The sequence below is a fragment of the Salvelinus alpinus genome, chromosome 8 (genome assembly GCF_045679555.1).
Source record: "Salvelinus alpinus chromosome 8, SLU_Salpinus.1, whole genome shotgun sequence".
In the NCBI taxonomy this organism is placed as follows: domain Eukaryota; kingdom Metazoa; phylum Chordata; class Actinopteri; order Salmoniformes; family Salmonidae; genus Salvelinus; species Salvelinus alpinus.
The window spans coordinates 377,344-449,432 of NC_092093.1; the positions used below are offsets into that span (position 1 = coordinate 377,344).

The 72,089-nt window shown below is 45.8% G+C and overlaps 1 protein-coding gene across 1 annotated transcript; it reads left to right on the forward strand.

The window, feature by feature from the left end:
• The first annotated feature begins 826 nt into the window (after nt 1–826).
• On the forward strand, nt 827–25,665 carry hadhb (hydroxyacyl-CoA dehydrogenase trifunctional multienzyme complex subunit beta). The gene is made up of 16 exons (XM_071412381.1): nt 827–959; nt 1,582–1,656; nt 9,134–9,175; nt 9,268–9,364; nt 9,442–9,486; nt 9,706–9,805; nt 9,898–9,985; nt 15,199–15,386; nt 16,856–17,036; nt 17,435–17,556; nt 17,686–17,765; nt 17,858–17,905; nt 18,020–18,107; nt 21,026–21,100; nt 24,192–24,356; nt 24,443–25,665. Exons 2-16 carry the CDS (start codon nt 1,587–1,589, stop codon nt 24,476–24,478), a joined length of 1,425 nt encoding a protein of 474 aa, XP_071268482.1. The 5' UTR covers nt 827–959; nt 1,582–1,586; the 3' UTR covers nt 24,479–25,665.
• The last annotated feature ends 46,424 nt before the right edge of the window (nt 25,666–72,089 follow it).

Consider the following 72,089-nt stretch of genomic DNA (forward strand, 5'->3'; position numbering starts at 1 on the left):
GACAGGGAATTTTTACTAGGATTAAATGTCAGGAATTGTGAAAAACTGAGTTTAAATGTATTTGGCTGAGGTGTATGTAAACTTCTGACTTCAACTGTATAAGGACTTTGAAATGATTTATACTTTTACATTTACTTTTGATACTTACGTATATTTAAAGCCAACTAATTTGACTTTTCCTCAAGTAGTATTTTACTGGGTGACTTTCACTTTTACTTGACTCATTTTCTATTAAGGTATCTTTATTTTTACTGAAGTGTGACAATTGGGTACTTTTCTACCACTGCAATTCGCCCTAGCACTCCTGCTAAACAACTACATTTCTAATAACCTTTTGCAACGGGTAAAGTCTACAAAACGCAATCCACTCTGTTTGTTACTGATTCTAAAACGCAGTCTACTCTGTTAAAGATTTTTTTTTTGGAAGGAATCAGAAAATTGTATGGAGATTAAATGTGCCATCGATGAGAACATTTGCAGAATGTAGGCCTTTTAATCCATCTTGCTCCACCTTCGCCACTGGGCATCCTCTCATCACCATATTTGGTAGTGAGTGTAAACATCAACCGGATGCTTCATATTTTTACATCTGTTGAAATATCTGGCTCATTGTTTTATCTGTGGTGTCAAGTGTGAGAAGGACCCGTTTACAACTCAGAGAGGAGACGAAAGAGCGCCGTTAAGAAATGTATTAATATATTTTCGTTGAATTAGTGAAAAGTAAAATTTTTGTAAATCTTTAGTTAGATTTTATGATATTATCTCCAGTGAAAGGTAAAAATAGGTTTCATACCTCATGAGTTTTCCACGCTTTAAATTGGGCTTCTCTTAGGACAACCAAAACCCTTTAAGGGTCCTTAGAACACAAGCGGTTTTATAGTTAGCATCTGATTCAGGCACAGACGCCAGAGAGACATACCGACAGGAGTGCTCTGCCGGGAGACAGATTAAAGTTACAGGTAAAGAGCGTTAGTTGCACTAACCAACTTTAATGCAACATTGGGATACATTTAACTACACCTACTAACAATGTTTGCCCAACCACATGCTGCCAGAAACTGGCAAGACTCGTTTAACGCTCTAGCTACGGAATGTATACTAGCTAGCTAATTAGCCAGCTAGTTAATTAACCCATAATCTGTATGTTGTGTGTTTTTTGTGTGATGTTGGGTGGCTGTGAATTAATGAAGTCCCGCTAGCGTTGGTGTGTACAGGGTTAGACCGTGTCTCGTCACACTCTGCCCTTGTCATTCTCTGGAAGGGGATCTGGGTGAAGGGTCACCGCTGGGTTGAGGGTGGGGCTGGTTGTAATGTCTAGTAGGTTAAATCCTATAACGTTACCTCAGTGGTTCTCTGTCATCATAATCTCCATATCTATAACACACAGTAAATCAACACATTATAGAAACTACAGTTACGAAGTAGCTTTAACCGCAACATGCGTCAGTCTCTGTAGAGTGGCTACTGCGTCACATCCAGGTTATGTTCAACTCATCGTGTTCATAGTAGCTGTAGGGCAAAACTACTGGATTACTGCACTTCCTACTCTATTGATATGGACCACATTGTTTGTGTTGACAGATAAAATGGCGTCCATGTTGATGAACTCTCTACGGTGCTGTCCTCCAGTCAACCCTGCCTGGGCTGTACAGTATGGTGAGACACACACACACACACACCAAACAGGGTTTTGGACAAGTGGCCAGCGGCATATGAATTGATCAGACATTTGAGACATTTACCGGACCCATATGCGTTAGGGCATTAATGCAATTCGTGGGAAAACATCATTCTAAATAGCACACCTCCTGCAAGCATGTCCATATGTGACAGATGACATTTTTGTTGAACATTTTTAAAGAGGGGGAATAAAGATGCACTATGTAGAAATCGTGCCGCCATTTCCCGGTTGCTAAAATTGTAATGCTTTGCCTAATTTCAGTTTATGACATTTAAACTGCTGTGAAATATATTTTACATAACCAAAAATATTGTTTAAAGCTAGAGTACAAAACTGAAAGTAAAAGATGCCAAAACTAAATGTAAAGGAAAAATCCACCCAAAACCACAAATTCCTATAATTTACAGTGTTACATAACACTATGTGAGAACAATATTTTTTGTGAACAAATGTTTCATTTTGCCTTATATACTGACGAAAGTAAATGTAACAATTTTAAAGAATTTACTGATTTACATAAGAATGAATTCAATCGGCCAGCCAATGGGGAGCCAGACCCACCCACTGGGGAGCCAGACCCACCAGGGCCACCCAATCAGAATGAGTTATTCCACACACAAGGGCTTTATTACAGACAGAAATGCTCCACAGCACCCCCCACCCCCCCCCCCCAGATGATCCCACAGGTGAAGACGGTCCTGAGCTGAAGTTGTTGTGAAGCCGGTTCGATGTACTGCCAAGTTCTCTGAAACGACGTTAGAGGAGGCTTATGGGAGAAATATTAACATTCAATTCTCTGGCAATAACTCTATTGGATTTTCCTTCAGTCAGCATACCTATTGCACACTCTCTCAACTTGAGACAATTGTGGCATTCTGTTGTGAGAGCTGCACAGTTTAAAGTTGCCTTTTATTGTCCCGAGCACAAGTTGCATCTGTGTAATGATCATGCAATTTAATCAGATTCTTGATATGCCACACCTGTCAGGTGGATGGATTATCTTGGCAAAGGAGAAATCCTCTCTAACTGGGATGTAAACAAATTTGTGCACAAAATTTGAGAGCCCTGCGGTTGCAGGCGGTGCAGTTGCCATATCAGGCGGTGATCTAGACTGACGGGATGGTCTCAATTGTGCCTCCGTAAAAGTTTGAGGGTCTTCGGGGCCAAGCCGAATTTCTTCAACGTCCTGAGGTTGAAGAGGAGATTTTGCGCCGCCTTCACCACACTGTCTGTATGGGTGGACCATTTCAGATTGTCAGTGATGTGTACGCCGAGGAACTTAAAGCTTTTCACCTTCTCAACTGCTGTCCCGTCTGTGGATAGGGGGCTGCTTCAGGAGATGGCCTACAGGAGAACATAGGGCCTACAGGAGAACATAGGTCCTACAGGAGAACATAGGGCCTACAGGAGAACATAGGGCCTACAGGAGAACATAGGGCCTACAGGAGAACATAGGGCCTACAGGAGAACATAGGGCCTACAGGAGAACATGGGTCCTACAGGAGAACATGGGTCCTACAGGAGAACATGGGTCCTACAGGAGAACATGGGTCCTACAGGAGAACATGGGGCCTACAGGAGAACATGGGGCCTACAGGAGAACATGGGGCCTACAGGAGAACATGGGGCCTACAGGAGAACATGGGGCCTACAGGAGAACATGGGGCCTACAGGAGAACATAGGGCCTACAGGAGAACATAGGGCCTACAGGAGAACATAGGGCCTACAGGAGAACATAGGGCCTACAGGAGAACATAGGGCCTACAGGAGAACATAGGGCCTACAGGAGAACATAGGGCCTACAGGAGAACATAGGGCCTACAGGAGAACATGGGTCCTACAGGAGAACATGGGTCCTACAGGAGAACATAGGGCCTACAGGAGAACATGGGGCCTACAGGAGAACATGGGGCCTACAGGAGAACATGGGGCCTACAGGAGAACATAGGTCCTACAGGAGAACATAGGTCCTACAGGAGAACATAGGGCCTACAGGAGAACATAGGGCCTACAGGAGAACATAGGGCCTACAGGAGAGACACATGAGGGTCAAGGCAGCAGCAAAGATTCCATAAGAGACAAGTTGCGCCCAGCTCCCAGGGGGAGGAGCAACCCAGCTCCCAGGGGGAGGAGCAACCCAGCTCCCAGGGGGAGGAGCAACTGCCAGGTGGGCAGATTCACTTAGAACAGAACCCACAACACCTGTTTTAGCTGCAATCGACATGTTTGAAAAGTGTTGCGTGAAAGTGACTTGTGGTGACTGTTTTGCATGAACCCACACCACACTGTAAGCATGAGCGAGGCCACAAATGATGTCCAGTAAGTGACTGCTGTCATATCGACACATTCATTATAATGGTATTATTGCTTTTGTGCGGATTTTCACTTCACAAACCGCTGATGTTTAGGCTACTGCTAGTTTTTTCATTGAGCGTCTTGCTCAACGTGCGCCTTGGTGGTTTGGGTATTTTTAGTCCAGTAGCGGTCGGTGCCGTTTTAAAATGAGGACAAATAGTACATTTTTTTAATGGGCATTGTCTTATTTCTATTACAGCGTATTGGATGACTGTCATTCATATTCCATTCACCCAGCTCAATGTAACATTGACAGGTTTAGGTTACTACATGATACTCTAATGTTCCCTATACCCATCATGAGGTTGATACAACCTGGCCTATGAATGAAAGTTTACAACGTAGGTCTAGAGAAATTAGCGGAATCAAGTTGACAGATGGTAACACATTAAACGCCACCTTGCACACTTTTGCCTGCATCTAGCTGATCTAAGGTGTAATCGTTAGTCCAACAGCAAATTCGGGTATGCTTCCGTTTTTAAGAAAAGTTTTTCAGAATCGACGGAATGAATGCACCCCTGATCTCACACAGTTCACTTTCATAACAGCCACATACAAACAGAATGTTCATTTTGCTCGTTGTATAATTCTTTCTCGCATCTACAAGCTCTCACCTTTTCGCTTTGCTTCTGGATTTCAGTGCATAACACATCAGCTTTCTGTGACCTTGTGGGAACCCCTCCAAGCCAAACCTTCATATCATAACCGCTACACACAGCCTACATCATTGTCAATATACACTACATTACCAAAAGTATGTGGACACCTGCTCATGGGTATTAATATTGAGTTGGTCCCACTTTACTGCTATAACAGCCTCCAGTCTTCTGGGAAGGCTTTCCACTAGATGTTGGAACATTGCTTCAGCGACTTGCTTCCATTCAGCCATGAGCATTAGTGAGGTCGGTCAACTTTACAGTTGGCTCTGCATTGGGTCAGGTAGTGTCAGGTAGTGCATGCGCCAAACTCAGATTTTTCTGTCGGACTGCCAGATGGTGAAGCGTGATTCATCACTCCAAATTTTGCGTTTCCACTGCTCCAGAGTCCAATGGCGGTGAGCTTTACATCACTCCAGCCGACACTTGGCATTGCGCATGGTGAGCTTAGGCTTGTGTGAGGATGCTCAGCCATGGAAACCCATTTCATGAAGCTCCCGACGAACAGTTCTTCTGCTGACGTTGCTTCCAGAGGCAGTTTGAAACTCGGTAGTGAGTGTTTCAACCGAGGACAGACGGTTTTTACACGCTAAGTGCTTCAGTACTTGGTGGTCCTGTTCTGTGAGCTTGTGTGGTCTACCACTTCGCTGCTGAGCCGTTGTTGCTCCTAGACGGTTCCACTTCTTCATAATAACAGCTCTTACAGTTGACCGGGGCAGCTCTTACAGTTGACCGGGGCAGCACTTACAGTTGACCGGGGCAGCACTTACAGTTGACCGGGGCAGCACTTACAGTTGACCGGGGCAGCACTTACAGTTGACCGGGGCAGCACTTACAGTTGACCGGGGCAGCTCTAGTGGGGCAGTAATTTGATGACAATCTGACTTGTTAGAAAGGCCACGTTGAAAGTCACTGAGCTGTTCAATAAGGCCATTCTACTGCCAATGTTTGTTTATGGAGGTTGTATGGCTGGTTGCTTGATTTTATACACCTGTCAAACAGGTGTAGCTGAAATAGGTGAATCCACAAATTGAGGGGGTGATCACATACTTTTGTATATATATATATATAGTGTAGCTACTCTAACGTGTTAGTAAATCCGCTGCAGTCATGCAGTACAGTCACAGTAAGCAGTTACACCGGCGGGCCCCGATGGCAATAAATTAATAAAACCAAAAGCTTACCGTGCCTTGGAAGAGTTCCAGTGTTGGATAGCCAGCTAACATAGCATCCGTCTTTGTTTGAACCAGGTGTCGGAGTAGGCTAAACTAGCTGCATAAAACAAAATATAGCTAGCTGTCTCATGCTTCTTCATTTTAAGAAATTAATTGAACTATTGTCTTTCTCTGAGTCAACTGCTCACCTCATGTTATGCAGTGCACTGCAGTGTTAGCTAGCTGTAGCTTATGCTTTCAGTACTAGAATAATTCTCTGATCCTTTGATTGGGTGGACAACATGTCATTTCAAGCTGCAAGAGCTCTTGATAGGTTGGAAGACGTCCTCTGCAAGTTGTCATAAATACTGTGTAAGTCTATGGACGGGGGTGAGAAACACGAGCCTCCTAGGTTTTCTATTGAAGTCAATGTACCCAGAGGAGGACGGATAAAAGCTATCCTCCGCTATACCAATGTGCTACCACAGTGATGTTGAGGCTTCTGTAAACCTACGTTTCACTATTTTTGTTTTTATTAAATTCCCTGAGGATGGTCTTCCCTTCGTCCTCTGAGGAGCCTTCACTGGTTTTGTTATAAAAAAACTGTTCCAACGCATATGCTTTAGGCACTCGACAAGTACAATTTATTTTACACTTTTTCTCTTATTATGCTCTTTCAAATATTTACATTTAATTTTCTAGTTTTACTTTGGAGCACTTGTGTCAAACTCATTCCACGGCGGGCCGAGTGCCTGCGGGATTTCACGCCTCCCTTTAACTTCATCAATCAAGGTCACTAATTAGAACTCCTCTCACCTGGTTGTCTAGGTTTTAATTGGAAGGGAAAAACCAGCAGACACTAAGCCCTCCATGGAATGAGTTGGAGACCCCTGCCTTAGACCTTAGTCCAACGAGGCTTTTCTAGTTGGATTTACTGGTGGCTATCGGTACTCCTTGAAGTCTGACTATTTACATATGCAAATTATCATTTTGACTCATTGCGCTTTGAGGATGAAATGCTCAGTGTTTGTATTTTATGATATTTATCTCAAGGTACTGCTAGTGTAAAATATGCATATTTAGAAGTCAGGGACAGGTGGGTTCAGGTGTTTTTTAAAGTAAGTTATTGAAAACTGTCAGATTGACTGTCTTGGCGGTTCTAGTGCGAAGAACATGTTTCACTCCAACATCCAGCGGTCCAGAATGAGGTATTATTCCACTCATAGCCTGCTAGGCTCTGTAGCATCTGCTGTGATAAATAAGATACATGACGACTAAAGAAAATACACGTACTGCAACTTCATATCACAAAATTACGCAAATGAACCTATAGAACAATAAGTATGACAAGGCAATTGTATTTACATCGACTAGTATTTCAATTTTTCCCAACTATGTAAAAATAGCCTACATAAAACCAACAAATAAAAACATTGCAGGTTGAAAATATTCTGATAAACATAAATATCTTCTAAATCACATTGGCTATGCATGGCCTGTCTGCAAGGAACTTGAGACATTGTATTAACTTGGGCCTGCCCAGAGCTTGTGCTAGTGCACTAGCAACATTGTGTCAAATATTCTGCCCCCAGTTTCTGGCTCTGGACAGACACAGCTGTATGTTATTTGGATAAGTAATCAGCCTGTTTCCACTGTGTCAGAGCATTACTTCCTGTTTCATGCGGAGTGGTCATGGAAAGGGAGAGATCTGGAAAGATGTTTCTAATGGGCTACGTTGAGGAACTCTTGTCATTCTCAACGGATGTAAAAATTGACTTTTTAACTTGTTGAAAAAATGACTTAATTCACCACCTCGAGTTTCTCGATCAAAATTCTAAAGGCACTCGCACATCTGAGCAATCTTTTTTGCAGGTGCCATGGTAACAGTTGAACAAGATGAAGGAAACCGCACTCAGTTCTTGATAGTATCACTGATCTTTAATAAGCTTTACGTATCGGCCTCCGGGCCTTCGTCAGAGCTTTACGTATCGGCCTCATGGCCTTCGTCAGAGCTTTACGTATCGGCCTCGGGGCCTTCGTCAGAGCTTTACGTATCGGCCTTCGTCAGAGCTTTACGTATCGGCCTTCGTCAGAGCTTTACGTATCGGCCTCCGTCAGAGCTTTACGTATCGGCCTCATGGCCTTCGTCAGAGCTTTACGTATCGGCCTCCGGGCCTTCGTCAGAGCTTTACGTATCGGCCTTCGTCAGAGCTTTACGTATCGGCCTCCGGGCCTTCGTCAGAGCTTTACGTATCGGCCTCGGGGCCTTCGTCAGAGCTTTACGTATCGGCCTTCGTCAGAGCTTTACGTATCGGCCTCCGGGCCTTCGTCAGAGCTTTACGTATCGGCCTCGCGGCCTTCGTCAGAGCTTTACGTATCGGCCTCGGGGCCTTCGTCAGAGCTTTACGTATTGGCCTCACGGCTTTCGTCAGAGCTTTACGTATTGGCTTCACGGCCTTCGTCAGAGCTTTTGTGAGTTTTAAATTAGCACCCTGATGTAGACCTAGCCACACCCACATCCGTTCCACGCATCGAATGGGGTTGGAGGCGAAGGAAAAACACATGCTACCAAATATAACAATATGCATTTCATAAATATTAAAGTGTGTAAATAAGACGTATTAAACACGTCTGTAAAACCACAGTGAGGACGTCAACCTACCGAGCAATCATTGGGTACATCGTACGAAAAACAGTAATCTGAAATGGGGGCATAATTCATGTTCAAATTCACAACATACATAGGCATTTCATTTAGACCTTTAGGAAATAATGTCTGGAGGGTGAGTTTCTCAATCAGAAATAGTATCGGATCCCGAGGTGGGCATTTCTATAGACCTACATTTTCGCGCAGGCCAGTTAGACTAGGACTACTTCTATGCGTAATCAGGTGCGTGTCCTTAAGATTGACAGGTGCGCTCCAAACAAGAGACAATTAATAAATAGACAACTCGTAAATGAACCGAAACCTGTTTCTCAGGTGTAGCCTAGGCTGTGCCCCCTAAACAACGTGTCCACTCCTACGATGACAACGGTAAGACTGGAATGATATATAGAATGCATTAACAGAAATGACTGTAACCAATGAAACATTGTAGATAAATGATGGTAATTAACGGTAAATGTAGGCTACTACTGGTGTGCCTTCCCTGTGGCCTTCAATGGATTAGTCCTCTCAGACGGGCGTGGATCGTGTGCCATAAATTAAAAATGACATTTTTGACCCCCAAAAAATTGACAAAATGGGGTCAGCCCTTGTCACTCACTCTGACTGTTTTCTCTACAGCAACCCGCTCCCTCAGTACATCAGTCCAGCTCCATGCCCAGGGTAAGAGTCTACACTCACACTTTGAGATCGCTGCCCTGAGCTCGTGACGTCACACACCGTCTACTATATTTTCTTTGTCTGTGTGTGTCCAGTCCAGACTAAGAGTAAGAAGACATTGGCTAAACCTGGAGTGAAGAACATAGTTCTGGTGGAAGGAGTCAGGACACCTTTCCTCCTCTCAGGAACCACGTAAGGCTGGGAGCATAGGTTTGGGGTGGGAGGGGTTGAAAATGTGTCTTGTGTGTTCAAAATGTGTGTTTTTCCAGATATGCTGATCTGATGCCCCATGACCTTGCCAGAGCAGCGCTGCAGTAAGTCATCTCTGTTCTATACACATCATCTCACAACGCCTCTCCCCCATGTGACCTGCTCGTTCTGTGTATGTACTGATAGATGCTTAACATAAAAAATAAATGGATGTAATGGTTTTTTCTGTTCGTCGTTGGACCCCGGTAAGACTAGCTGTCGCTAATGGGGATCCTAATAAATGACATCTCTTAATACACACGTTCTCACTGGGGTGTCTGTAGGGGTCTGCTGCATAAAACCAGTCTCCCTAAGGATGCAGTAGATTACATCATCTATGGAACCGTCATCCAGGAGGTCAAGACCAGCAACGTGGCTAGAGAGGTACACATACGTTACACACACACACGTTATATACACACACTCCACCCCCTTCCCTGTCACACGTATTCAGAGTGAGTGTATGTGTTTTCCAGGCTTCATTGGGAGCAGGCTTCTCTGATAAGATCCCATCTCACACCGTCACCATGGCCTGCATCTCCTCCAACGTCGCTATGACAACAGGTACCAGTCTCTAATAATGACCACAGGTATCGGTCTGTGATTTTTGTATTTATTATGGATCCCCATTAGTTCCTGCCAAGGCAGCAGCTACTCTTCCTGGGGTTTATTATGGATCCCCATTAGTTCCTGCCAAGGCAGCAGCTACTCTTCCTGGGGTTTATTATGGATCCCCATTAGTTCCTGTCAAGGCATCAGCTACTCTTCCTGGGGTTTATTATGCATCCCCATTAGTTCCTGCCAAGGCAGCAGCAACTCTTCCTGGGGTTTATTATGGATCCCCGTTAGTTCCTGCCAAGGCAGCAGCTACTCTTCCTGGGGTTTATTATGGACCCCCATTAGTTCCTGCCAAGGCAGCAGCTACTCTTCCTGGGGTCCAGCAACATTTAGGCAGATATACATTATAATACTTTCATAACAGATTTCATAATACATTGTGTACCCTCAGGCATCTACTCTACTACCACATATCTACAAGAACACAAGATCTGTTGGACTATTGGATGTTCTTATAGGCACTTTAGTATTGCCAGTGTAACAGTATAGCTTCCGTCCCTCGCCCCTACCTGGGCTCGAACCAGGAACACATCGACAACAGCCACCCTCGAAGCAGCGTTACCCATCGCTCCACAAAAGCCGCAGCCCTTGCAGAGCAAGGGGAATAACTACTCCCAAGTCTCAGAGCGAGTGACGTTTGAAATGCTATTAGCGCGCACCCCGCTAACTAGCTAGCCATTTCACATCGGTTACACCAGACATTAGGCTGATAGGCTTGAAGTCATAAACAGCGCTGTGCTTGCGAAGAGCTGCTGGCAAAACGCAGGAAAGTGCTGTTTGAATGAATGCTTACAAGCCTGCTGCTGCTACCATCGCTCAGTCAGACTGCTCTATCAAATCATAGACTTAATTATAACATAACACACAGAAATACGAGCCTTAGGTCATTAATATGGTCAAATCCGGTAACTATCATTTCGAAAACAAAACGTTTATTTCAGTGTAATATGGAACAGTTCGGTATTTTATCCAACGGGTGGCATCCATAAGTCTAAATATTCCTGTTACATTGCACAACCTTCAATGTTATGTCATAATTACGTACAATTCTGGCAAATTAGTTTGCAATGAGCCAGGCGGCCCAAACTGTTTCATATACCCTGACTCTGCGTGCAATGAACGCAAGAGAAGTGACACAATTTCACCTGGTTAATATTGCCTGCTAACCTGGATTTCTTTTAGCTAAATATGCAGGTTTAAAAATATATATACTTCTGTGTATTGATTTTAAGAAAGGCATTGATGTTTATGGTTAGGTACAGTCGTCCAACGATTGTGCTTTTTTCGCACTTTTGTTAAATCATCCCCCAGGACACGCTAGATAAACTAGTAATATCATCAACCATGTGTAGTTAACTAGTGATTATGATTAATTGATTGTTTTTTTAAGTTAAGTTTAATGCTAGCTAGCAACTTACCTTGGCTTCTACTGCATTCGCGTAGCAGGCGGGCTCCTCGTGGAGTGCAATGTAATCAGGTGGTTAGAGCGTTGGACTAGTTAACTGTAAGGTTGCAAGATTGGATCCCCCGAGCTGACAAGGTGAAAATCTGTCATTCTGCCCCTGAACAAGACAGTTAACCCACCGTTCCTAGGCCGTCATTGAAAATAAGAATGTGTTCTTAACTGACTTGCCTAGTTAAAGTTATATATTGGCAAAATCGGCGCCCCAAAAATACCGATTTCCGATTGTTATGAATTCGGCCATTCCGATTAATCGGTCAACCTCTAGAAGATGCCACCAGAGGTCTCTTCTAGTCTTGTGGAGTATACATGGGAGTTTGAGCTGTGTGCTAGTAGTTCAAACAGACAGCTCAGTGCTTTCAACATGTCAATACTTCTCATAAATAACAAGTAGATGAAGTCAATCTCTCCTGGCTGAAAGTGGAGGAGAGATTGACATGCGTATTATTAATATTGGCTCTGTGTACATCCAAGGACCAGCCAGTTATAATTTTCCTGAGTCCCTTTTTGTGGCACCTGACCACACGACTGAACAGTTGTCCAGGTGTGTCAAAATTAGGGCCTGTAGGACCTGCCTTGTTGATAGTGCTGTTAAGAAGGTAGAGTAGCGCTTTATTATGGACAGACTTCTCCCCATCTTCGCTCCTGTTGTGTCTATGTTTTGACCATGACAGGTTACAATCCAGGGTTACTCCAAGCATTTATTAAAAGATTTAGTTGAGGCTTAATGAAATGATTTGTCCCAAATGCAATGCTTTTAGTTTAAGAAATATTTAGGCCTAACTTATTTCTTGCCACCCACTCAAACTAACTGCAGCTCTTTGTTGACTGTTGCAGTCATTTCAGTAGCTGACGTGTTGAGTCATCCGCGTACATGGACACTGGCTCATAGCCTGTCGTTAGTAAAGATTGAGAAAAGGGGCTTAGACAGCTGCCCTGGGGATTTCCTGATTCTACCTGGATTATGTTGGAGAGGCTTCCATTAAAGAACACCCTCTGTGTTCTGTTAGACAGGTAACTCTTTATCCACATTATAGCAGGGGGTGTAAAGCCATACGTTTTCCCAGCAGCAGACCTGATCTATGTCAAAAGCTGCACTGAAGTCTAACAAAACAGCCCCCACAATATTTTTATCATCAGTCATTTGTGTAAGTGCTGTGCTTGTTGAATGTCCTTCCCTATAAGAGTGCTGAACGTCTGTCAATTTGTTTACTGTAAAATAGCATTGTGCCTAGTCAAAAAACACTTCTACAAAGGGTTGGTAACAGGCTGATTGGTGGCTATTTGAGACAGTAAAGGGGGCTTTACTATTCTTAGGTAGTGGAATGACTTTAGGGCACATGCTTTCTCGTAGGCTTGAATTGAAGACGTTGCAAATAGGAGTGGCAATATCGTCTGCTATTATCCTCAGTCATTTTCCATCCAGATTGTCAGAGCCGGTGGCTTGTCGTCTGCTATTATCCTCAGTCATTTTCCATCCAGATTGTCAGATCCCTTGTCATTGCTGATGGACAACAATACATGTTTCTTCCACACTCATTTTACAGAATTCAAAATTACAATTCTGGTCTTTCATAATTTGTTCGGATGTGTAATGTCGGCGTTTGTTGCTGTCGTGCTTATCTTGCCATTTGGCATGTAAAAAACACTTCAGCGAGCAGGCCTTTCTAATCGACCTGGCCCTGGTATCCTGGAAGGATATTGACCTCATCCCGTCAGTAGAGGATGCCTGGTTGCTCTTTAAAAGTGCTTTCCTCACCATCTTAAATAAGCCCCATTTAAACAATGTAGAACTAAGAACAGATATAGCCCTTGGTTCACCCCAGACCTGACTGCCCTTGACCAGCACAAAAACATCCTGTGGTGTTCTGCATTAGCATCGATTAGCCCCCGCGATATGCAACTTTTCGGGGAAGTCAGGAACCAATATACACAGGCAGTTAGGAAAGCTAAGACTAACTTTTTCGAACAGAAATTTGCATCCTGTAGCACTAATTCCAAAAAGTTCTGTGACACTAAAGTCCATGGAGAATAAGAGCACCTCCTCCCAGCTGCCCACTGCACTGAGACTAGGAAACACTGTCACCACCGATAAATCTACGATAATCGCAAATTTCAATAAGCATTTCTCTACGGCTGGCCATGCTTTCCTCCTGGCTACCCCTACCCCGGCCAACATCTCAGCACCCCCAGCAGCAACTCGCCCAAGCCTCCCCCGCTTCTCCTTCACCAAAATCCAGACAGCTGATGTTCTGGAAGAGCTGCAAAATCTGGACCCCCACAAATCAGCCTGGCTAGACAATTTGGACCCTCTCTTTCTAAAATTATCCGCAGAAATTGTTGAAACACCTATTACTAGCCTATTCAACCCCTTTTTCATATCGTCTGAGATCCCCAAAGATTGGAAAGCTGCTGCGGTCATCCCCCTCTTCAAAGGGGGAGACACTCTAGACCCAAACTATTATAGACCTATATCTATCCTGCCCTGCCTTAACTTTCCTTTCGAAGATTTTAGCAACAGATCACCGACCATTTGAAATTCCACCATGCCTTCTCCAATCACATCGGCAATCTGTTTTCGGATCTGGTCACGGGTGCACCTCAGCAAAGCTCAAGGTCCAAAACCGTCATCGATAAAAGACAATACTGTGCAGCCGTCTTCATCAACCTGGCCAAGGCTTTCGACTCTGTCAATCACCGCATTCTTATTGGCAGACTCAATACCTTGGTTTCTAAAATGACTGCCTCGCTTGGTTCACAAACTACTTCTCAGATAGAGTTCAGTGTGTCAAATCGGAGGGCCTGTTGTCCGGACCTCTGGCAGTCTCTATGGGGGTGCCACAGGGTTCAATACTCGGGCAGACTCTTTTCTCTGTATACATCAATGATGTCGCTCTTGCTGCTGGTGATTCCTTGAGCCATCTCTACGCAGACGACACCATTCTGTATACATCTGGCCCTTCTTTGGACACTATGTTAAAAAACCTCAACGAGCTTCAATGCCATACAACTCTCCTTCCGTGGCCTCCAACGGCTCTTAAATGCAAGTAAACCTAAATGCATGCTTTTCAACCGATCGCTGCCCGCACCCTCCCGCCCGACTAGCATCACTACTCTGGACGGTTCTGACTGATGTGGACAACTACAAATACCTAGGTGTCTGGTTAGACTGTAAACTCTCCTTCCATACTCACATTAGGCATCTCCAATCCAAAATTAAATCTAGAATCGGCTTCCTATTTCACAAAAAAGCTTCCTTCACTCATGCTGCCAACATACCCTTGTAAAACTGACTATCCTACCGATCCAGAGAGCACGGCGGAGGTGGTCCAGGAAGTGCCCAGGCAGTTGATTGACTAGGACAGGGAGAGGTAGCTGGAGAGGCATCCACTGCCATAGATGGAATACCCAAGTCCCCTGGCAAAGACAGCTGGTACAGGGGCTCAAAGTGATTACATGATGGCCACAGGTACCGGTCTGTATTGATGGCCACATACTAGTCTGTGTGTTGTGTGGCTGATCACAGCAGGCCAGTGTGATACTATAGTAACTGTATGTGTGTGTGTTGTAGGTGTGGGGCTGATCACAGCAGGCCAGTGTGATACTATAGTAACTGTGTGTGTGTGTGTTGTAGGTGTGGGGCTGATCACAGCAGGCCAGTGTGATACTATAGTAACTGTGTGTGTGTGTGTTGTAGGTGTGGGGCTGATCACATCAGGCCAGTGTGATACTATAGTTGCTGGAGGGGTGGAGTTTATGTCGGACGTTCCTATTCGTCACAGCAGGAAGATGAGGAAGACCATGTTGGCTCTGAACAGAGCGAAGACCCTCGGACAACGCCTCAGCCTTATAGGCTCTATCAGGATGGCTCATCTCACACCCGAGGTGTGTTATGTATATCACGTGTCTACAACTTCAGGAAATTAATTTGTGTGACTGTCATTTGTGTATATGTGTATTTTATACAGAGCCTTCGGAAAGTATTCAGACCCCTTGACTGTCTCCACATTTTGTTACGTTAAAGCCTTAATCTAAAATGTGTTAAATACATAAAAATCCTCAGCGATCTACACACAATACCCCATAATAACAAGTGTGAACAGGTTTAGACATTTCTGTAAATGTATTAAAAATAAAAACGGATCCTTATTTACGTAAGTATTCAGTCTTTGCTATGAGACTCGAGCTCCAGTACATCCTGTTTCCATTGATCATCCTTGAGATATTTCTACAACTTGATTGGAGTCCACCTGTGGTAAATTCAATTGATTGGACATGATTTGGAAAGGCACACACCTGTCTATGTAAGGTCCCACAGTTGACAGTGCATGTCAGAGCAAAAACCAAGCCATCAGTCGAAGGAATTGTCCGTAGAGCTCCAAGACGAGATTGTGTCGAGGCACAGATCTGGGGAAGGGTACAAAAAATGTCTGCTGCATTGAAGGTGCCCAAGAACAGTGTCCTCCATCAATCTTAAATGGAAGAAGTTTGGAATCACTAAGGCTCAGGGAGGTGACCAAGAATCCGATGGTCACTCTGACAGAGTTCCAATGTGGAAATGGGAGAACCTTCCAGAAGGACAACCATCTCTGCAGCACTCCACCAATCAGGCCTTTATGGTAGAGTGGCCAGATGGCAGCCACTCCTCAGTAAAAGGCACATGACAGCCTGCTTGGATCATGAGGAACTGTGGTCTGATGAAACCAAAATTTAACTCTTTGGCCTGAATGCCAAGCGTCACTTGTAGGAAACCTGGCACCATCCCTACGGTGAAGCATGGTGTTGGCAGCGTCATGCTGTGGGGATGTTTTGCAGCGGAAGGGACTGGGAGACTAGTCAGGATCAAGGGAAAGATGAACAGAGCATAGTACAGAGAGATCCTTGATGAAAACCTGCTCAGGACGTCAAACCGGGGCGAGGTTCACCTTCCAACAGGACAACGACCCTAAGCACACAGCCAAGACAATGCAGGAGTCTCAATGTCCTTGAGTGTCCCAGCCAGAGCCCGGACTTGAATCTGATCGAACAACTCTGGAGCGACCTGAAAATAGCTGTGCAGCGACACTCCCCATCCAACCTGACGGAGCTTCAGAGGATCTGCAGAGAAGAATGGGAGAAACTCCCCAAATACAGGTGTGCCAAGCTTGTCACGTCATACCAAGACTCGAGGCTATATCGCTGCCTAAGGTGCTTCAACAAAGTACTCAGTAAAGGGTCTGAATACTTATGTAAATGTGATATTTCAGTTTTGTAGTTTTATTTAAGGCTGTAACTTAACAAAGTGGAAAACGTCAAGGGGTTTGAATACTTCCTGAAGGCGCTGTATAGTGTTTTTACATAATGTGTGTGTTTAGCTGCCTGCGGTAGCAGAGTTTTCCACGGCAGAGACGATGGGTCACAGTGCGGACCGTCTTGCGGCGGCGTTCGGAGTGACCCGGCTGGAGCAGGATGAGTTCGCTCTACGATCACACACACTAGCCAAACGGGCTCAGGATGCAGGACTCCTCAGTGACGTCATCAGCTTCAAGGTGCCAGGTAAGGTGCCACACACTAGCCAAACGGGCTCAGGATGCAGGACTCCTCAGTGACGTCATCAGCTTCAAGGTGCCAGGTAAGGTGCCACACACTAGCCAAACGGGCTCAGGATGCAGGACTCCTCAGTGACGTCATCAGCTTCAAGGTGCCAGGTAACCATGGTGACACATGGTGGTTTTAGGGTGTTGGAGAGACTAGTGACCAGCGGGTTAGTTAATCCATGCCAGTGGTTACCAAACTGGGGCATGTTAAAATGCACATGGGGCAATTTCTAAAATGGGGGGGGAAATGATGATGATGATGGAAGGGGGGACCTAAGTGAAAACGTTTGGCAACCCCTGCATCAAACAGAGCATTCTATGACTGCTTTGATGATCACAAATATTGTTTGTGTGTAGGTCGTGACATGGTCACCAAGGACAACGGGATCCGGCCATCCTCCATGGAACAGCTGGCCAAACTGAAACCTGCCTTTATCAAACCTCATGGCACTGTTACTGCTGCTAACTCTTCCTTTCTGGTACACACACACACACACACACACACACACACACACACACACACACACACATATATATATATACACACACACACACACAGAACTGTTACTCAACACCTCAAATGACTGAGTTTAAATTGTGTTCCTCAGACGGATGGTGCATCAGCTGTCCTCATCATGTCAGAAGAGAAAGCCCTGGCCATGGGATACAAGCCCAAAGCCTACCTCAGGTACTGTATTGGTACTCTTATACTTCACTATACTACATAAACGTATCTGCAGTGTAGTCGTGTGTTGTATATCTGCTGTGTGTGTTCTACAGAGACTTTGTGTTCGTGTCTCAGGACCCCAAAGACCAGCTGCTGCTTGGGTGAGTAACCCGGACATACAGACCTGAACTTTAACACAGCTATAGTAGCTCTATGCTCTATATAACCTTAGAGGAGGATGATGACGAGGTCATGAGTTTGTTTCTCCTCTTCAGGCCAGCATATGGAACCCCGAAAGTTCTGGCACGTGCAGGGTTGACTATGGATGACATCGATGTCTTCGAGTTCCATGAGGCCTTTGCCGTGAGTAACTCTGTCGTGTGTGTGTGTATTCTACATGTTGGCTCTCCTTTGTGGAGCTCAGTATAAGATCTAGATCCTTCCAGTTCCTCAGTGTCCACATCACTAAGGACTTGACATGGTCCCCGCACACCAACTCAGTCATGAAGATGGCATGGCAGCGCCTCTTCTCCCTCAGGAGGTTAAAGATTTGGCATGGACCCTCAGATCCTCCAGCTACACCGTCGAGAGCATCTTGACTGGCTGCATCACCCCTTGGTATGGCAAATGCACCGGTCCTGAATGGCAGGAACCTCAACCCCAGTGATGTACTGGGCAGAACGAACTACCCTCTGTAGCGCCTCAAGGTCAAATGCTGAGAGTTGCCATACCAGGCGGTGATGCAACTGGTCAGGATGCTCTCGATGGTGCAGCTGTAGAACTTTTTGAGAATCTGGGGACCCATGCAAAATCTTTTCAGTCTCCTGAGGGGGAAAATATGTTGTCGTGCCCTCTTCGCGACTGTCTTGGTGTGTTTGGACCATGATAGTTCGTTGGTGATGTGGACACTAAGGAACTTAACTCTCGACCCGCTCCACTACAGTCCCGTCTATGTTAATGGGTGCCTGTTCGGCCCGCCTTTAACTGAAGTCCATGATCAGCTTCTTTCGTCTTGCCCAGAACATCTTAATGGTACCAGAACTAGCTGTACTGACCCTACACCCACACACTACTTTCTATACACACTACACTGTCACTCCCTCTCTCACACACTACTTTCTATACACACTACACTGTCACTCCCTCTCTCACACACTACTTTCTATACACACTACACTGTCACTCCCTCTCTCACACACTACTTTCTATACACACTACACTGTCACTCCCTCTCTCACACACTACTTTCTATACACACTACACTGTCACTCCCTCTCTCACACACTACTTTCTATACACACTACACTGTCACTCCCTCTCTCACACACTACTTTCTATACACACTACACTGTCACTCCCTCCCTCACACATTCTCACAAACACATACGTGCATGTGACCAGTACAATTTGATTTGACACACTTTCACACTATTCATATGCTGTTCTTTATTTGACTCTTATCTATCCTGATGCCTAGTCACTTTACCCTGCCTTCATGTACATATCTACCTCAAATACCTTATGAGGTGTGTGCAAAGCTGTCATCAAGGCAAATGGTGGCTACTTTGAAGAATCTCAAATATAAAGTATATTTGAATTTAACACTTTTTTTGGTTACTACATGATTCCATTATTTTCTACAATGTAGAAAATAGTAAAAATAAGAAACCCTTGAATGAGTAGATGTTCTAAAACTTTGGACTGGTACTGTAGCTCCCCATTGATCTGGTTTTGGGTTAGGGTTGGCTTTAGAAGCTTCTGATAGGCTAATTGACATCATGAGTCAATTGGAGGTGTACCTGTGGATGTATTTCAAGGTCTACCTTCAAACTCAGTGCCTCTTTGCTTGACATCATGGGAAAATCTAAAGAAATCAGCCAAGACCTCTGGGGGAAAAAATTGTAGACCTCCACAAGTCTGGTTCATCCTTGGGAGAAATTTCCAAACGCCTGAAGGTACCACGTTCATCTGTACAAACAATAGTACGCAAGTATAAACACCATGGGACCACGCAGCCGTCATACCGCTCAGGAAGGAGACACATTCTGTCTCCTAGAGATTAACGTACTTTGGTGTGAAAAGTGCAAATCAATCCCAGAACAACAGCGAAGGACCTTGTGAAGATGCTGGAGGAAACAGGTACAAAAGTATCTATATCCACAGTAAAACGAGTCCTATATCGACATAACCTGAAATGCCGCTCAGCAAGGAAGAAGCCACTGCACATGGGGACAAAGATCGTACTTTTTGGAGAAATGTCCTCTGGTCTGATGAAACAAAAGTAGAACTGTTTGGCCATAATGACCATCGTTATGTTTGGAGGAAAAAGGGGGAGGCTTGCAAGCCGAAGAACACCATCCCAACCGTGAAGCACGGGGGTGGCAGCATCATGTTGTGGGGGTGCTTTGCTGCAGGAGGGACTGGTGCACTTCACAAAATAGATGGCATCATGAGGGAGGAAAATTATGTGGATATATTGAAGCAACATCTCAAGACATCAGACAGGAAGTTAAAGCTTGGTCGCAAATGGGTCTGCCAAATGGACAATGACCCCAAGCATACTTCCAAAGTTGTGGCAAAATGGCTTAATGACAACAAAGTCAAGGTATTGGAGTGGCCATCACAAAGCCTTGACCTCAATCGAATAGAACATTTGTGTTCCCCAAGCATGTGCGAGCAAGGAGGCCTACAAACCTGACTCAGTTACACCAGCTCTGTCAGGAGGAATGGGCCAAAAATCACTTATTGTGGGAAGCTTGTGGAAGGCTACCCAAAACGTTTGACCCAAGTTAAACAATTTAAAGGCAATGCTACCAAATACTAATTGAGTGTATGTAAACTTCTGATCCACTGGGAATGTGACTAAATATATCAAAGCTGAAATAAATCATTCTCTCTACTATTATTCTGACATTTCACATTCTTAAAATAAAGTGGTGATCCTAACTGACCTAAGACAGGGAATTTTTACTAGGATTAATTGTCAGGAATTGCGAAACCTGAGTTTAAATGTATTTGGCTAAGGTGTATGTAAACTTCCGGCTTCAACTGTAGCTCCATTCTTGTGTATTTTCTATTATTATTGTTGAACTCTGCACCTAAAAGTTTAAGCATTTTTCTGTTAAGTCTGTGTTGTATTCGGGGTGAAATTCGATTGGATTTAGATGTTTAGATTTGACAACGTACTGATTGTGTGATATTGAGTTCACTGCTCTGTTCTATACCAGGACTCAATGTTTCCCCTCTTATCTATAGTAACACTGCTGTGTGTTTGTTAACAGGGCCAGATCATGGCTAACCTGAAAGCGTTGGATTCAGACTGGTTTGCACAGACCTACATGGGACGGAAGGCCAAGGTAAAATATTAACTATATATATATACTCAGGAAAAAAAGAAACGTTTCTTTTTCAGGACCCTGTCTTTCAAAGAGAATTAAAAAAAAATCCAAATAACTTCACAGATCTCCATTGTAAAAGGTTTAAACACAGTTTCCCATGCTTGTTCAATGAACCATAAACAATTAATGAGCATACACCAGTGGAACGGTCGCTAAGACACTAACAGCTTACAGACGGTAGGCAATTAAGGTCACAGTTACGAAAACATAGGACACTAAAGATGCTTTTCTACTGACTCTGAAAAACACCACCAGAAAGATGCCCAGGGTCCCTGCTCATCTGCGTGAACGTGCCTTAGGCATGCTGCAAGGAGGCATGAGGACTGCAGATGTGGCTAGGGCAATAAATTGCACTGTCCGTACTGTGAGACGCCTAAGACAGTGCTACAGGGAGACAGGATGGACAGCTGATCGTCCTCGCAGTGGCAGACAACGTGTAACAACACCTGCACAGGATCGGTACATCTGAACATCACTCCTGCGGGACAGGTACAGGATGGCAACAACAACTGCCAGAGTTTCACCAGAAACGCACAATCCCTCCATCCGTGCTCAAACTGTCCGCAATAGGCTGAGAGAGGCTGGACTGAGGGCTTGTTGGCCTGTTGTAAGGCAAGTCCTCACCAGACATCACCGGCAACAACGTCGCCTATGGGGACAAACCCACCGTCGCTGGACCAGACAGGACTGGCAAAAAATGCTCTTCACTGACGAGTCGCGGTTTTGTCTCACCAGGGGTGATGGTCGGATTCGTGTTTATCGTCGAAGGAATGAGCTTTACACCGAGGCCTGTACTCTGGAGCGGGATCGATTTGGAGGCGGAGGGTCCGTCATGGTCTGGGGTGGTGTGTCACAGCATCATCGGACTGAGCTTGTTGTCATTGCAGGCAATCTCAACGCTGTGTGTTACAGGGAAGACATCCTCCTCCCTCATGTGGTACCCTTCCTGCAGGCTCATCCTGACATGACCCTCCAGCATGACAATGCCACCAGCCATACTGCTCGTTCTGTGCGTGATAGGACAGGAATGTCAGTGTTCTGCCATGGCCAGCGAAGAGCCCGGATCTCAATCCCATTGAGCACGTCTGGGACCTGTTGGATCGGAGGGTGAGGGCTACGGCCATTCCCCCCAGAAATGTTCGGCAACTTGCCGGTGCCTTGGTGGAAGAGTGGGGTAACATCTCACAGCAAGAACTGGCTAATCTGGTGCAGTCCATGAGGAGACGCACTGCAGTACTTAATGCAGCTGGTGGCCACACCAGACTGTTACTTTTGATTTTGACCTCCCCTTTGTTCAGAGACACATTATTCCATTTCTGTTAGTCACATGTCTGTGGAACTTGTTCAGTTTGTCAGTTGTTGAATCTTTTTATGTTCGTACAAATATTTACACATGTTAAGTTTGCTGAAAATAAACGCAGTTGACAGTGAGGATGTTTATTTATTTGCTGAGTTTACAAGGTAGGAAATATAGTGGGTTTCAGAGTTGTTTCTGCCTCATCCACGTTCTGTTTACAACAGGTTTTCCCCATTCCTAATCTCTGTTAACCCACAACTAAAGCCTTGTGTAATTGGTCAAATGCTCAATTAAGTTCAGGGTACATGTGTGTTAGACTTTCCGGAAGATCTGCTTTATAGTCCTGAAAGTATCACTCAAAAGCCCAAACCGTCCTGATAATCACACACTACATATCTGTGCAGCACGGCATTGCTTTCTCTCTGCTGTGTTTTCATCTCGCCAGCTGTCACTCAAATGGCAGGCGGCTGAAGCTCATTGGCTGGAACTCTAGTTGCTAAGGGGTTTGCTCACATGGGGAAAACTTAGGAAAAATTGTGCTGCACAGCTTCAAGATAAGTTGGCCACAAAATCCCTAGTTTGAAACCAATTGAGGTAAAACAGTAAATTTGCTCATAGATTATGCATGATGACAAATCCAGCCCAAAGCGGGAGGGTTAAATGCGTCGTTGCCAAAGTTACAGAGTGTTTAAGAGAAGAGATCGAAACTGGAACAAAGAGCTCCACCCTTTCTTTGCATGTTAGGGGCCAAGTGTCCCCTCCACTTCCAAAATTCGAAAGATGCGAACACCTGTGAAATGGTGATCTGTCCTAAGAAGCAGAAATAATGCTGTTCATTATCTCACGACTAACCCTGTGAAATGGGATCTGTTCATTATGTCACGACTAACCCTGTGAAATGGTGATCTGTTCATTATCTCACAACTAACCCTGTGAAATGGGATCTGTTCATTATCTCACGACTAACCCTGTGAAATGGTGATCTGTTCATTATATCACGACTAACCCTGTGGAATGGGGATCTGTTCATTATCTCACGACTAACCCTGTGAAATGGGGATCTGTTCATTATCTCACGACTAACCCTGTGAAATGGTGATCTGTTCATTATCTCACGACTAACCCTGTGGAATGGGATCTGTTCATTAACTCACGACTAACCCTGTGGAATGGGGATCTGTTCATTATCTCACGACTAACCCTGTGGAATGGTGATCTGTTCATTATCTCACGACTAACCCTGTGAAATGGTGATCTGTTCATTATCTCACGACTAACCCTGTGGAATGGGGATCTGTTCATTATCTCACGACTAACCCTGTGGAATGGTGATCTGTTCATTATCTCACGACTAACCCTGTGGAATGGTGATCTGTTCATTATCTCACGACTAACCCTGTGGAATGGGGATCTGTTCATTATCTCACGACTAACCCTGTGGAATGGGGATCTGTTCATTATCTCACGACTAACCCTGTGGAATGGGGATCTGTTCATTATCTCACGACTAACCCTGTGAAATGGTGATCTGTTCATTATCTCACGACTAACCCTGTGAAATGGTGATCTGTTCATTATCTCACGACTAACCCTGTGGAATGGTGATCTGTTCATTATCTCACGACTAACCCTGTGAAATGGGATCTGTTCATTATGTCCCGTTGTATCATGCCAGATCTACAGTACCATTTGTTTCCATAGTCTGTCCAGCAGAGATGTTCCTTCCCCTAACTCTGCTGACTGTGTGATTAGGTGGGGGCCCCTGCCATGGAGAAGTTTAACCTGTGGGGGGGCAGTCTGTCTCTTGGTCATCCGTTTGGAGCCACCGGCTGCCGTCTGGTAACCACGGTAGCACACCGTCTGCAGAAGGAGGGGGGCCAGTATGGACTGGTGGCTGCATGTGCTGCGGGTGGACAGGTAACACACTTTCACACTACACCAACACACGCTTCCAGTTAATTCAATGTAATGGACAGTAAAGTCATCGTACCTGTGTGTTTCAGGGCCATGCGATGGTGATCGAAGCATACCCACAGTAGAACAGGATTCTGGGAGGACTGAGATGATGCAGGAGAAGACTGTACACATACAGAGTGGAATAACACCCACATTATCAGATTGTACATACTAACACCACTGTGCCTGGTTGGGTTAGGGCATGTGTTTGTGTGGAGGAGAGTGGGTGTAAATTATAGCAGAGTTTTAGGTTGCCTTGCTGTTAGGGTACAACACTGCTGTAGCATTCACACAGCCAGTAATGTAACAGTGGGGTGTTCTCCATAGTCTGTGGCCTCATTTCCTCTCCTCATGAAAGGAAGTTCTTAGTCGGCATCACGGTGGACAACTACCATCAGCTGTGTTCTTATCAGATGGAGGAGAAGCCATTAGACTTTGAGATGCACCCTGATCAGATCAACATGATATGTTTTTGTTTTCTTACACATTAATGTGTTATTACAATGATTTAATTAAAAAATAGAACTAGTCTACAGCTTCCCATAATAGATTAGTCATTTATTTTCTGTGTTTTGTAAAATTGTAACCTCCATTACCATGAAAAAGTTTGACATCTAAAGCAACATTTTCTTCATAGAAGGTTGTTGTGCTGTAACAAGCCTAAAGCTTCTGTTCTGGTTAGCAGCTGTCTGTTGATCACACCTGTAGAATGGAGGAATCCACACATCTCCCGTGCCATGCATCATGAGCTCTCCTTTCTGGGGTGGCTTCAACACCTTCCCGTCGGTAAATCCCATCACGCCTCCATTCTGCTCCTCCCACCTACATGCAGAAACTTTAAACAGGAAGCACCCGTGGACTGTCCAACGTTGGTCTGACCAATCAGCTATGCTTCAAGTAACTGCTCTCTGAAAGATTCTAAAAAGAGGCCATTTATTTGGGGCCCTGTAACGTCTCTGGGCCACGGCTGTGAAATCCAGCAGGCTACTGGCTTCAGACTACTAGCTCTGTTGGCAGAGTTTTATAGTTTACTTTGACATCTTTTTGGAAAGCGAAAATGCTCTACAAGAATGAAGGAGTCCATCCAAATGAATTTGGCTCCTGGACACTGTTCGTGCATATTTCAAGGCTGCGTTGAGACAATATCTTATCAGTGACCCCAGCTCAGATAGTCCCTACCATTGTGTCGCTGTGTGTTCGTAGTGCAGCAGCAAATGTACACTGAAATAAATACCCGCATCAGCTGAAATTAAAGATCCCATAAATGTTCCATGCTCACGAAGATAATTTCTCTGAAATGTTTTCCACAACTTTCTTTACATCCCTGTTAGTGAGCTTTTCTCCTTTATCAAGATAATTCATCCACCTCTCAGGTGTGGCACATCAAGAAGCTGATTAAACAGCATGATTACTACAAAGGTGCACCTTGTAAAAGAGAAAAAGTCCACTTTAAAATGTGCAGTTTTGTCACACAACACAATGCCGCAGATGTCAAGTTTTGAGGGTGCATGCAATTGGTATGCTGACTGCAGGAATGTCCACCAGATCTATTGCCAGAGAACTTAATGTTCATTTCTCTACCATAAGCTGCCTCCCAACATCGATTTAGAGAATTTGGTAGTGTGTCCAACCAGGCCAGCCTAGGACCTTCACACTGCTGAGTTTATAATCTATAGACCTGAGGCATTGAGGTCCTCCATCCCCCACTCATTCAAATGTAGGAACTGGCTTCTCCAGTCTGACCCCTCTGCTGTCTCTGAGTCCAGCCCCAGCCTAGCCATCTATAGAGCTGTGAAGGTTAGTACCTGTATGTAGGAAGCTAATGATCCATAATGTATGACATTCCTAGGAGTGTGTAAATGTACAAAAATTCTGTGGTAATAAAATAGTATGTTCTCTATAGTTGTGTACTTGGAAATGTATCAAGTGACCAGTTTGGCCACTTGGGCACATCTGGTCAAACTCCTGAGGGACACCTGGGAGACTGATACAACATATTATGTAGAGCTCTCATTCTTGAAAGTATGTCTGACATTTTGCACACACTGCTTCCCTCTTGTGGACATCTAAATTACACCCAGCATCCTAGATCATTGTATGGGCCCTTTCGCATTTCAAAGATGATGCAAAAAAAATGTTGACATGTTAATGTGTTTTATTCTCCTACATTAATTTCACCTTTCTGCAAACTTCAAAGTGTTTCCTTTTAAAATTGTTTCAAGAATATGCATATCCTTGCTTCAGGTCCTGAGCTACAGGCAGTTAGATTTGGGTATGTAATTTAGGTGAAAATTGAGATGAATGGTCTGAGATATATATATATATATATATATATATAAAAAAAAAAAACATACTTTATTAAGTATTCAGACCCTTTGCTATGAGACTCGAAATTGAGCTCAGGTGCATCCGGTTTCCATTGATCATCCTTAAGACGTTTCTACAACTTAATTGTAGTCCACCTGTGGTAAATTCAATTGATTGGACATGATTTGGAAAAGCACACCTGTCTATATAAGGTCCCACAGTTGACAGTGTATGTCAGAGCAAAAATTCTTAGAACCACCAAGACTCTGGTAGAGCGGCTAGCTCTAGGAAAACAGAAAACCTGAACGACAGCAAGTCGGCCTGAATATTTGTGTTCTGAGCATTTTGCCAAATGGTGTTCTTGAGGTGGAGCAACTCTGCCAGATCAGGGTTGAACCTGTTAATGGGGCGGCAGGTAGCCTAGTGGTTAGTGTTGGGCCAGTAACAGAAAGGTTGCTAGATCGAATCCCCGAGCTGACAAGGTATAAATCTGTCGTTCTGCCCCTGAACAAGGCAGTTAACCCACTGTTCCTAGGCCGTCATTGTAAATAACAATTTGTTCTTAACTGACTTGCCTAGTTAAATAGAAAATACCACAGAAAATATAAAATAGGGTCCAAGCATTTTCGACAGAGGGGATCAAGCTGATTCTATGATAATTTACAGAGGCTGGGTCCTAAAGGAAGGCGTGTTCATTGACGTTTAAAGCAGAGGACAGGGAGAGATCTGCAGTGCTGATTTATGACATCAATGTGCATCAGATGGCAACAAGATCATGTTGTACAGCAATTTCATCAGGTAACATGAAGACAAAGCCGGCGAGAGGTGTTTAGAATAGGGTGGGAGGCCAAGATTCTGTGTAACCAATAGAGTCAGAGTCCTGAGTGTGGGAACAAACATTCTGTCCCAAGGTCAGGTAAATGAGCAAGTTCACAATCAACAAAGCACGCAGGAGTCATGGAACTAAAAAAGAAAAATATCTTGGGGCTAGCCATTGTAAGTTCAAAGAGTCACTCGCCCCAACAGAATAAGGTGAGAGAGTCTAGAAGTCTACTAGGCTTTTAAAGCATGAGAAAATAAATACAGTAAATAGAAGTCCTAGTTAGTTTCTGAGTACACACAAAAAGATTCATAAGGTAATTAGTCTACATAAAAATTCAGATCAGTCCAAAGTCTGTGGTGCGTGTGATGGAGGCAAGCGAAGCAGTTCATGAAGTGTCTAAGTCTTCTAGTCTAACTCACGTAACCTCCCCTCAGGGGTTTCTCTGAGTATGAAGACTTTAGTGTCATATCCTGCACTCTGACTCCTTCCAGATATCAAGATGATGAAGATGGCACCGTACAGGAAGCTCTGACCCGACTTTGCTATTTTGTGATTACTTTGTTAATACAGTAAAAATATTCTACAATGTATCCACTTATTTCTTGAACATCAGATCAGCAGTTACTTAGCCCAACTCAGGCTTCTACTTAAACATATCTGCACTGGGTTCTCTGTAAATCCAACCCAATTCTCAGGCCAAGAGGAAACACCGGTGTTACCGAGGCAAGAGGTGGGATCCTGGTGAGATTAAGGTGAAGGGAAAACCTGCCACCTCTTCCCTCCATTCTACTGGCTAGTGTACAGTCACTAGATAATAAGATGGAGGACCTCTGATCGTCCCTCCATTCTACTGGCTAATGTACAGTCACTAGATAATAAGACGGAGGACCTCTGATCGTCCCTCCATTCTACTGGCTAGTGTACAGTCACTAGATAATAAGATGGAGGACCTCTGATCGTCCCTCCATTCTACTGGCTAGTGTACAGTCACTAGATAATAAGATGGAGGACCTCTGATCGTCCCTCCATTCTACTGGCTAATGTACAGTCACTAGATAATAAGACGGAGGACCTCTGATCGTCCCTCCATTCTACTGGCTAGTGTACAGTCACTAGATAATAAGATGGAGGACCTCTGATCGTCCCTCCATTCTACTGGCTAGTGTACAGTCACTAGATAATAAGATGGAGGACCTCTGATCGTCCCTCCATTCTACTGGCTAATGTACAGTCACTAGATAATAAGATGGAGGACCTCTGATCGTCCCTCCATTCTACTGGCTAATGTACAGTCACTAGATAATAAGATGGACCTCTGATCGTCCCTCCATTCTACTGGCTAATGTACAGTCACTAGATAATAAGATGGAGGACCTCTGATCGTCCCTCCATTCTACTGGCTAGTGTACAGTCGCTAGATAATAAGACGGAGGACCTCTGATCGTCACTCCATTCTACTGGCTAATGTACAGTCACTAGATAATAAGACGGAGGACCTCTGATCGTCACTCCATTCTACTGGCTAGTGTACAGTCACTAGATAAGATGGAGGACCTCTGATCGTCCCTCCATTCTACTGACTAATGTACAGTCACTAGATAATAAGATGGAGGACCTCTGATCGTCCCTCCATTCTACTGACTAATGTACAGTCACTAGATAATAAGATGGAGGACCTCTGATCGTCCCTCCATTCTACTGGCTAGTGTACAGTCACTAGATAAGATGGAGGACCTTTGATCGTCCCTCCGTTCTACTGGCTAATGTACAGTCACTAGATAATAAGATGGAGGACCTCTGATCGTCCCTCCATTCTACTGGCTAATGTACAGTCACTTGATAATAAGACGGAGGACCTCTGATCGTCCCTCCATTCTACTGGCTAATGTACAGTCTCTAGATAATAAGACGGAGGACCTCTGATCGTCCCTCCATTCTACTGGCTAATGTACAGTCACTAGATAATAAGACGGAGGACCTCTGATCGTGCCTCCATTCTACTGGCTAATGTACAGTCACTAGATAATAAGACGGAGGACCTCTGATCGTCCCTCCATTCTACTGGCTAATGTACAGTCACTAGATAATAAGACGGAGGACCTCTGATCGTCCCTCAATTCTACTGGCTAATGTACAGTCACTAGATAATAAGACGGAGGACCTCTGATCGTCCCTCCATTCTACTGGCTAATGTACAGTCACTAGATAATAAGACGGAGGACCTCTGATCGTCCCTCAATTCTACTGGCTAATGTACAGTCACTAGATAATAAGATGGAGGACCTCTGATCGTCCCTCCATTCTACTGGCTAATGTACAGTCACTAGATAATAAGATGGAGGACCTCTGATCGTCCCTCCATTCTACTGGCTAATGTACAGTCACTAGATAATAAGACGGAGGACCTCCGATCATGGATTCACAACCAACGGGACTCTCAGAACTGCAATATTATTTTGCCTTTCAGAAACATGGCTCTCAGACCCCATACGGCTATCCAACTCCATTCGGTAAATCAGATAATGACTCCGTTCACTTGCTTCCTGTTTACAAGCAGAAGCTGAAACAGGAAGTACGTGCGATTTGCTCCGTTGAGAAATGGTCACCGGAATCAGAGGTTATGCTTTAAGACTGCTTTGCTAGTGTTGATTTGATTATGTTTGGAGACTCCTCCGATAACATTGACGAGTTTACCACCTCAGTCACTGGCTTCATTAGAAACCGACGACGTTGTCCCCCCGGGGAGGGTTCGCTGCTTCCCCAATCAAAAGCTCCGGATTAACACAGAGGTTGGTGCTAAACTAAAGAGCAAGGCTACCGCACACAGCGCTATCGTAGACAACCCTGAGGCTACGGCCGAAGACAGGAATAAGTACCAGAAGGCCTGCTATGACCTCCGCATAGTCATTAAACGAGCAACAGGAAAATGTAGGAACAAAGTAGAATCCTATCACACAGGCTCCGACGCCCGCCGCATGTGGCAGGGGCTACAGTCCGTTACGGATTACAGAGGAAACGGAGGGGCGACCATGCCCCCATCCACATCGACGGGGCGGCAGTGGAGCAGGTAGACAGCTTCAAGTTCCTCTGTGTCCAAATCATTAAAGACTTAAAATGGTCCAAACACACAGGAACAAGGCCTGACGGTGCCTCTTCCCCCTCAGGAGGTTGAACAAGTTTGGCATGGGCCCTCAAATCCTCAATGGTTCTACATTGAGAGTATATTGACGCTGCATTACATTTACATTTAAGTCATTTAGCAGACGCTCTTATCCAGAGCGACTTACAAATTGGTGCATTCACCTTATGACATCCAGTGGAACAGCCACTTTACAATAGTGCATCTAAATCTTTTAAGGGGGGGGGGGGGGTCAGAAGGATTACTTTATCCTATCCTAGGTATTCCTTAAAGAGGTGGGGTTTCAGGTGTCTCTGGTTAATAGCACCACCCTCGATCGCATGGCACTACAGATGGTTGTGCGAACAGCCCAGTACATCACTGGGGCCGAGCTCCCTGCCATCCAGGACCTCTATATCAGGTAGTGTGAAAGGAAGGCCTGGAAAATTGTTAGACTCCAACCACCCAAGCCATAGATTATTTTCTCTGCTGCCCACGGCAAGAGGTACCGGAGCATCAAGTCTGGCACCAACAGGCTCTTGAACAGCTTCTATCCCCAATAAATAAGACTGACAAATAGCTAAACGGGCTATCTTAATTAAGATTGTATCTTTATTGATATTTAATTTTTGCACTCTATATACACTCACAGGGCCCGACACACTGACACACTCCATTTTCACTCCAACTCACACAAATACTCACTCCATCATTTGCTCACTCACACATGAAATGCATATACATTTATACTGACTCTACACCCCCCCACTCACATACAAACTGCTGCTACTCTGTCTATCTTCTATCCTGTTGCCTAGTCACCTTACCCCTATACATATCTACCTCCATCACTCCAGTATCCCTGTCTCCTTCCCCCTATACATATCTACCTCCATCACTCCAGTATCCCTGTCTCCTTCCCCCTATACATATCTACCTCCATCACTCCAGTATCCCTGCACATTGTTAATATGGTACTGACCCTGTATATAGTCACCTTCCCCCTATACATATCTACCTCCATCACTCCAGTATCCCTGTCTCCTTCCCCCTATACATATCTACCTCCATCACTCCAGTATCCCTGCACATTGTTAATATGGTACTGACCCTGTATATAGTATGATTATCCCTATACATATCTACCTCCATCACTCCAGTATCCCTGCACATTGTTAATATGGTACTGACCCTGTATATAGTCACCTTACCCCTATACATATCTACCTCCCTCACTCCAGTATCCCTGTACATTGTTAATATGGTACTGACCCTGTATATAGTCACCTTCCCCCTATACATATCTACCTCCATCACTCCAGTATCCCTGTACATTGTTAATATGGTACTGGAAATGACCCTGTATATAGTCACCTTCCCCCTATACATATCTACCTCCATCACTCCAGTATCCCTGTACATTGTTAATATGGTACTGACCCTGTGTATAGTCACCTTACCCCTATACATATCTACCTCCATCACTCCAGTATCCCTGTACATTGTTAATATGGTACTGACCCTGTATATAGTCACCTTACCCCTATACATATCTACCTCCATCACTCCAGTATCCCTGTACATTGTTAATATGGTACTGACCCTGTATATAGTCACCTTCCCCCTATACATATCTACCTCCATCACTCCAGTATCCCTGTACATTGTTAATATGGTACTGACCCTGTATATAGTCACCTTACCCCTATACATATCTACCTCCATCACTCCAGTATCCCTGCACATTGTTAATATGGTACTGACCCTGTATATAGTCACCTTAACCCTATACATATCTACCTCCATCACTCCAGTATCCCTGTACATTGTTAATATGGGACTGACCCTGTATATAGTCACCTTACCCCTATACATATCTACCTCCATCACTCCAGTATCCCTGTCTCCTTCCCCCTATACATATCTACCTCCATCACTCCAGTATCCCTGTACATTGTTAATATGGTACTGAACTGACCCTGTATATAGTCACCTTCCCCCTATACATATCTACCTCCATCACTCCAGTATCCCTGCACATTGTTAATATGGTACTGAACTGACTTTTTAAATATTTCCTGTATATAGTATGCTACTTTCTTACTTTATTTCTTATTCTTATTTCTCCTGTGTTTTTTTCTAGTAGTACATTGTAATTGATTATTGCATTGTTGGGTTTTGAGTTTGCAAGAAAGGCATTTGACTGTACTTGTTCATGTGACATTAAAACTTGAGCTACCCACCGCTAAAGGCAAGTTATCATATGTTTACTGTATGTATTTTTTCCATTTATATATATATATAAATATATATAAATAACTCAGCAAAAAAACTCAGCAAAAAAAAAATCGGGGGGAATGGCCCTAGCCCTCACCCTCCGATCCAACGGGTCCCAGACGTGCTCAATGGGATTGAGATTCGGGCTCTTCGCTGGCAATGGCAGAACACTGACATTCCTGTCTTGCAGGAAATCACACACAGAACGAGCTGTATGGCTGTTGGCATTGTCATGCTGGAGGGTCATGTCAGGATGAGCCTGCAGGAAGGGTACCACATGAGGGAGGAGGATGTCTTCCCTGTAATGCACAGCACTGAGATTGCCTGAAATGACAACAAGCTCAGTCTGATGATGCTGTGACACACCACCCCAGACCATGACGGACCCTCCGCCTCCAAATCGATCCCGCTCCAGAGTACAGGCCTCGGTGTCACGCTCATTCCTTTGACGATAAAAGCAAATCCGATCATCACCCCTGGTGAGACAAAACCACGACTCATCAGTGAAGAACACTTTTTGCCAGTCCTGTCTGGTCCAGCGTCGGTGGGTTTGTGCCCATAGGCAACGTTGTTCCCGGTGAGGTCTGGTAAGGACCTGCCTTACAACAGGCCTACAAGCCCTCAGTCCAGCCTCTCTTGGTCTGGGCACTGATGGGGGGATTGTGCGTTCCAGGTGTAATTCTGGCAGTTGTTGCCATCCTGTACCTGTCCCGCAGGTGTGATGTTCGGATGTGCCGATCCTGTGCAGGTGTTGTTACACGTGGTCTGCCACTGCGAGGATGATCAGCTGTCCGCGCTGTCTCCCTGTTGGGCTGTCTTAGGCGTCTCACAGTACGGACATTGCAATTTATTGCCCTGGCCACATCTGCAGTCCTCATGCCTCCTTGAAGCATGCCTAAGGCACGTTCACGCAGATAAGAAGGGACCCTGGGCATGTTTCTTTTGGTATTTTTCAGAGTTAGTAGAAAAGCCTCTTTAGTGTCCTAAGTGTTCATAACTGTGACCTTAATTGCCTACCATCTGTAAGCTGTTAGTGTCTTAACGACCGTTCCACAGGTGCATGTTCATTAATTGTTTATGGTTCATTGAACAAGCATGGGAAACAGTGTTTAAAATGAAGATTTGTGAAGTTATTTGGATTTTTACAAATTATCTTTGAAAGACAGAGTCCTGAAAAAGCGACGTTTCTTTTTTTTGCTGAGTTTATATATATTCTATAGTTTTTTATTTAGTTTAGCTGATTTTGATATTGTTTCAACGGTTTATTAAATGTAATTCCCTTGGTTTCCTCTTCCTCGTGCTTGCAGGTCCAGATTCACCGCACACTGTGGCTGGTTAATCTGGCTCAAGGCCTCCTTGGCGGTCATTCAGTTCTTAAAAAAAGCCGTGCCTAATATTTTTTATTTTATCTATAGAAGTAAACTTTATTATCGACAATCCGCTACTTCTGGATTAAATGTTGTAATTTTAAATGACAAACATAGACACAGAGATTACTTCACTAATGCCTCATCAGTTCAGTGTACATGTTTAACATATATAAAATGCAACATTTATCAAATGTTTTGAATTTGTTTACAAAATAATCTAATTAAAAAGAACACAAACAATGAAAACTTACAAAAACTATTTTAAATTTGTCATGTATCATCTGTCCTTTCATCCATACCTCTAGCTAAAAAAATAGTGTTTACATTACATTTCTCCTACCAGACCAAAACAAATAAACAGTGTTTACATTACATTTCTCCTACCGCACCAAAACAAATAAATAGTGTTTACATGACATTTCTCCTACCAGACCAAAACAAATAAACAGTGTTTACATTACATTTCTCCTACCAGACCAAAACAAATAAACAGTGTTTACATTACATTTCTCCTACCAGACCAAAACAAATAAATAGTGTTTACATGACATTTCTCCTACCAGACCAAAACAAATAAATAGTGTTTACATGACATTTCTCCTACCAGACCAAAACAAATAAACAGTGTTTACATTACATTTCTCCTACCAGACCAAAACAAATAAACAGTGTTTACATGACATTTCTCGCATCTCTGCATGTCTGGCAGACATATCAGTGTGGATGACGGATCACCACCTCAAGCTGAACCTCGGCAAGACGGAGCTGCTCTTCCTCCCGGGGAAGGACTGCCCGTTCCATGATCTCGCCATCACGGTTGACAACTCCATTGTGTCCTCCTCCCAGAGTGCTAAGAACCTTGGCGTGATCCTGGACAACACCCTGTCGTTCTCAACTAACATCAAGGCGGTGACCCGTTCCTGTAGGTTCATGCTCTACAACATTCGCAGAGTACGACCCTGCCTCACGCAGGAAGCGGCGCAGGTCCTAATCCAGGCACTTGTCATCTCCCGTCTGGATTACTGCAACTCGCTGTTGGCTGGGCTCCCTGCCTGTGCCATTAAACCCCTACAACTCATCCAGAATGCCGCAGCCCGTCTGGTGTTCAACTTTCCCAAGTTCTCTCACGTCACCCCGCTCCTCCGCTCTCTCCACTGGCTTCCAGTTGAAGCTCGCATCCGTTACAAGACCATGGTGCTTGCCTACGGAGCTGTGAGGGGAACGGCACCTCCGTACCTTCCGGCTCTGATCAGGCCCTACACCCAAACAAGGGCACTGCGTTCATCCACCTCTGGCCTGCTCGCCTCCCTACCTCTGAGGAAGTACAGTTCCCGCTCAGCCCAGTCAAAACTGTTCGCTGCTCTGGCACCCCAATGGTGGAACAAACTCCCTCACGACGCCAGGTCAGCGGAGTCAATCACCACCTTCCGGAGACACCTGAAACCCCACCTCTTTAAGGAATACCTAGGATAGGATAAAGTAATCCTTCTAACCCCCCCCCCCCCCCCTTAAAAGAGTTAGATGCACTATTGTAAAGTGGTTGTTCCACTGGATATCATAAGGTGAATGCACCAATTTGTAAGTCGCTCTGGATAAGAGCGTCTGCTAAATGACTTAAATGTTAAATGTAAATGTAATTTCTCCTACCAGACCAAAACAAATAAATAGTGTTTACATGACATTTCTCCTACCAGACCAAAACAAATAAACAGTGTTTACATTACATTTCTCCTACCAGACCAAAACAAATAAACAGTGTTTACATTACATTTCTCCTACCAGACCAAAACAAATAAACAGTGAGTACTTTTTTTTGATGATTGCTGATTTATGTCTCCCAGTTTTTCAGCAAATAGTTACAGATGGTACTGTAGCTCCCCATTGTTCTGGTACTGTAGCTCCCCATTGTTCTGGTACTGTAGCTCCCCATTGTTCTGGTACTGTAGCTCCCCATTGTTCTGGTACTGTAGCTCCCCATTGTTCTGGTACTGTAGCTCCCCATTGTTCTGGTACTGTAGCTCCCCATTGTTCTGGTACTGTAGCTCCCCCTTGTTCTGGTACTGTAGCTCCCCATTGTTCTGGTACTGTAGCTCCCCATTGTTCTGGTACTGTAGCTCCCCATTGTTCTGGTACTGTAGCTCCCCATTGTTCTGGTACTGTAGCTCCCCATTGATCTGGTTCTGGTACTCTGTATATATAGTTGAAGTCGGAAGTTTACATACACTTAGGTTGGAGTCATTAAACTTGTTTTTCAACCACTCCACACATTTCTAGTTAACAAACTATAGATTTGGCAAGTCGGTTAGGACATCTACTTTGTGCATGACACAAGTAAATTTTCCAGCAAGTTTTTACAGACAGATTATTTCACTTATAATTCACTGTATCACAATTCCAGTGGGTCAGAAGTTTACATAAACTAAGTTGACTGTGCCTTTAAATAGCTTGGAAAATTCAAGAAAATTATGTCATGGCTTTAGAAGGTTCTGATAGGCTAATTGACATCATTTGAGTCAATTGGAGGTGTACCTGTGGATGTATTTCAAGGCCTACCTTCAAACTCAGTACCTCTTTGCTTGACATCATGGAAAAATCAAAAGAAATCAGCCAAGACCTCAGAAAAACAATTGTAGACCTCCAAAAGTCTGGTTCATCCTTGGGAGCAATTTCCAAACGCCTGAAGGTACCACGTTCATCTGTACAAAAAACAATACGCAAGTAGAAACACCATGGGACCATGCAGCCGTCATACCGCTCAGGAAGGAGACGCGTTCTGTCTGCTAGAGATTAACGTACTTGGCTGCGAAAAGTGCAAATCAATCCCAGAACAACAACAAAGGACCCTGTGAAGATGCTGGAGGAAACAGGTACAAAAGTATCTATATCCACAGTCAAACGAGTCCTATATCAACATAGCCTGAAGGGCCGCTCAGCAAGGAAGAAGCCACTGCTCCAAAACCGCCATAAAAAAGCAAGACTACGGTATGCAACTACACATGGGGACAAAGATCGTACTTTTTGGAGAAATGTTCTCTCGTCTGATTAAACAAAAATAAAACTGTTTGGCATTAATGACCATCGTTATGTTTGGAGGAAAAAGGGGGAGGCTTGCAAGCCGAAGAACACCATCCCAACCGTGAAGCACGGGGGTGGCAGCATCATGTTGTGGGGGTGCTTTGCTGCAGGAAGGACTGGTGCACTTCACAAAATAGATGGCATCATGAGGTAGGAAAATGATGTGGATATATTGAAAAAACATCTCAAGACATCAGTCAGGAAGATAAAGCTTGGTAGCAAATGGGTCTTCCAAATGGACAATGACTCCAAGCATACTTCTGAAGTTGTGGCAAAATGGCTTAAGGACACCAAAGTCAAGGTATTGGAGTGGCCATCACAAAGCCCTGACCTCAATCCTATAGAACATTTGTAGGCAGAACTGAAAAGCATGTGTGAGCAAGGAGGCCTACAAACCTGACTCCGTTAGACCAGCTCTGTCAGGAGGAATGGGCCAAAATTCACCCAACTTATTGTGGGAAGCTTGTGGAAGGCTACCCGAAACGTTTGACCCAAGTTAAACAATTTAAAGGCAATGCTACCAAATACTAATTGAGTGTATGTAAACTTCTGACCAACTGGGAATGTGATGAAAGAAATACAAGCTGAAATATATCATTCTCTCTACTATTATTCTGACATTTCACATTCTTAAAATAAAGTGGTGATCCTAACTGACCAAAGACAGGGAATTTTTACTAGGATTAAATGTCAGGAAAAGTGAAAAACTGATGATGATGTATGTAAACTTCCGACTTAAAATGTATCCTCCCTACGGTCAACTATCTCTCTTCACTATTCTGGTCACCTAAATCAAATCAAATGTATTTATAAAGCCCTTCTTACATCAGCTGAGGTCACAAAGTGCTGTACAGAAACCCAGCCTAAAACCCCAAACAGCAAGCAATGTAGGTGTAGAAGCACGGTGGCTAGGAAAAACTCCCTAGAAAGGCCAGAACCTAGGAAGAAACCTAGAGAGGAACCAGGCTATGAGGGGTGGCCAGTCCTCTTCTGGCTGTGCCGGGTGGAGATTATAACAGAACATGGCCAAGATGTTAAAATGTTCATAGATGACCAGCAGGGTCAAATAATAATAATCACAGTGGTTGTCGAGGGTGCAACAGGTCAGCACCTCAGAAGTAAATGTCAGTTGGCTTTTCATAGCCGATCATTCAGCGTATCTCTACCACTCCTGCTGTCTCTAGAGAGTTGAAAACAGCAGGTCTGGGACAGGTAGCACGTCGGGTGAACAGGTCAGGGTTCCATAGCCGCAGGCAGAACAGTTGAAACTGGAACAGCAGCAAGGCCAGGTGGACTGGGGACAGCAAGGAGTCATCATGCCAGGTAGTCCTGACACATGGTCCTAGGGCTCAGGTCCTCCGAGAGAAAGAAAGAAAGATAGTAAGAGAGAGCATACTTAAATTCACACAGGACACCGGATAAGACAGGAGAAATACTCGAGATATAACAGACCGACCCTAGCCCCCCGACACATAAACTACTGCAGCATAAATACTGGAGGCTGAGACAGGAGGGGTCGGGAGACGCCCCATCTGACGATACCCCCGGACAGAGCCAAACAGGCAGGATATAACCCCACCCACTTTGCCAAAGCACAGCCCCCACACCACAAGAGGGATATCTTCAACCACCAACTTACCATCCTGAGACAAGGCCTAGTATAGCCCACAAAGATCTCCGCCACGGCACAACCCAAGGTGGGGCGCCAACCGGGACAGGACGATCACATCAGTGACTCAACCCACTCAAGTGACGCACCCCTCCTAGGGACGGCATGGAAGAGCACCAGTAAGCCAGTGACTCGGCCCCTGTAATAGGGTTAGAGGCAGAGAATCGCAGTGGAGAGAGGGGAACCAGCCAGGCAGAGACAGCAAGGGCAGTTCGTTGCTCCAGAGCCTTTCCGTTCACCTTCACACTCCTGGGCCAGACTACACTCAATCAGATGAGTCTTCAGTAAAGACTTAAAGGTTGAGACCGAGTCTGCGTCTCTCACATGGGTAGGCAGACCATTCCATAAAAATTTAGATCTATAGGAGAAAGCCCTGCCTCCAGCTGTTTGCTTAGAAATTCTAGGGACAGTTAGGAGGCCTGCGTCTTATGACCGTAGCGTACCTGTAGGTATGTACGGCAGGACCAAATCGGAAAGATAGGTAGGAGCAAGCCCATGTAATGCTTTGTAGGTTAGCAGTAAAACCTTGAAATCAGCCCTTGCCTTAACAGGAAACCAGTGTAGAGAGGCTAGCACTGGAGTAAAATTATGTTTTTTTTTTGGTTCTAGTCAAGATTGTCAGATTCAACAGAAGATCTCTTTGTTTCTTGGGACCTAGAACTAGCATCTCTGTTTTGTCCAAGTTTAAAAGTAGAACATTTGCAGCCATCCACTTTCTTATGTCTGAAACTTCCAGCGAGGGCAATTTTGGGCCTTCACCATGTTTCATCGAAATGTACAGCTGTGTGTCATCCGCATAGCAGTGAAAGTTAACATTTATGTTAACCAAGAGAAAATATATAGTGAAAACAATAGTGGTTCTAAAACGGAGCCTTGAGGAACACTGACATTTGCAGTTGATTTGTCAGAGGACAACTCATACAGACACAAACTGATATCTTTCCGACAGATAAGATCTAAACCAGGCCAGAACTTGTCCGTGCAGACCAATTAGGGTTTCCAATCTCTCCAAAGGAATGTGGTGATCGATGGTATCAAATGCAGCACTAAGGTCCAGGAGCACGAGGTTTCTGGGTTAAGGTTTGGCTTTTCAAGAGAGACTTTATTACTGCCACTTTTAGCAAGTTTGGTACACATCCAGTGGATAGGGAGCCGTTTATTATATTCAACATATGAGGGCCAAGCACAGGAAGCAGCTATTTCAGTAGTTTAGTTGGAATAGGGCCCAGTATGCAGCTTGAAGGTTTAGAGGCCATAATTATTTTCATCATTGTGTCAAGAGATATAGTACTAAAACACTTGAGTGTCTCCCTTGATCCTAGGTCCTAACAGAGTTGTGCAGACTCAGGACAACTGAGCTTTGGAGGAATACTCAGATTTAAAGAGGAGTCCGTAATTTGCTTTCTAATGATCATGATATTTTCCTCAAAGAAGTTCATGAATTTACCACTGCTGAAGTGAAAGCCATCCTCTCTTGGGGAATGCTACCTACCGCACCTGCCGGTCACCTGCCGCACCTGCCAGTCACCTGCTGATGGTCAACTGCCGGTCGCCTGCCCTACCTGCCAGTCACCTGCTTCACCTGCCGAATCTGCCGGTTGCCTGCCGCACCTGCCAGTCACCTGCTGGTTGCCTGTCGCACCTGCCAGTCCCCTTACTCACCTGCCACATCTGCCGGTCACCTGCCGCACCTGCCAGTCACCTGCTTCACCTGCCGAATCTGCCGGTTGCCTGTCGCACCTGCCAGTCACCTGCTGGTTGCCTGTCGCACCTGCCAGTCCCCTTACTCACCTGCCACACCTGCCAGTCACCTGCCGAAAACCTTCCTTAAACCTGCCGCTATTGACAAGTAATATCTGTCTTCACTATGCCCGTCACCTACCGGTCACCTGCCGCACCTGCCAGTCAGCTACAGGTCACCTTGCCGCCCTCGTCGGTCACCTGCCTCATCTACCACACCTGCTGGTCACCTGCCACACCTGTCAATCACCTGTCGCACCTGCAAGTCACTCTCTTGCACCTGCCGGTCACCTGCCGCATCTTCCAGAGAATATCTATCTATCCATTTTCACTGTGCCGGTCACCTGCCGCACCTGCCGGTCACCTGCCGGTCACCTGCTGCACCTGCCGGGCACCTGCTGCACCTGCCGGTCACCTGCTGCATCTTCCAGAGAATATCTATCTATCTATCTTCACTATGCCGGTCACCTGCCGCACCTGCCGGTCACCTGCCGCACCTGCCGGTCACCTGCCGCACCTGCTGCACCTGCCGCACCTGCCGGTCACCTGCCGTATCTTCCAGAGAATATCCATCTATCTTCACTATGCTGGGTCAGCTGCCGTCACCTGCCGCACCTGCCAGGTAAAGTGAGAAGAAGAAAATAATACAACGAAATATAGACAGCTCTCTCTCTCTCTCTCTGCTGCTTCTCCTTAAGTTTTGAATAAATTACTAGATTCATTCTCTGATCCTTTGATTGAATAAACAACATTTCAGTTCATGCTCCAAGAGCTCTGGTAGGATGGAGGACCTCCTCAGGATGTCATCATAATTACTGTGTAAGTCTATGGAAGGGGGTGAAAACCATGAGCCTCCTAGGTTTTGTATTGTAGTCAATATACCCAGAGGAGGATGGAAACTAGCTGTCCTCCGGCTACTCCATGGTGTTACCCTACAGAGTGCTGATGAGGCTACTGTAGACCTTCATTGCAAAGCAGTGTGTTTTTCAGCTATTGGTGACTTGAATATATTTAGTATAGTTTTATCTAAAAAGGATAATAATTTCAATGTTTCACGATTTTAAAAATAATAATAATTCACTGAGTAGGATTGTCCTCTCCTTCCTGCTCTGAGGAGCCTCCTCTGGTGTTTATGTATATGTGTGTGCTGTGTAGGCCTTTGTGTGTGTGTGTGTGTGTGTTTCTGGGTTTGTTATACAGCCTAGTTGTCACAGGGCGCAGGCAGGCAGGGAAATAAAACCAATGTTTTACTGTCAAGGCAAAACGGAGCTGAATGAAACTTCAAACCGTTTCCACTCTGAGAGACGCTGCGAGACGCTGCGAGACGCTGCGAGACGCTGAGACAGGGAGACACACCGCTGGAGCCTCTTCGCCGAGCTGCACAGCTTTGATCAGAACCCAACCTTTTATAGGGGGTGACTGGAGGATGCTCCGCTGCTGTCACCCCAAATCTACCTCACACACCATCACACACACACACACACACACACACACACACACACACACACACACACACACACACACACACACACACACACACACACACACACACACACACACACACACACACACACACACACACACACACACACACACACACACACACACACACACGCACACACACACACACAATCCTTGCAGAGTGAGGGATAGAGAGAGGTGGAAAGGGGGGCGAAGGAGGGAACAAGAGGGAAGGAAGGGAAGCAGACTCAGGCGAGCGACACCTGCTGAAAACGGAGCATGAAAGAAGCAATTGACTCACTTTTCCTCCGCTTGCTCACCCTGGTGTGTGTGCATGTGTGTATGTGTGTGTGTGTGTGTGTGTGTGTGTGTGTGTGTGTGTGTGTGTGTGTGTGTGTGTGTGTGTGTGTGTGTGTGTGTGTGTGTGTGTGTGTGTGTGTGTGTGTGCTGAGTGGAATACCTGAGGCGTTTACATGTGAGTTTGTTTCTAACCTTATCCATTGTCCTCCTGATAAACAGTAGGCTAAATGATGTTAGCAGGATTACTGTAACAAATAGAAGGCATAATGTCTGCTCTGATAAACAGTAGGCTGTCCACCGATCTGGTCCACCTTCAACTGGCTGCCAGACCGTGCCCTCTGTCCCCAACAGGGGACCGCCTCACAGCTGGACTACTGCGACTATGGACCACCAAGACTCACGCAACAGCCCCCAGGTGTAGTTCTTACAGTGAAATGCTTACTTACAAGCCCTTCACCAACAATGCAGTTTTAAGAAAAATAAGTGTTAAAGTATTTACTAAAATAAACCGTTAAAAAAAATTATTTGCTGTAACAGTTTGCCTTACCTCCTCACGCCATTTGCACACATTGTGTATGACTTTGTTTTGTTTTCAATTGTGTTATTGACTGTACGCTTTATTCCACGTTTATTCCATGTGTAACTCTGTTGTTTGTGTCGCACTGCTTTTCTTTATCTTGGACAGGTCGCAGTTGTAAATGAGAACTTGTTCTCAACTAGCCTACCTGGTTAAATAAAGGTGCTTTGACGCTCGTTGAATGTGGCATGGTTTACAGACTATCACGTATTACAAAGTGAAACCCAGCCGCGAGCTGCCTAGTGACGCAAGCCTACTAGACGAGCTAAATGCCTTCTATGCTCGCTTCGAGGCGAGCAACACTGAACCACGCATGAGAGCACCAGCTGAGGGTAGTGCCTTTGGCCCAGTACATCACTGGGGCCGAGCTCCCTGCCATCCATGACCTCTATACCGGGCAGTGTCAGAGGAAGGCCCTAAAAATTATAGACTGTTCTTTCTGCTACCCCACAGCAAGCGCTACCAGGAGCGCCAAATCTGGGACCAAAAGGCTCCTGAACAGCTTCTACCCCCAAGCCATAAGACTGCAGAACACACAGTCAAAGGGCTAACCAGGACTACTTGCATTGCCCCCATTATTATTATTATTATTTTTTAAATGTTTGTTGTTGCACTGGCTCTATGCACACTCACTAGACTCTACCCACACACTCACTAGACTCTAACCACACACTCACTAGACTCTACCCACACACTCACTAGACTCTACCCACACACTCACTAGACTCTACCCACACACTGACACGACTCTACCCACACACTCACTGGACTCTACCCACACACTCACTGGACTCTACCCACACACTCATGCATACCACACACACACACACACGCTCACACACACACGCCATGCATTTTGACGGCAAACACAGTCACACATAGACAAACTTGCACACTCTTTCACACCACTGCTACTCTATTTATTATCTATCCAGATTGCCATTTTTACCCCTACCAACATCTACATATGAGCTAAATTACCTCAACTACCTCATACCCCTAGTCTCATTACTACCTGGTACCCCTGCACATAGACTCAGTACTAGTACTCCTTGTATATAGCCTCCTTATTGTTATTTATTGTGTTACCATTTCCCTTTTAATTTTATTTGTAATGTAGGCTTAAATATTTCTGAGTTAAGTCTACACGTATTCAGCGCATGTGACAAATACCGTTTTATTTGATCACCCTGCCTCGACCCTCCCAATTGCTCTTAGCAAATTGTCTGACTGGCTGACTAACAAAATCTGAATGATTCATATTGGGTGATCTTAACCTGGATCCACATGTTTAACTTAACAATTGGTGCTATCCCTAATACCTTCCTAACTCTAAGATCTGGAAGGTAGCGCATGTCCTTTCACTTCACAAAGGCAGGGATCTTTCTGACCTAAATATTGTCCACTTTCTAAACTATCTTGCCTTGCACCAAAAATTATTATATCTGGAAACTTTTTATTTTTACTTCAAATGATATTCTTAATGTACACCAGTCTGGTCTTAGACCTGGATACGTTTCGGCAGCTTCTCTTAAATTACGTGTTAAATTGCTTACAGTTGAAGTCGGAAGTTTACATACACTTAGGTTGGAGTCATTAAATTGTTTTTCAACCACTCCACAAATTTCTTGTTAACAAACTATAGTTTTGGCAAGTCGGTTAGGACATCTACTTTGTGCATGACACAAGTACATTTTCCAACAATTGCTTACAGACAGATTATTTCACTTATAATTTATTGTATCACAATTCCAGTGGGTCAGAAGTTTACATTCACAAAGTTGACTGTGCCTTTAAACAGCTTGGACAATTCCAGAAAATGATGTCATGGCTTTAGAAGCTTCTGATAGGCTAATTGACATTGTTTGAATCAATTGGAGGTGTACCTGTGGATGTATTTCAAGGTCTACCTTCAAACTCAGTGCCTCTTTGCTTGACATCATGGGAAAATCAAAAGAAATCAGCCAAGACCTCAGAAAAAAAATTGTGGACCTCCACAAGTCTGGTTCATTCTTGGGAGGAATTTCCAAACGCCTGAAGGTACCACGTTCATCTGTACAAACAATAGCACGCAAGTATAAACACCATGGGACCACGCAGCCGTCATACCGCTCAGGAAGGAGACACATTCTGTCTCCTAGAGATGAACGTACTTTGGTGTGAAAAGTGAAAATCAATCCCTGAACAACAGCAAAGGACCTTGTGAAGATGCTGGAGGAAACAGGTACAAAAGTATCTAAATCCACAGTCAAACGAGTCCTATATCGACATAACCTGAAAGGCCGCTCAGCAAGGAAGAAGCCACTGTTCCAAAAGCGCCATAAAAAAGCCAGACTACTGTTTGCAACTGCACATGGGGACAAAGATCGTACTTTTGGAGAAATGTTCTCTCGTCTGATTAAACAAAAATAGAACTGTTTGGCCATAATGACCATCGTTCTGTTTGGAGGAAAAAGGGGAGGCTTGCAAGCCGAAGAACACCATCCCAACCGAGAAGCACGGGGGTGGCAGCATCAAGTTGTGGGGTTGCTTTGCTGCAGGAGGGTCTGGTGCACTTCACAAAATAGATGGCATCATGAGGAAGTAAAATGATGTGGATATATTGAGGCAACATCTCAAGATATCAGTCAGGAACTTAAAGCTTGGTAGCAAATGGGTCTTCCAAACGGACAATGACCCCAAGCATACTTTCAAAGTTGTGGCAAAATCGCGTAAGGACAACAAAGTCAAGGTATTGGAGTGGCCATCACAAAGCCCTGACCTCAATCCTATAGAAAATGTGTGGGCAGATCTGAAAAAGCGTGTGTGAGCAAGGAGGCCTACAAACCTGACTCAGTTACACCAGCTCTGTCAGGAGGAATGGGCCAAAATTCACCCAACTTATTGTGGGAAGCTTGTGGAAGGCTACCTGAAATGTTTGACCCAAGTCAAACAATTTAATGGCAATGCTACCAAATACTAATTGAGTATGTAAACTTCTGACCCACTGGGAATGTCATGAAAGAAATAAAAGCTGAAATAAATAATTCTCTACTATTATTCTGACATTTCACATTCTTAAAATAAAGTGGTGATCCTAACTGACCAAAGACAGGGATTTTTTACTAGGATTAAATGTCAGGAATTGTGAAAAACTGAGTTAAAATGTATTTGGCTAAGGTGTATGTAAACTTCTGACTTCAACTGTAGATCATAGGAATCACTTTGCTGTCATATTTCTGTACCTATCCAAGGCCTTTGATACTGTCGACCATCTCCTACTCATTCAAAGGTTGTCTGAAATGGGCCTCGACAATCCGTCATGCAAGTGGTTTGGGAACTATCTGTCAGACAGGACACTGTGTGCTCTCTGATGGTGTCAAGTTACCTCTATATTGCTAAAAGTGTCCCGCAGGGGTCTCTAAATTCCCATAGATAACTTCATTACTCTGTTTTTGTTCAAAAAGCTCTGTTGCACAAGCTTCCAACATAAACTATATATAAATAAGTATGTGGACACCCCTTCAAATTATGGATTCGGCTATTTGTATAAAATCGAGCACACAGCCATACATTCTCCAAAAACAAACATTGGCAGTAGAATGGCCTTACTGAAAAGCTCAGTGACTTTCAACGTGGCACCATCATAGGATGGCACTTTTCCAAGAAGTCAGTTTGTAAAATTTCTGCCCTGCTAGAGCTGCCCCAGTCAACTGTAAGTGCTGTTATTGTGAAGTGAAAACATCTAGGACCAAAAACGGCTCGGCCGTGAAGCGGTAGGCCACACAAGCTCATAGAACGGGACATGCTGAAGAGTGCGTCAAAATCGCTTGTCCTCGGTTGCAACACTCATTACCATCCAAACTGCCTCTGGAAGCAACATCAGCACAAGAACTGTTCGTCGGGAGTTTCATGAAATGGGTTTCCATGGCTGAGCAGCCGCACACAAGCCTAAGATCAGGTAGGTATAACACTACCTGCCCGAATGCTTAGTGCCAACTGTAAAGTTTGGAGGAGGAGGAATAATGGTCGGGGGCTGTTTTTCATGGTTCGGGCCCCTTAGTTCCAGTGAAGGGAAATCTTAATGATACAGCATACAATGACATTCTAGATGATTCTGTGCTTCCAACTTTGTGGCAACAGTTTGGGGAAGGCCTGATCCCGTTTCAGCATGACAATGTCCCCGTGCACAAAGCGAGGTCAATACAGAAATGGTTTGTTGAGATGGGTGTGGAAGAACTTGACTGGCCTGCACAGAGCCCTGACCTCAACCCAATTGAACACCTTTGGGATAAATTGGAACGCCGACTGAGAGCCAGGCCTACTCGCATAACATCAGTGCCCGACCTCACTAATGCTCTTGTGGCTGAATGGAAGCAAGTCCCGGCAGCAATGTTCCAACATCTAGTGGAAAGCCTTTCCAGAAGAGTGGAGGCTGTTACAGCAGCAATGTTCCAACATCTAGTGGAAAGCCTTTCCAGAAGAGTGGAGGCTGTTATAGCAGCAAAAGGCGACCAACTACATATTCATATCCATGATTTTGGAATGAGATGTTCGACGGGCAGGTGTCCACATACTTTTGATCATGCAGTGTATCTCACTTCTCTCCCTAGGCCTACGATGTCCGCGCCCCCGCGGAAATCGAATTAACAATATAAACAACTCCATCAAAATCTGTCTGTTTAAGCTAGAGATATTTCTTTGCTGTGTCTCAAAATGCCGCATCCGCCAATATCGCCATATAAATAGTTTCCTGATCTTTCTTTTAAGACAGACACTTCACAACAAACTTCCTTTTGAATTGTAAAAAATAATAATTGTTGTACCACATAGTGAATCTGTTCTTCAATGTGTTTCTATTGGCTAATAGCAGTAATATAAAATTCAATGTTTCATCCAATAGTTTTTTCTGATCTTTTTGATACCTTACGGGGGTCTCAATTTCAAAATCTAATAACTAAATAATCCTTAGAGCATCTTAAAACAATTCCATGTGTCAGTTTAGAACCCCTTATTAAAGTATAGAAATACACCCTTGAGGTTCCTGCTGTGTCATCATAGGTATATCAGCCTTTAGTTTTAACGCCCCCCCATGTTTGAAATAATTCACTAACCTCATTTACATCCTGAATCCCTAGAGCCAATAGGGCAGTTTAGAACACTGATGAGCAATGAATTCACTGAGGTTTGCAAGTGTTTTGGTTGATTGTGAAATGGATTTGTTGAAATGTAGTTTATCTGTTGTATCTTGTAGTTTCTTTTCTGTTTTATTGAATTTTCATGTTGAGGGAAGAGGGATACAATGAACTGAAATAGTGGACATGAATGTTGTCTGGTGTGTCCGCTTCTCTGTGTGAGAGTATGAGATGTCTCAGAGTGTGTGTGTGTGTGTGTGTGTGTGTGTGTGTGTGTGTGTGTGTGTGTGTGTGTGTGTGTGTGTGTGTGTGTGTGTGTGTGTGTGTGTGTGTGTGTGTGTGTGTGTGTGTGTGTGTCAAAGACTCCAGCCACCCAAGTCATAGACTGTTCTCTCTGCTTCCACACAGCAAGCAGTACTGATGCACCAAGTCTGGGACCAACAGGAGCCTGAACAGCTTCTAACCCCAAACCATAAGACTGATCAATAGTTGAATAGTTAACCAAATAGTTACCATCTGCATTGACCCTTCTTGCAATACGTTTTTTGACTCATCACATAAGCTACTGCTCCTGTTTATTATCCTTCACTTTATTCCTAGTTATATGTACATATTTACCTCAACTACCTCGTATCCCTGCACATCGACTCGGTACTGGTACACCGTGTATAGAGCCAAGTTATCCTTACTGATCGTGTATTTATTATTATGTGTTTAAGTTTTCTATTATTTCTCTATTTTCTTTCTCTCTACATTGTTGGGAAGCATTTCACTGTTAGTCTACACCTGTTGTTTACAAAGCATGTGACGAATAAATGTTATTTGAGATGTGTGTATAAGAGATGTGTGAGGTGTCTGTCTGTCAAGCGGTGGATGTCGAGGCGAGACATTAACAGCTCCTGTCATTCTGCTGACACCATTTCCCATGGTGCCGCTGGCTGCTAGTGTTTGTCAACAACCCTGTCACTGTCACGACAGCCCCGACCCAGGAGCTCCACAGAGAGGGTGTGTGTGTGTGTGTGTGTGTGTGTGTGTGTGTGTGTGTGTGTGTGTGTGTGTGTGTGTGTGTGTGTGTGTGTGTGTGTGTGTGTGTGTGTGTGTGTGTGTGTGTGTGTGTGTGTGTGTGTGTGTGTGTGTGCGTGCGCAATGTCTCAGACTGCAGAACCAAAATGAGCTGTCACTCCAATTCCCAGGATGCCTTGCTGTTTAACATAGCACTGGTGTGTGGGCCGGTAAAACACACACACACACACACACACACACACACACACACACACACACACACACACACACACACACACACACACACACACACACACACACACACACACACACACACACACACACACACACACACACACACACACACACACACACACACACACACACTGTGAGATAATTAAACAGAGCAGCAGCAGAGCATTGGCTCATATGCATTTTGGCCTCCGGCACCCGGTTAGGAGCTATGCCTGGAGGAGGGAGGAGAGGGAGAGAGAGAGGGAGGGAGGGAGGGAAAGGGAAGGTAAGGAGCCAATTAGCCAGCTGGATGGATGAGTGACTGACAGCCTTCTGACACACTGCTACCTGAGCTCAACACACACACACACACCTACACACACACACACACACACCTAATGTACCTCTTGTTTTTCTGTGAGCATGCTGGGTTTGTTTCTGTTGTTCTCTGTCTCCATGGTGTTGCCCTCAGTGAGCTGGGTATTATGGGATGCTCTGAGTTGCAGGCTTGTTGTCCAATCACATCGCCTGGGGCCCTCAACTCTCCACCAATGAGAGTGCCTGCTGGGGTGTGGTCCCTCCCGCCCTCAATCTGTCTCAATCTCTCCCACCATTCTTTCTTCGCTCTGTCCCTTGATCCATCCCTCTATCCTGGCATTTTCTAACCCAAACCATTCCTTCTTTGACTTAGTTAGCCTGTTGTTGAGTTGGTTACCTTGCTGTTGAGTTGGTTACCTTGCTGTTGTGTTAGTTACCTTGGTGTTGTGTTAGTTACCTTGCTGTTGTGTTAGTTACCTTGGTGTTGTGTTAGTTACCTAGCTGTTGTGTTAGTTACCTTGGTGTTGTGTTAGTTACCTTGCTGTTGTGTTAGTTACTTCGCTTGGTGTTGTGTTAGTTACTTCGCTTGGTGTTGTGTTAGTTACTTCGCTTGGTGTTGTGTTAGTTACCTTGGTGTTGAGCTAGTTACCTTGGTGTTGTGTTAGTTACCTTGGTGTTGTGTTAGTTACTTCGCTTGGTGTTGAGTTAGTTACCTTGGTGTTGTGTTAGTTACCTTGGTGTTGAGCTAGTTACCTTGGTGTTGAGTTAGTTACCTTGGTGTTGTGTTAGTTACCTTGGTGTTGAGCTAGTTACCTTGGTGTTGAGCTAGTTACCTTGGTGTTGAGTTAGTTACCTTGTTGTTGTGTTAGTTACCTTGGTGTTGTGTTAGTTACCTTGGTGTTGTGTTAGTTACCTTGGTGTTGAGCTAGTTACCTTGGTGTTGTGTTAGTTACCTTGGTGTTGTGTTAGTTACTTTGCTTGGTGTTGTGTTAGTTACTTTGCTTGGTGTTGTGTTAGTTACTTCGCTTGGTGTTGTGTTAGTTACCTTGGTGTTGTGTTAGTTACCTTGGTGTTGTGTTAGTTACTTTGCTTGGTGTTGTGTTAGTTACTTTGCTTGGTGTTGTGTTAGTTACTTCGCTTGGTGTTGTGTTAGTTACCTTGGTGTTGTGTTAGTTACCTTGGTGTTGTGTTAGTTACTTCGCTTGGTGTTGTGTTAGTTACTTCGCTTGGTGTTGTGTTAGTTACCTTGGTGTTGAGTTGGTTACCTTGGTGTTGTGTTAGTTACTTCGCTTGGTGTTGTGTTAGTTACCTTGGTGTTGAGTTGGTTACCTTGGTGTTGTGTTAGTTACCTTGGTGTTGTGTTAGTTACCTTGGTGTTGAGTTGGTTACCTTGGTGTTGTGTTAGTTACCTTGGTGTTGTGTTAGTTACCTTGGTGTTGAGTTAGTTACCTTGGTGTTGTGTTAGTTACCTTGGTGTTGAGCTAGTTACCTTGGTGTTGAGCTAGTTACCTTGGTGTTGAGTTAGTTACCTTGTTGTTGTGTTAGTTACCTTGGTGTTGTGTTAGTTACCTTGGTGTTGTGTTAGTTACCTTGGTGTTGAGCTAGTTACCTTGGTGTTGTGTTAGTTACCTTGGTGTTGTGTTAGTTACTTTGCTTGGTGTTGTTAGTTACTTTGCTTGGTGTTGTGTTAGTTACTTCGCTTGGTGTTGTGTTAGTTACCTTGGTGTTGAGCTAGTTACCTTGGTGTTGAGCTAGTTACCTTGGTGTTGAGTTATTTTGCTGGGATGGAGAGAGGACTAGAGGACTGGAGTCGGGCTGTTGGGGGTACTAGAGGACTGGAGTTGGGAAACACTGTTGGGGGTACTAGAGGACTAGAGTTGGGAAACACTGTTGGGGGTACTAGAGGACTAGAGTTGGGAAACACTGTTGGGGGTACTAGAGGTCTAGAGTTGGGAAACAATGTTGGGGGTACTAGAGGTCTAGAGTTGGGAAACACTATTGGGGGTACTAGAGGTCTAGAGTTGGGAAACACTATTGGGGGTACTAGAGGACTGGAGTTGGGAAACACTGTTGGGGGTACTAGAGGACTAGAGTTGGGAAACACTGTTGGGGGTACTAGAGGTCTAGAGTTGGGAAACACTGTTGGGGGTATTAGAGGTCTAGAGTTGGGAAACAATGTTGGTGGTACTAGAGGTCTAGAGTTGGGAAACACTGTTGGGGGTACTAGAGGTCTAGAGTTGGGAAACACTGTTGGTGGGACTAGAGGACTGGAGTTGGGAAACACTGTTGGGGGTACTAGAGGACTGGAGTTGGGAAACACTGTTGGGGGTACTAGAGGACTAGAGTTGGGAAACACTGTTGGGGGTACTAGAGGTCTAGAGTTGGGAAACACTGTTGGGGGTACTAGAGGTCTAGAGTTGGGAAACACTGTTGGGGGTACTAGAGGACTGGAGTTGGGAAACACTGTTGGGGGTACTAGAGGTCTAGAGTTGGGAAACACTGTTGGGGGTACTAGAGGTCTAGAGTTGGGAAACACTGTTGGGGGTACTAGAGGACTGGAGTTGGGAAACACTGTTGGGGGTACTAGAGGTCTAGAGTTGGGAAACACTGTTGGGGGTACTAGAGGACTGGAGTTGGGAAACACTGTTGGTGGTACTAGAGGACTGGAGCTGGGAAACACTGTTGGGGGTACTAGAGGTCTAGAGTTGGGAAACACTGTTGGGGGTACTAGAGGTCTAGAGTTGGGAAACACTGTTGGGGGTACTAGAGGACTGGAGCTGGGAAACACTGTTGGTGGTACTAGAGGTATAGAGTTGGGAAACACTGTTGGGGGTACTAGAGGACTGGAGTTGGGAAACACTGTTGGGGGTACTAGAGGACTGGAGTTGGGAAACACTGTTGGGGGTACTAGAGGACTGGAGTTGGGAAACACTGTTGGGGGTACTAGAGGACTGGAGTTGGGAAACACTGTTGGGGGTACTAGAGGTCTAGAGTTGGGAAACACTATTGGGGGTACTAGAGGTCTAGAGTTGGGAAACACTGTTGGGGGTACTAGAGGTCTAGAGTTGGGAAACACTGTTGGGGGTACTAGAGGTCTAGAGTTGGGAAACACTGTTGGGGGTACTAGAGGTCTAGAGTTGGGAAACACTGTTGGGGGTACTAGAGGTCTAGAGTTGGGAAACAATGTTGGGGGTACTAGAGGTCTAGAGTTGGGAAACACTGTTGGGGGTACTAGAGGTCTAGAGTTGGGAAACACTGTTGGGGGTACTAGAGGTCTAGAGTTGGGAAACACTGTTGGGGGTACTAGAGGACTGGAGTTGGGAAACACTGTTGGGGGTACTAGAGGTCTAGAGTTGGGAAACACTGTTGGGGGTACTAGAGGACTGGAGTTGGGAAACACTGTTGGGGGTACTAGAGGTCTAGAGTTGGGAAACACTGTTAGGGGGACTAGAGGTCTAGAGTTGGGAAACACTGTTGGGGGTACTAGAGGACTGGAGTTGGGAAACACTTTTGGGGGTACTAGAGGTCTAGAGTTGGGAAACACTGTTGGGGGTACTAGAGGACTGGAGTTGGGAAACACTGTTGGGGGTACTAGAGGACTGGAGCTGGGAAACACTGTTGGGGGTACTAGAGGTCTAGAGTTGGGAAACACTGTTGGGGGTACTAGAGGACTGGAGCTGGGAAACACTGTTGGGGGTACTAGAGGACTGGAGTTGGGAAACACTGTTGGGGGTACTAGAGGACTGGAGTTGGGAAACACTGTTGGGGGTACTAGAGGTCTAGAGTTGGGAAACACTGTTGGGGGTACTAGAGGTCTAGAGTTGGGAAACACTGTTGGGGGTACTAGAGGTCTAGAGTTGGGAAACACTGTTGGGGGTACTAGAGGTCTAGAGTTGGGAAACACTGTTGGGGGTACTAGAGGTCTAGAGTTGGGAAACACTGTTGGGGGTACTAGAGGTCTAGAGTTGGGAAACACTATTGGGGGTACTAGAGAGGACTAGAGTTGGGAAACACTGTTGGGGGTACTAGAGGACTGGAGTTGGGCTGTTGGCTCAGCTGGCCTAACTGGCTCAACTAGCCTAACTGGCTCAACTAGCCTAACTTGCTTAGCTGGCCTAACTTGCTCAGCTAGCCTCACTGGCTCAGCTAGCCTCACTGGCTCAGCTAGCCTCACTGACTCAACTAGCCTAACTGGCTCAGCTAGCCTAACTGGCTCAGCTGGCCTCACTGGCTCAGCTAGCCTAACTGGCTCAGCTAGCCTAACTGGCTCAGCTAGCCTAACTGGCTCAGCTAGCCTCACTGGCTCAGCTAGTCTCACTGGCTCAGCTAGCCTAACTGTCTCAGCTAGCCTCACTGGCTCAGCTGGCCTAACTGGCTCAGCTAGCCTCACTGGCTCAGCTAGCCTAACTGGCTCAGCTAGCCTAACTGGCTCAGCTGGCCTCACTGGCTCAGCTAGCCTCACTGGCTCAACTAGCCTCACTGGCTCAACTAGCCTCACTGGCTCAGCTGGCCTCACTGGCTCAGCTGGCCTCACTGGCTCAGCTGGCCTCACTGGCTCAGCTAGCCTAGCTGACTCGGTGTCTCAAATGGAGGCCGCTTTTGAACGTTTCCAACGTTGCAGGAGCTGTGTTTACTTTGCTTTGTTCCAGGACAATGTGGACCGCGCTGACTTTCAATGTAGCAACTGCTAGCTTGTGGAAGACTACAGGGGCGAAGTGGCTACTCTTAGCAAGTCGGTGCTCAGCAGGGTTTCATCCCCGAAGGGGTCTCCCCCTTAGTTAGAGGTCTACCCCTTCCCTGGAGAACGGAGCTGTTCTCGACCCAACCAACCAACCAGCCATGGAGGTACGTCACTCGCAATCAGGTACAACCAGGTACAGCCAGGTGTAGTCAGGTACAGCCAGGTACATCCAGGTGTAGTCAGGTACAGTCAGGTACAATCAGGTACAACCAGGTACAGCCAGGTGTAATCAGGTACAGCCAGGTACATCCAGGTACATCCAGGTGTAGTCAGGTATAGTCAGGTATAGTCATGTACAGCCAGGTACAGTCAGGTATAGTCAGGTACAGCCTGGTATAGTCAGGTACAGTCAGGTATAGCCAGGTATAGCCAGGTATAGTCAGGTATAGCCAGGTACAGCCTGGTATAGTCAGGTACAGTCAGGTACAGCCAGGTATAGCCAGGTATAGTGAGGTATAGTCAGGTATAGCCAGGTACAGCCTGGTATAGTCAGGTATAGTCAGGTATAGTCAGGTATAGTCAGGTATAGTCAGGTATAGCCTGGTAAAGTCAGGTATAGTCAGGTATAGTTAGGTATAGTCAGGTATAGCCAGGTATAGCCGGGTATAGCCAGGTATAATCAGGTACAGTCAGGTACAGCCAGGTATAGTCATGTACAGCCAGGTATAGCCAGGTATAGCCTGGTATAGTGAGGTATAGCCAGGTATAGTCATATACAGCCAGGTATAGTCAGGTATAGTCAGGGATAGTCAGGTATAGCCAGGTATAGCCAGGTATAGTCAGGTATAATCAGGTACAGTCAAGTACAACCAGGTATAGCCAGGTACAGCCAGGTACAGTCAGGTACAGTCAGGTATAGTTAGGTATAGTCAGGTATAGCCAGGTATAGCCAGGTATAGCCAGGTATAGTCATGTACAGCCAGGTATAGTCAGGTATAGCCAGGTATAGCCAGGTATAGTCAGGTATAGTCAGGTATAGCCAGGTATAGTCAGGAATAGCCAGGTATAATCAGGTACAGTCAGGTATAGTCAGGTATAGCCTGGTATAGTCAGGTATAGCCAGGTATAGTCAGGTATAGTCAGGTATAGTCATGTACAGCCAGGTATAGTCAGGTATAGTCATGTACAGCCAGGTGTAGTCAGGTATAGCCAGGTATAGCCTGGTATAGTCATGTACAGCCAGGTGTAGTCAGGTATAGCCAGGTATAGCCAGGTGTAGTCAGGTATAGCCAGGTATAGCCTGGTATAGTCATGTACAGCCAGGTATAGCCAGGTATAGCCAGGTATAGTCAGGTATAGCCAGGTATAGTCAGGTATAGCCAGGTATAGCCAGGTATAGCCAGGTATAGCCAGGTATAGTCAGGTATAGCCAGGTATAGTCAGGTATAGTCAGGTATAGCCTGGTAAAGCCTGGTATAGTCAGGTATAGCCAGGTATAGTAAGGTATAGCCACGTACAGTCAGGTACAGCCAGGTATAGTCATGTACAACCACGTACAGTCAGGTACAGCCAGGTATAGCCAGGTATAGTCAGGTATATTCAGGTATAGCCAGGTATAGTCAGGTACAGCCAGGTATAGCCTGGTATAGTCAGGTATAGTCAGGTATAGTCATGTACAGCCAGGTACAGTCAGGTATAGTCAGGTACAGCCTGGTATAGTCAGGTACAGTCAGGTATAGCCAGGTATAGTCAGGTATAGCCAGGTACAGCCTGGTATAGTCAGGTACAGTCAGGTACAGCCAGGTATAGCCAGGTATAGTCAGGTATAGTCAGGTATAGCCAGGTACAGCCTGGTATAGTCAGGTATAGTCAAGTACAGTCAGGTACAGCCAGGTATAGCCAGGTATAGTCAGGTATAGTCAAGTATAGCCAGGTATTGTCAGGTATAGTCACGTATAGCCTGGTAAAGTCAGGTATAGTCAGGTATAGTCAGGTATAGTCAGGTATAGTCAGGTATAGTCAGGTATAGCCAGGTATAGTCATGTACAGCCAGGTATAGTCAGGTATAGTCAGGTATAGCCAGGTATAGCTAGGTATAGTCAGGTATAGTCAGGTATAGCCTGGTATAGTCAGGTATAGCCTGGTATAGTCAGGTATAGTCAGGTATAGCCAGGTATAGCCAGGTACAGCCAGGTACAGCCAGGTATAGCCAGGTATAGTCAGGTATAGTCAGGTATAGCCTGGTATAGCCAGGTATAGCCAGGTATAGTCAGGTATAGCCTGGTATAGTCAGGTATAGCCAGGTATAGTCAAGTATAGCCACGTACAGTCAGGTATTTTTAGACACCTCGTGCGTTTCCGTCGGTAGATTAGTGGGGTTCCGTGTGGTAGAGGGGATCAATCCAATTGGCAAAATAGATATAGTGACCCAAGAAAAAAAATTGTCCGATATACTTATTCAGATAGCAGCCGATAAGACAGCTAACGATTAGCGGGCCCCAGATGAGCGTTCAGGTAACGTCGCGACGGAGGTGCCAGTTGGATAACTCCCTCGGGCAGATAACGTCGGCAGTCAGTCGTGAAGGCCCGGTGGGGCTCCGTATCTGCAGCAAAAAAAAAAACGGGTCCGGATAGGTGACTGTAGCCCAGGAATGGCTGATGGAACTCCTCAGCTGGCTAGCTCCGGAATAATTTAAGTTTGCTCCGGGATCGACGTAAGCCAATAGTCACACGGTTTGCAGCTAGCTAGCTGCGAAATCAAGGTGCAAATGTCCAGAGCCTGCGGCTGAAATCCGGGGAAACTGAGAGAAAAAAAAAAAGAAAAAAAAAAGGCCCGGTATGCTCCGGTCCGAGTCGCGTTGCACAAAAGTGCCGGTAGATTATCGAGCTAAAGGAATAGCTGATGACCACAAAACGTGGGCAGCTGAAACACCAACGCTAGCCAGCAAACCGGCTAACTTCTGGGCAGCTTCAGATTAGCTTTCGGCTAGCTTCTGGTTAGCTTTCTGGCTAACTTCTGATTAGCCCCTGGCTAGCTTCCACTGTGGATTTTCAGATTTGAGGTAAATAATACTTTTTTTTTGTTGTAATTGGTGAGGCGGGTTGCAGGAAAGCTTTTGCAGGAAAGCTTTTGTAGTTGAGTTTTTGGATAATAAAATATATAAAAGATATGCGAAGAAGGTGTAAATATATATATATACAGGACAAGACAGTACGAGGACAAAAATGACGTCTGAACTGCTAAGCCATCTTGGAACAACGAAGAGGTATAGCCAGGTATAGTCAGGTATAGCCACGTACAGTCAGGTACAGCCAGGTATAGTCATGTACAGCCAGGTACAGCCAGGTATAGCCAGGTACAGTCAGGTATAGTCAGGTATAGCCAGGTATAGTCATGTACAGCCAGGTATAGTCAGGTACAGCCAGGTACAGTCAGGTATAGTCAGGTATAGTCAGGTACAGCCTGGTATAGTCAGGTACAGTCAGGTATAGCCAGGTATAGTCAGGTATAGTCAGGTATAGTCAGGTATAGTCAGGTACAGCCAGGTATAGTCAGGTATAGCCAGGTATAGCCAGGTATAGTCAGGTATAGCCAGGTACAGCCTGGTATAGTCAGGTACAGTCAGGTACAGCCAGGTATAGCCAGGTATAGTCAGGTATAGTCAGGTATAGTCAGGTATAGCCTGGTAAAGTCAGGTATAGTCAGGTATAGTCAGGTATAGCCAGGTATAGCCAGGTATAGTCAGGTATAATCAGGTACAGTCAGGTACAGCCAGGTATAGTCATGTACAGCCAGGTATAGTCAGGGATAGCCAGGTATAGCCTGGTATAGTCATGTACAGCCAGGTATAGCCAGGTATAGCCAGGTATAGCCAGGTATAGCCAGGTATAGTCAGGTATAGTCATGTCTAGTCAGGTATAGCCAGGTATAGTCAGGTATAGTCAGGTATAGCCAGGTATAGTCAGGTATAGCCAGGTATAGTCATGTACAGCCAGGTATAGTCAGGTATAGTCAGGTATAGCCAGGTATAGCCAGGTATAGTCATGTACAGCCAGGTATAGCCAGGTATAGCCAGGTATAGTCATGTACAGCCAGGTATAGTCAGGTATAGCCAGGTATAGCCAGGTATAGTCAGGTATAATCAGGTACAGTCAGGTATAGTCATGTACAGCCAGGTATAGTCAGGTATAGCCAGGTATAGCCAGGTATAGCCAGGTATAGCCAGGTATAGTCAGGTATAATCAGGTACAGTCAGGTATAGTCAGGTAAAGCCAGGTATAGTCAGGTATAGTCAGGTACAGCCAGGTATAGCCAGGTATAGCCAGGTATAGTCATGTACAGCCAGGTATAGTCAGGTATAGTCAGGTATAGCCTGGTATAGTCAGGTATAATCAGGTACAGTCAGGTACAGCCAGGTATAGTCAGGTATAGCCAGGTATAGTCAGGTATAATCAGGTACAGTCAGGTACAGCCAGGTATAGTCAGGTATAGCCTGGTATAGTCAGGTATAGTCAGGTATAATCAGGTACAGTCAGGTACAGCCAGGTATAGTCAGGTATAGCCAGGTATAGTCAGGTATAATCAGGTACAGTCAGGTACAGCCAGGTATAGTCAGGTATAGTCAGGTATAGCCTGGTATAGTCAGGTATAGTCAGGTATAATCAGGTACAGTCAGGTACAGCCAGGTATAGTCAGGTATAGCCAGGTATAGTCAGGTACAGCCAGGTATAGTCAGGTATAGTCAGGTATAGTCAGGTATAGCCAGGTATAGCCTGGTATAGTCAGGTATAGCCACGTACAGTCAGGTACAGCCAGGTATAGTCATGTACAACCACGTACGGTCAGGTACAGCCAGGTACAGCCAGGTATAGCCAGGTATAGCCAGGTATAGTCAGGTACAGTCAGGTACAGCCAAGTATAGCCAGGTATAGTCAGGTATAGTCAGGTATAGCCAGGTATAGTCAGGTATAGCCAGGTATAGTCAGGTACAGTCAGGTATAGCCAGGTATAGTCATGTATAGCCAGGTACAGCCAGGTATAGCCTGGTATAGTCAGGTATAGCCTGGTATAGCCAGGTATTGTCAGGTGTAGCTTGGTATAGTCAGGTATAGTCAGGTATAGCCTGGTATAGTCAGGTATAGCCTGGCATAGTCAGGTATAGTCAGGTATAGCCAGGTATAGTCATGTACAGCCAGGTATAGTCAGGTATAGTCAGGTATAACCAGGTATAGTCAGGTATAATCAGGTACAGTCAGGTATAGTCATGTACAGCCAGGTATAGTCAGGTATAGCCAGGTATAGTCAGGTAAAGCCAGGTATAGTCAGGTATAGTCAGGTATAGCCAGGTATAGCCAGGTATAGCCAGGTATAGTCATGTACAGCCAGGTATAGTCAGGTATAATCAGGTACAGTCAGGTACAGCCAGGTATAGTCAGGTATAGCAAGGTATAGTCAGGTATAATCAGGTACAGTCAGGTACAGCCAGGTATAGTCAGGTATAGCCTGGTATAGTCAGGTATAGTCAGGTATAATCAGGTACAGTCAGGTACAGCCAGGTATAGTCAGGTATAGCCAGGTATAGTCAGGTATAATCAGGTACAGTCAGGTACAGCCAGGTATAGTCAGGTATAGTCAGGTATAGCCTGGTATAGTCAGGTATAGTCAGGTATAATCAGGTACAGTCAGGTACAGCCAGGTATAGTCAGGTATAGCCAGGTATAGTCAGGTACAGCCAGGTATAGTCAGGTATAGTCAGGTATAGTCAGGTATAGCCAGGTATAGTCAGGTATAGCCACGTACAGTCAGGTACAGCCAGGTATAGTCATGTACAACCACGTACGGTCAGGTACAGCCAGGTACAGCCAGGTATAGCCAGGTATAGTCAGGTACAGTCAGGTACAGCCAAGTATAGCCAGGTATAGTCAGGTATAGTCAGGTATAGCCAGGTATAGTCAGGTATAGCCAGGTATAGTCAGGTACAGTCAGGTATAGCCAGGTATAGTCATGTATAGCCAGGTACAGCCAGGTATAGCCTGGTATAGTCAGGTATTTCCTGGTATAGCCAGGTATAGTCAGGTGTAGCCTGGTATAGTCAGGTATAGTCAGGTATAGCCTGGTATAGTCAGGTATAGCCTGGCATAGTCAGGTATAGTCAGGTATAGCCTGGTATAGTCATGTATAGCCTGGTATAGTCAGGTATAGTCAGGTATAGCCTGGTATAGTCAGGTATAGCCTGGTATAGCCAGGTATAGCCAGCTACAGCCAGGTATAGCCTGGTATAGTCAGGTATAGCCTGGTATAGTCAGGTATAGTAAGGTATAGCCTGGTATAGCCAGGTATAGCCAGGTATAGTCAGGTATAGTCAGGTATAGCCAGGTATAGTCAGGTATAGTCAGGTATAGTCAGGTATAGTCAGGTATAGCCTGGTATAGCCAGGTATAGTCAGGTTTAGTCAGGTATAACCAGGTATAGTCAGGTATAATCAGGTACAGTCAGGTATAGTCATGTACAGCCAGGTATAGTCAGGTATAGCCAGGTATAGTCAGGTATAGTCAGGTATAGCCAGGTATAGTCAGGTATAGTCAGGTATAGCCAGGTATAGTCAGGTATAGTCAGGTATAGTCAGGTATAGTCAGGTATAGCCTGGTATAGTCAGGTATAGCCTGGTATAGTCAGGTATAGTCAGGTATAGTCAGGTATAATCAGGTACAGTCAGGTACAGCCAGGTATAGCCTGGTATAGTCATGTACAGCCAGGTATAGCCAGGTATAGCCAGGTATAGCCAGGTATAGTCAGGTATAGTCATGTCTAGTCAGGTGTAGCCAGGTATAGTCAGGTATAGTCAGGTATAGCCAGGTATAGTCAGGTATAGCCAGGTATAGTCATGTACAGCCAGGTATAGTCAGGTATTGTCAGGTATAGCCAGGTATAGCCAGGTATAGCCAGGTATAGTCATGTACAGCCAGTTATAGCCAGGTATAGCCAGGTATAGTCATGTACAGCCAGGTATAGTCAGGTATAGCCAGGTATAGCCAGGTATAGTCAGGTATAGTCAGGTATAGTCAGGTATAGCCAGGTATAGTCAGGTACAGTCAGGTATAGCCAGGTATAGTCATGTATAGCCAGGTACAGCCAGGTATAGCCTGGTATAGTCAGGTATTTCCTGGTATAGCCAGGTATAGTCAGGTGTAGCCTGGTATAGTCAGGTATAGTCAGGTATAGCCTGGTATAGTCAGGTATAGCCTGGCATAGTCAGGTATAGTCAGGTATAGCCTGGTATAGTCATGTATAGCCTGGTATAGTCAGGTATAGCCTGGTATAGTCAGGTATAGCCTGGTATAGTCAGGTATAGCCTGGTATAGCCAGGTATAGCCAGCTACAGCCAGGTATAGCCTGGTATAGTCAGGTATAGCCTGGTATAGTCAGGTATAGTAAGGTATAGCCTGGTATAGCCAGGTATAGTCAGGTATAGCCAGGTATAGTCAGGTATAGTCAGGTATAGCCAGGTATAGTCAGGTATAGTCAGGTATTACCAGGTATAGTCAGGTATAGTCAGGTATAGCCTGGTATAGTCAGGTATAGCCTGGTATAGTCAGGTATAGGCTGGTATAGTCAGGTATAGTCAGGTACAGCCAGGTATAGTCAGGTATAGCCTGGTATAGCCAGGTATAGTCAGGTATAGCCTGGTTTAGCCATGTATAGTCAGGTATAGCATGGTATAGTCAGGTATAGCCTGATATAGTCAGGTATAGCATGGTATAGCCAGGTACAGCCAGGTATAGTCAGGTATAGCCTGGTATAGCCTGATATAGTCAGGTATAGCCTGGTATAGTCAGGTATAGCCAGGTATAGTCAGGTATAGCCTGGTATAGCCTGGTATAGCCAGGTATAGCCTGGTATAGTCAGGTACAGTCAGGTATAGCCAGGTACAGCCAGGTATAGCCAGGTACAGCCAGGTATAGTCAGGTATAGCCTGGTATAGTCAGGTATAGCCTGGTATAGCCTGGTATAGTCAGGTATAGTCAGGTATAGCCAGGTATAGTCAGGTATAGTCAGGTATAGTCAGGTATAGCCTGGTATAGCCTGGTATAGTCAGGTATAGTCAGGTATAGCCAGGTATAGTCAGGTATAGCCTGGTATAGTCAGGTATAGCCTGGTATAGCCTGGTATAGTCAGGTATAGTCAGGTATAGCCAGGTATAGCCAGGTATAGTCAGGTATAGTCAGGTATAGCCTGGTATAGTCAGGTATAGCCTGGTATAGCCTGGTATAGTCAGGTATAGTCAGGTATAGCCAGGTATAGCCACGTACAGTCAGGTACAGCCAGGTATTGTCAGGTATATTCAGGTATAGCCAGGTATAGTCAGGTATAGCCAGGTACAGCCTGGTATAGTCAGGTACAGTCAGGTACAGCCAAGTATAGCCAGGTATAGTCAGGTATAGTCAGGTATAGCCAGGTATAGTCAGGTATAGCCAGGTATAGTCAGGTACAGTCAGGTATAGCCAGGTATAGTCATGTATAGCCAGGTACAGCCAGGTATAGCCTGGTATAGTCAGGTATAGCCTGGTATAGCCAGGTATAGTCAGGTGTAGCCTGGTATAGTCAGGTATAGTCAGGTATAGCCTGGTATAGTCAGGTATAGCCTGGCATAGTCAGGTATAGTCAGGTATAGCCTGGTATAGTCATGTATAGCCTGGTATAGTCAGGTATAGCCTGGTATAGTCAGGTATAGCCTGGTATAGTCAGGTATAGCCTGGTATAGCCAGGTATAGCCAGCTACAGCCAGGTATAGCCTGGTATAGTCAGGTATAGCCTGGTATAGTCAGGTATAGTAAGGTATAGCCTGGTATAGCCAGGTATAGTCAGGTATAGCCAGGTATAGTCAGGTATAGTCAGGTATAGCCAGGTATAGTCAGGTATAGTCAGGTATTACCAGGTATAGTCAGGTATAGTCAGGTATAGCCTGGTATAGTCAGGTATAGCCTGGTATAGTCAGGTATAGGCTGGTATAGTCAGGTATAGTCAGGTACAGCCAGGTATAGTCAGGTATAGCCTGGTATAGCCAGGTATAGTCAGGTATAGCCTGGTTTAGCCAGGTATAGTCAGGTATAGCCTGATATAGTCAGGTATAGCCTGGTATAGCCTGATATAGTCAGGTATAGTCAGGTATAGCCTGGTATAGCCTGGTATAGCCAGGTATAGCCTGGTATAGTCAGGTACAGTCAGGTATAGCCAGGTACAGCCAGGTATAGCCAGGTACAGCCAGGTATAGTCAGGTATAGCCTGGTATAGTCAGGTATAGCCTGGTATAGCCTGGTATAGTCAGGTATAGTCAGGTATAGCCTGGTATAGTCAGGTATAGCCTGGTATAGCCTGGTATAGTCAGGTATAGTCAGGTACAGCCAGGTATAGTCAGGTATAGCCAGGTATAGTCAGGTATAGCCTGGTTTAGCCAGGTATAGTCAGGTATAGCATGGTATAGTCAGGTATAGCCAGGTATAGTCAGGTATAGCCTGGTATAGTCAGGTATAGCCTGGTATAGTCAGGTATAGTCAGGTATAGCCTGGTATAGTCAGGTATAGCCTGGTATAGTCAGGTATAGTCAGGTATAGTCAGGTATAGCCAGGTATAGTCAGGTATAGCCAGGTATAGCCAGCTACAGCCAGGTATAGTCAGGTATAGCCAGGTATAGTCAGGTATAGCCTGGTTTAGCCAGGTATAGTCAGGTATAGCATGGTATAGTCAGGTATAGCCAGGTATAGTCAGGTATAGCCTGGTATAGTCAGGTATAGCCTGGTATAGTCAGGTATAGTCAGGTATAGCCTGGTATAGTCAGGTATAGCCTGGTATAGTCAGGTATAGTCAGGTATAGTCAGGTATAGCCAGGTATAGTCAGGTATAGCCAGGTATAGCCAGCTACAGCCAGGTATAGCCTGGTATAGCCAGGTATAGTCAGGTATAGTCAGGTATAGCCAGGTATAGTCAGGTATAGTCAGGTATAGTCAGGTATAGCCAGGTATAGTCAGGTATAGTCAGGTATAGCCAGGTATAGTCAGGTATAGCCAGGTATAGTCAGGTATAGCCAGGTATAGTCAGGTATAGCCTGGTATAGTCAGGTATAGCCAGGTATAGCCAGGTATAGCCAGGTATAGTCAGGTATAGTCAGGTATAGCCTGGTATAGCCAGGTATAGCCAGGTATAGTCAGGTATAGTCAGGTATAGCCTGGTATAGCCAGGTATAGCCAGGTATAGTCAGGTATAGCCTGGTATAGTCAGGTATAGCCTGGTATAGCCAGGTATAGCCAGGTATAGTCAGGTATAGTCAGGTATAGTCAGGTATAGTCAGGTATAGTCAGGAATAGCCTGGTATAGTCAGGTATAGCCTGGGTGTCAACCCCCAGGAATGCCCCTGTCTCTGTGTGTGCGGTGCATGCTTATATCTATACTTTGTGTCGCCGTTAGTGATGATGCTAATGATAACCTTCTTCTGCTAGAGATGGAAAGGCTTTCCTAAATTGGCTACTTCCCACGCCATTGCCGGACAGTAGTGCTTTTCAAGTGGGAGCGAAGGGCACTGTGTCCCCGTGTTGTTGCTGTTCATGCCTTCTCCGTTGAGTAGTAGACTGTATGAATGTATCAAGGTGACATCTAGATGGTTATCAATATTAGTTATTTATTTTATAGTCTGCTATCCTACTTGAAATAAAATGTGAGAGACAAAAATGGCCACGTAGCTACCGCTGGGACAAGATCACGATACCCAGTAGGAAGCTCTTCAAGTCGGCAGGCAGAACACCAGAGCACTGGTCGCCGGCTAACTTTCGACTCATGGTACAGCCCAATCAGCAACGCAAAAAGTTCTTGAGTGGCAACAAATCTGGCCAATTAGCTGATTCTCTTCCCATACACCCACTCCTTTCGACACACCCACATACTCCAGTCACCATATTGGGCTGCAGCTACCCATACCCCAGTCACCATACTGGGGAACAGCTACCCATACTCCAGTCACCATATTGGGGAACAGCTACCCATACTCCAGTCACCATATTGGGGAACAGCTACCCATACTCCAGTCACCATATTGGCCTACAGCTACCCATACTCCAGTCACCATATTGGGCTGCAGCTACCCATACTCCGGTCACCATACTGGGGAACAGCTACCCATACTCCAGTCACCATATTGGGGAACAGCTACCCATACTCCAGTCACCATATTGGGGGACAGCTACCCAAACTCCAGTCACCATATTGGGCTGCAGCTACCCATACTCCGGTCACCATACTGGGGAACAGCTACCCATACTCCAGTCACCATATTGGGGAACAGCTACCCATACTCCAGTCACCATATTGGGGGACAGCTACCCAAACTCCAGTCACCATATTGGGCTGCAGCTACCCATACTCCGGTCACCATATTGGGGAACAGCTACCCATACTCCAGTCACCATACTGGGGAACAGCTACCCATACTCCAGTCACCATACTGGGGAACAGCTACCCATACTCCAGTCACCATATTGGGGGACAGCTACCCATACTCCAGTCACCATATTGGGGGACAGCTACCCATACACTAGTCACCATACTGGGTTGCAGCTACCCATACTCCAGTCACCATATTGGGGGACAGCTACCCATACTCCAGTCACCATATTGGGGGACAGCTACCCATACACCCATACTCCAGTCACCATACTGGGCTGCAGCTACCCATACCCCAGTCACCATACTGGGGAACAGCTACCCATACTCCAGTCACCATATTGGGTTGCAGCTACCCATACTCTGGTCACCATATTGGGGGACAGCTACCCATACACTAGTCACCATACTGGGTTGCAGCTACCCATACTCCAGTCACCATACTGGGCTGCAGCTACCCATACCCCAGTCACCATACTGGGGAACAGCTACCCATACTCCAGTCACCATATTGGGGGACAGCTACCCATAATCCAGTCACCATACTGGGCTGCAGCTACCCATACCCCAGTCACCATACTGGGGAACAGCTACCCATACTCTGGTCACCATATTGGGGGACAGCTACCCATACACTAGTCACCATACTGGGTTGCAGCTACCCATACTCCAGTCACCATACTGGGGAACAGCTACCCATACTCCAGTCACCATACTGGGGGACAGCTACCCATACTCCAGTCACCATACTGGGCTGCAGCTACCCATACTCTGGTCACCATATTGGGCTGTAGCTACCCATACTCTGGTCACCATATTGGGGGACAGCTACCCATACTCCAGTCACCATACTGGGCTGCAGCTACCCATACTCCAGTCACCATATTGGGTTGCAGCTACCCATACACCAGTCACCATACTGGGGAACAGCTACCCATACTCCAGTCACCATATTGGGGGACAGCTACACATACTCCAGTCACCATATTGGGGAACAGCTACCCATACTCCAGTCACCATATTGGGCTGCAGCTACCCATACTCCAGTCACCATATTGAGGGACAGCTACCCATACTCCAGTCACCATACTGGGGAACAGCTACCCATACTCCAGTCACCATATTGGGGGACAGCTACACATACTCCAGTCACCATATTGGGCTGCAGCTACCCATACTCTGGTCACCATATTGGGGGACAGCTAACCATACTCCAGTCACCATATTGGGGGACAGCTACCCATACTCTGGTCACCATATAGGGGGACAGCTACCCATACTCCAGTCACCATATTGGGGGACAGCTACCCATAATCTGGTCACCATATTGGGGGACAGCTACCCATACTCCAGTCACCATATTGGGGAACAGCTACCCATACTCTGGTCACCATATTGGGGGACAGCTACCCATACACTAGTCACCATATTGGGCTGCAGCTACCCATACTCCAGTCACCATACTGGGGAACAGCTACCCATACTCCGGTCACCATACTGGGGGACAGCTACCCATACTCCGGTCACCATACTGGGGGACAGCTACCCATACTCTGGTCACCATATTGGGGGACAGCTACCCATACTCCAGTCACCATATTGGGCTGCAGCTACCCATACTCTGGTCACCATATTGGGCTGCAGCTACCCATACTCCAGTCACCATACTGGGGAACAGCTACCCATACTCTGGTCACCATATTGGGGGACAGCTACCCATACTCCAGTCACCATATTGGGGGACAGCTACCCATACACCAGTCACCATACTGGGCTGCAGCTACCCATACTCTGGTCACCATATTGGGCTGCAGCTACCCATACTCCAGTCACCATACTGGGGAACAGCTACCAATACTCCAGTCACCATATTGGGCTGCAGCTACCCATACTCCAGTCACCATACTGGGGAACAGCTACCCATACTCCAGTCACCATATTGGGCTGCAGTTACCCATACTCTGGTCACCATATTGGGGGACAGCTACCCATACTCTGGTCACCATACTGGGCTGCAGTTACCCATACTCTGGTCACCATATTGGGGAACAGCTACCCATACTCTGGTCACCATATTGGGGGACAGCTACCCATACACTAGTCACCATACTGGGTTGCAGCTACCCATACTCCAGTCACCATACTGGGGAACAGCTACCCATACTCCAGTCACCATACTGGGGGACAGCTACCCATACTCCAGTCACCATACTGGGCTGCAGCTACCCATACTCTGGTCACCATATTGGGCTGTAGCTACCCATACTCTGGTCACCATATTGGGGGACAGCTACCCATACTCCAGTCACCATACTGGGCTGCAGCTACCCATACTCCAGTCACCATATTGGGTTGCAGCTACCCATACACCAGTCACCATACTGGGGAACAGCTACCCATACTCCAGTCACCATATTGGGGGACAGCTACACATACTCCAGTCACCATATTGGGGAACAGCTACCCATACTCCAGTCACCATACTGGGCTGCAGCTACCCATACTCCAGTCACCATATTGAGGGACAGCTACCCATACTCCAGTCACCATACTGGGGAACAGCTACCCATACTCCAGTCACCATATTGGGGGACAGCTACACATACTCCAGTCACCATATTGGGCTGCAGCTACCCATACTCTGGTCACCATATTGGGGGACAGCTACCCATACTCCAGTCACCATATTGGGGGACAGCTACCCATACTCTGGTCACCATATAGGGGGACAGCTACCCATACTCCAGTCACCATATTGGGGGACAGCTACCCATACTCTGGTCACCATATTGGGGGACAGCTACCCATACTCCAGTCACCATATTGGGGAACAGCTACCCATACTCTGGTCACCATATTGGGGGACAGCTACCCATACACTAGTCACCATATTGGGCTGCAGCTACCCATACTCCAGTCACCATACTGGGGAACAGCTACCCATACTCCGGTCACCATACTGGGGGACAGCTACCCATACTCTGGTCACCATATTGGGGGACAGCTACCCATACTCCAGTCACCATATTGGGCTGCAGCTACCCATACTCTGGTCACCATATTGGGCTGCAGCTACCCATACTCCAGTCACCATACTGGGGAACAGCTACCCATACTCTGGTCACCATATTGGGGGACAGCTACCCATACTCCAGTCACCATATTGGGGGACAGCTACCCATACACCAGTCACCATACTGGGCTGCAGCTACCCATACTCTGGTCACCATATTGGGCTGCAGCTACCCATACTCCAGTCACCATACTGGGGAAAAGCTACCAATACTCCAGTCACCATATTGGGCTGCAGCTACCCATACTCCAGTCACCATACTGGGGAACAGCTACCCATACTCCAGTCACCATATTGGGCTGCAGTTACCCATACTCTGGTCACCATATTGGGGGACAGCTACCCATACTCTGGTCACCATACTGGGCTGCAGTTACCCATACTCTGGTCACCATATTGGGGGACAGCTACCCATACTCTGGTCACCATACTGGGCTGCAGTTACCCATACTCTGGTCACCATATTGGGGGACAGCTACCCATACTCTGGTCACCATACTGGGCTGCAGTTACCCATACTCTGGTCACCAAATTGGGGGACAGCTACCCATACTCCAGTCACCATACTGGGCTGCAGCTACCCATACTCCAGTCACCATACTGGGCTGCAGCTACCCATACTCCAGTCACCATATTGGGCTGCAGCTACCCATACTCTGGTCACCATATTGGGGGACAGCTACCCATACTCCAGTCACCATACTGGGCTGCAGCTAACCATACTCCAGTCACCATACTGGGGAACAGCTACCCATACTCCAGTCAGCATACTGGGGAACAGCTACCCAAACTCCAGTCACCATATTGGGCTGCAGCTACCCATACTCCAGTCACCATATTGGGCTGCAGCTACCCATACTCTGGTCACCATACTGGGGGACAGCGACCCATACCCCAGTCACCATATTGGGCTGCAGCTACCCATACTCCAGTCACCATATTGGGGGACAGCTACCCATACTCTGGTCACCATATTGGGCTGCAGCTACCCATACTCTGGTCACCATATTGGGGGACAGCTACCCATACTCCAGTCACCATATTGGGCTGCAGCTACCCATACTCCAGTCACCATATTGGGCTGCAGCTACCCATACTCCAGTCACCATACTGGGCTGCAGCTACCCATACTCCAGTCACCATACTGGGGAACAGCTACCCATACTCCAGTCACCATACTGGGCTGCAGCTACCCATACTCCAGTCACCATATTGGGCTGCAGCTACCCATACTCTGGTCACCATATTGGGGGACAGCTACCCATACTCTGGTCACCATATTGGGCTGTAGCTACCCATACTCCAGTCACCATATTGGGGGACAGCTACCCATACTCCAGTCACCATATTGGGGGACAGCTACCCATACTCCAGTCACCATACTGGGCTGCAGCTACCCATACTCCAGTCACCATACTGGGGAACAGCTACCCATACTCCAGTCACCATACTGGGGAACAGCTACCCAAACTCCAGTCACCATATTGGGCTGCAGCTACCCATACTCCAGTCACCATATTGGGCTGCAGCTACCCATACTCTGGTCACCATACTGGGGGACAGCGACCCATACTCCAGTCACCATATTGGGGGACAGCTACCCATACTCCAGTCACCATATTGGGGGACAGCTACCCATACTCCAGTCACCATATTGGGGGACAGCTACCCATACTCCAGTCACCATATTGGGGGACAGCTACCCATACTCTGGTCACCATATTGGGCTGCAGCTACCCATACTCTGGTCACCATATTGGGGGACAGCTACCCATACTCCAGTCACCATATTGGGCTGCAGCTACCCATACTCTGGTCACCATATTGGGGGACAGCTACCCATACTCCAGTCACCATACTGGGCTGCAGCTACCCATACTCTGGTCACCATATTGAGGGACAGCTACCCATACTCTGGTCACCATATTGGGCTGCAGCTACCCATACTCCGGTCACCATACTGGGCTGCGGCTACCCATACTCCAGTCACCATACTGGGCTGCAGCTACCCATACTCTGGTCACCATATTGGGGGACAGCTACCCATACTCCAGTCACCATATTGGGGGACAGCTACCCATACTCTGGTCACCATATTGGGGGACAGCTACCCATACTCTGGTCACCATATTGGGTGACAGCTACCCATACTCTGGTCACCATATTGGGGGACAGCTACCCATACTCTGGTCACCATATTGGGGGACAGCTACCCATACTCCAGTCACCATACTGGGCTGCAGCTACCCATACTCTGGTCACCATATTGGGGGACAGCTACCCATACTCCAGTCACCATATTGGGCTGTAGCTACCCTTACTCCAGTCACCATATTGGGCTGCAGCTACCCATACTCTGGTCACCATATTGGGCTGCAGCTACCCATACTCCAGTCACCATATTGGGGGACAGCTACCCTTACTCTGGTCACCATATTGGGGGACAGCTACCCATACTCCAGTCACCATATTGGGCTGCAGCTACCCATACTCCAGTCACCATATTGGGGGACAGCTACCCATACTCTGGTCACCATATTGGGGGACAGCTACCCATACTCCAGTCACCATATTGGGCTGCAGCTACCCATACTCCAGTCACCATATTGGGCTGCAGCTACCCATACTCCAGTCACCATATTGGGCTGCAGCTACCCATACTTGTGCCTACCTGGCTGCGTGACATCATGATTATTTGCAGCAAACTCTGCAATGACATGAATGCTACAGAAACATCGCTAACCAAACAACGGTCTCTTGCTGATGCACACTTGCATAAAAGGGTAACTAGGTACATAAATCTACATTTCTTCTATTTTTCCAAACCTCAAGTGGTCGGTCCCTTGATGTGGCTTATGCATTGTTGTGGACTTATAACATCCAATGTTGTTGTTTTACATTTGAAAAGTGTGATTTTGATTTTTTTTTTTTACTCAACCCAGGAAAAACTAAACAGTGAAAACGGAATTTGGAGAAAACAACGAAACGAAATCACACAAAACATTACATAGATTTTTTAGGGCTCGATGTATGTTATGTTCATTTAACTTGTGTGTTCCCCCTGGGGGCAGAGGTGCTCATAGGGAAGTGGTCCCCCTGGGGACAGAGGTGCTCATAGGGAAGT

Bases quoted from the DNA above. Each gene is read 5' to 3' on its own strand.
- hadhb (XM_071412381.1), top strand. From the start codon at position 1,587: ATGGCGTCCATGTTGATGAACTCTCTACGGTGCTGTCCTCCAGTCAAC. The intron at 9,487-9,705 runs GTAAGTCATCTC...GGGTGTCTGTAG, and splicing joins CTTGCCAGAGCAGCGCTGCA to GGGTCTGCTGCATAAAACCA. The intron at 17,037-17,434 runs GTAAGGTGCCAC...GTTTGTGTGTAG, and splicing joins CATCAGCTTCAAGGTGCCAG to GTCGTGACATGGTCACCAAG.